Source organism: Benincasa hispida, chromosome 9 (assembly GCF_009727055.1).
Source record: "Benincasa hispida cultivar B227 chromosome 9, ASM972705v1, whole genome shotgun sequence".
Taxonomy (NCBI): domain Eukaryota; kingdom Viridiplantae; phylum Streptophyta; class Magnoliopsida; order Cucurbitales; family Cucurbitaceae; genus Benincasa; species Benincasa hispida.
The window spans coordinates 79,424,811-79,496,899 of NC_052357.1; the positions used below are offsets into that span (position 1 = coordinate 79,424,811).

Consider the following 72,089-nt stretch of genomic DNA (forward strand, 5'->3'; position numbering starts at 1 on the left):
GACTGAAACAAGCTTCTCGATCCTGGAATATTAAGTTTGATACTACAACCAAGTCTTATGGCTTTGATCACAATGTTGATGAACCTTGTGTATACAAGAAAATCATCAAAAATTTAGTGGCTTTTTTAGTGTTATATGTAGACGATATTCTACTCAGTAGGAATGATGTAGGTCCACTAACTAACATAAAATGGTGGTTAGTGCCCCAATTCCAAATGAAAATTTTGGGAGAGGTGCAGTTTGTACTTAGTATTAAGATCTTTAAGGATAGTAAGAGCAAATCGTTGGCTTTGACTCATTGTCATAACAAGCTGCTTGCCAAGTATTCGATACAAAATTTTTAAAAAAGGTTTACTACTTTCAGGTATGGAGTTGTCTTGTCCAAGGAATATTGTCTTAAGACACCTCAATAAGTTGAGGAGATGAGACGAATCCCCTATGCCTCGGCTGTTGGCAGTATGATATATGCAATGTTAAGTACTAAACTAATATTTGCTCTGTAATAGAGACAGTCAATAGGTATTAGTCTAATTAAGAGATCACTGGACCGTTGTTAAAACCATCCTCAAGTATCTTAGGATAACGAAGGACTACATGCTCGTGTATAGGTTTAAGGATTTGATCCTTATAGGATACACTGACTCTGATTTTCAGACTAATAGAACTTTAGGAAATCCACTTCAAGATTAGTGTTTATTCTTAATGGAGAAGTTATAGTCTAGAGAAGAACCAAGCAGGGGTGTATCACTGACTCCACCATAGAGGCGGAATATGTAGCAGCTTGTAATGCTGCCAATGAGGCTGTTTGGCTCAGGAAATTCTTAACTGACCTGGAAGTTGTTCCAAATATGTCAAGGTCCATCACTATTTATTATGATAATAGTGGTATCGTGGTTAATTCCAAGGAGCCCAAGAGCCACAAGCGTGGAAAGCATATTGAGTGCAAGTATCACCTAATTTGGGAGATTGTGCATCGAAGGGATGTGATCGTCACCAAGATCGCTTCAGAGCATAATATTGTTGATCCGATTACAAAGGTTCTCATGGCTAAGGTGTTTAGGGTTATTCTAGAGAGTTTGGGTCTATGAAACAAGTCATACCTAATCTAAGGCAAGTGGAAGATTTTATTAGGCGTGTATTATATGCCCTAATTTATTATTATTATTTTTTTTATATTATGTATTGGTTTGTACTTTTATTATGTACACTCCACTAGCTTTAGGATAAGTGGGAGATTGTTGGGTTAATGCCCTAAATCTCGTGGTTTTATAGTTTGTAATTGTATTATTCAAATACTTTATTTATCTTATAATATAAAAGGTATTTTATTTGACATTTAGTTGCATCAACCCAGGAAAACCAATAAACTAAGATCCAGAGTTACCTTTTGTAACGTAAACATGTATGTAGAGACATATAGGTGGATCAGATTTAAGTAATAACCTAAACGGTTTGTAGTAGATGGATAAAGTTGGGTAGTGACACTACGAAGACGACCCGCTTTGTAGTTGTTACAGTTGTTGTAAAGTGCTATAAATAATCTAATCTTGATCATTCATATGGAGACATGGGAGCGAAGGTATTCTATACAAAAAGTTTTTATAAGACCAGACCACAAAATGAATAGTCTCTCTATATAACACTATTGTTAGTAGAGAATTACATTTCATCAAGATGACCATAGGTGACTTGACCTAAATCCTAATTGAGTTGTTAACTCTTGCATATGAAGGTAATCCTTTGATTTGTATGGTTGAGAATAACCAATTTCGCCGACTCAATATGTCTATCATTTTAGGGATTTGTCTAATTGGGGAGCTGAGAACGCGGCTTTACAAGAAGGAATTCACTTATTCCCTATTCTTAGGATAAGTAGAGAAATTGCTCTCTTAAGGGCTGATTTTGGGGCGTGAACAATGTGGAACCACACCCTCGCCTAGCCCAAGAGGCAATTATAGTTAGATTATAACTTATTGTTCATTAGAGAGATCAGTGGTAATTAAAGAGATAGATGTAACTATAGGGACAAAACGGTAATTTTGTCCCAACTATAATTACGAGCAATTTGTGAATGGTCAATGCACTGTTGATTGGTTATATCCAATGAACACATAAATTTATCTATAGTGAGAATGTGCAGTTGTCAGTCTTTAATGGAGTAATCGACAATTAATGAAAGTTGATTAATTCAATTAAAAAGTTTAATTAATTAATCAAGTACCATTGGACCTTCAACCTATAGGTCCATAAGGTCCCTTCGTTAGCTCAATTGGGATTAAAGAGAATCGAATTAATTTGGATTAATTTAAATTGTTCAAATTAATAATTAATTACATAAGATATAATTACGTACAGTTCCTTCTCCCACGAACTCACGATCACAACAACCCAAAACCGAACACCACAACTCGAAAACCTCATTATTCTTAAAGGGTAGAGAATCTCTTAGAGTGTGTAGGCTTAAGGTATTAATCTTTGGAAGGGAAGAAGAGAATCGATTTTACTTGAGAATAAAAATTGTATAAAGATTCTTCCTTCGTATTCTGTGTTATACGTGACAATGCAAGAAGAAGAGAATAAAATTCTCAATCTCTCCATCCCACTCAACATGTAGGGGGGGGAGTTATCAAATAATTCCTTCCATTATAACTAATTAATTAGAAAAATAACTTGGCTAATATATATATATATAATAAAACCATTTGTTATATCTAATATAACATATAATCTATAGTTTAATATTTTCTCATTTAACCTATAATATCTATATGAATCACATTCATATTAATTTTAAACTATAATGTTTACATGAATCACATTCATATAATTGATATTTGAATCATGTTTAAATATTTATTGTCTCTCATATAATTAATTTCCTCTATTAATTTGAACAATTCAAATTAATCTAGAATTAATTTGATTCTCAATAATCTCAATTGAGCTAATGAGGGGATTTATGAACCTATAGATTAAAGCTCCAATGGTACTTGATTAATCAGTTAACTTTTTAATTGAATTAATCAACTTCCATTAACTGTCGGTTACTCCACTAAAGAATAACAACTGCACCTTTGCACTATAGATAAATTTATGTGTTCATTGGATATAACCAATCAACAGTGCATTGAGTAATGAAAAAATAAACAACATTCATCCATACATGATACATCTAAACTATATATTATAACATTTATAATATAAATGATGCATGAAAATATTATTTATGCATACAATCATACTTTATAACATTTATACAATATGATGCATAAGTATGCTTAATGTATCATGCAATTTTATTATGTAACATTTATATTAAAAATGATGTATGAACAAATATATATCCTATGGTGGGATTTTTCTATATGACATACATTATGGCATATATAACAATAAAAATAACCATACATCACATGCATAATTAAAAGCCACAATTTGGACTAGAATTGGCTTCCTAAGACATTAATTAAATTAATATAACAATTATATTAATTTAATTAATCAAACAAAAAAATAAAATCCATAATCATTACAAATAATAAATTTTTAAAAAAAGAAGAAGAAGAAGAATCGTCGCTCGAACCACTAAAAGCCACGAACTGCCATTCTGGACCAGTCTCGCGCATGCATGCCCATGTCCAGAGCATAATGACGCACGATAGCAGCATCGTTACGCTAGCTTTTTGCTAGTTGTAACATAATACTATGTTGCGGTTGGAGTGTAACGAAGCTATGCTTACTACCTTGCAGCGTAAGGTAAGCGTCGTTACGTTGCAGCCTTACGCTCTAAGGTAATAAGCCTACTCTACTCACCCGATCAGCCAAAAATCTCCAATTTTGCTCCGTTTTCCACCAAACCGATGTCAAAAAACAATCACAAACGACCCGAACTTTGAATTACATATTCAATATCAATTAATTACGCCCAAAACAACGGGTCGTTTACATATCAAATCATAAAATGCAATATAATTCTAAACGGTCAGTCCCAAAAACATCGAAACATCTAAAGTCAATTCAACATTCATCAATATAGAATCATAAATCCACCAGTACTCTGAATTTTGTTCAAAAATTAAAACTGGGACTCAAACCTTGCTCTGATGCCAACTGAAAGAGTATGCGAATACGCATCGTGGAAGCATCAAAGTCCCAATTTCAATTTTACAGAACATACAATTATACAGAGGACGGAAACAAGGATTTTTACAATCTAATTAAGCATGCTATTAATACATAAATTGAAGAGGTAATACATAAATTGAAGAGGAAATACATGATGAAGAATACTCACCCTTGAAGACCAAATCTCTTCACGTTACTTTCTAATTCACGTACAGATCCTTCTCCCACGAACTCATGATCACAGCAACCAAAACTGGACACACCCACTTGGAAACCTTGTTATTCTCGAAGGGTAGAGAATCTTTGAGAGTATGTAGGCTTAAGATATTAATCTTTGGAAGGGTGGAAGGGAATTGATTTTGCTTGAGAGTAACAATTGCATAGAGAGTTCTTCTTTCGTATTTTGTGTTCACGTGAGAATGCCAAGAGAAAAGAATAAAATCTCCAACCTCTCCATCCCACTTACACACGAAAAGAGAGAAATAGGGGGGGGGGGGGGAGGGGAGTTATCAAATAGCTCCCTCCCTTATAATTGATTAATTAAAAAACAGTTTAATTAATTTTATATATATATATATATAAATCCTTTGAACGAATCCAAAGATCGTCCCAAATTCAATTTTTTTTTATTGAATATAAAGTTTTACAGTAAAACAACAAGATATCCATTTACTTAAAATTACAGCATGCTATAAAATAAATACCAAGGGTTTCAGAAACCCTTACCTTTGAAGAATCCTTTCTTCAAGAAATCCCTCATACAAGCCAAGAATGGAACCCCTTCTCTACGCAGATCTTCTTCTTCAAGAACAGACACCACCACTCGAGAACCCTCTGTATTCTCTTGGGATAGAGGATTCAAGCAAGAGTTATGGGATTTGTTTGAATCCTTGGAAGAGAGAAAGTAAATGGAGAGAGGGAGAGAGAAGAGAAGAATTTTTTTTCTCTATGAGTTTTTTCTTAGAGAGATCACTTCTCCTCTTAGAGAATTAAGGAAGATGATGATTAATTCAACTTCTTGAATCCCATGTAAGTTAACTTGAGAGAATGGGGGGAAGGAGTTATAACTCCTTCCCTAACTCCTTCCCCTTTTATGAATTTCAATCAAATTAATAAAATAGAATAAATATATAATAACTACTTTATTATAAATATATATACTATATGTTATATCAAATATAACATATAACCTATAGTTTTATATTGCATCAAATACAACATAAACTATAGATTTTATTCTCTCAACTATACATGGCATTTAATATAAATTACATTTATATTTAATCCACTCATATGAATCTCATCCATATAAATGATATTTAAATCATATCCAAATATTTAATTCAACTCAATATAAATCATATTTATATTTAATTACATGAATCTTATTCATATAATTGATATGTGAATCATATTTAAATTTCTTTCAATTATAATGTATCGAATATATTAGAATTAATTATATCATATATAATTAATTCCCTCAATTAATTTGAACACTTCAAATTAATCCAAAGACTAAATCTCAATTAAATCCTTGTTGAGCTACAAATGAGACCTTATGGACATATTGATTGAAGCTCCAAGAGTACTCGGATAATTAATTAAACTCTTTAATTAAATTACCCAACATCCGTTAATTGTTGGTCACTCCACTAAAGATCGATAGCTGCACTTTTCGCACTATGGATAAATTTCTATGTCCATTGGATATAACCAATCAACAGCACAATTATCCTTCACAAATTGCTCGTAAGTATAGCTGGGCCAAAATACCGTTTTGCTCCTATAGCTACATTTAACTCCTAAAGTACCATTGATTGCTCAAATGAACAATAAGTCATAGTCTCAATATGACCAAGTCTCTCTCGGGCCAGGAGAGGATATGGCCATTATGTTCAAAACCCGGAATCAGCCTTTAAGGGAACAATTTATCTACTTGCCTCTCCATCGGGGAAGGAGTGAATTTTGTCTTATGTAGTTGTGTTCCCAACTCTCTAGTCAGACGAATCCCCAAAATGGTAAGCTTGTTGAGTTGGCAATCTGGCCATTCTCACCAATCAAAGGATCGCCTTCATGAGCAGGAGTTCACAACTCACTCAGGATTCAGGTCATGTCACCTATGATCATCTTAGTGAAATGTAAGTCTCTATTATTAACGATGCTATATAAAGAGACTAATCATTTCGTGGTCCAGTCTTATACAAACTCTTTGTATAGGATACCCTCACTCGCATATCTCCACGTGAATGATCAAGATCAGATCATTTGCAGCACTTTACAACACCTGTAATACCTGGGTTATATCTGTAGTGTCACCAGGATAAGGTACTCAGCCTTATCCAAGTCTTATCCATCTACTACAGATCGTTTAGGTTATTGTTTAAACAAGCTCCACTTGTGTCTCTCTATATACTTGTTTAAATTACATGAAATAACCTCGGATCTTAGTTTATTGGATTGAGTATATGTTGATAAAATAACATTTATTTTATTAACAACAATATGTTTATACAACGTTTACAAACTACATGATTATAAGGAGATTTAGGACATCATTCCCAACAATATATATACATACATATATATACAGATATATACATATATTTAGTAAATATATAACATATAACCTATAATTTATATTATATCACATATAATATAATCTATTGTTTAATATTCTCTCATTTAACCTATAGTATTTAATATGGTTTACATTCATATTAATTTTAACCTATAGTGTCTATATGAATCACATTTATATAATTAATATTTGAATCATATTCAAATATTTATTTTCTCTCAAACAAAACGTTATATTATAATGTATCATATACATTCTATTAATTATATCTCATATAATTAATTTTATATTAATTATATCTTATCTAATTAATTTTCTCTATTAATTTGAACAATCGATTCTCATTAATCCCAATTGTGTTAATGAGAGGACCTTATGAACCTGTAGATTGAAACTCCAATGATATTTGATTAATTAATTAAACTCCTTAATTAAATTAACCAACTTCTATTAACTATCAGTCACTCCACTAAAGACCGATGATTGTACTCTTCGCACTATAGATATATTTCTATTTTCATTGGATATAACTAATTGACAGTGCGTTGACCCTTCACAAATTGCTTGTAAGTATAGTTAGGCCAAAATTATCGTTTTGCCCCTATAGTTACATTTAACTCCTTAAGTACCACCAATCCCTTTAATGAACAATAAGTTACTCCTTAAGTACCACTATGATTGTACTCTTCGCACTATATGATGTCACATTGTTTAAGCCCCAAAATCAGCCCCTAAGGGTGCAATTTCTCTATTTACTCTAGCAATAGGGAATGAGGGAATTCCTTCTTATGTAGCTGTATTCCCAGCTACCCAATCAAACAAATCCCTAAAATAGTAGACATATTGAGTCAGTGAAATAGGTCACTCTCACCCATGCAGATCAAAGGACCGCCTTCATAGGTAGGATTTCACAACTCACTCGGGATTCATGTCAAGTCACTTATGGTCATGCTAGTGAAATGTAAGTCTCCTCTAGCAACTGTGTTATATAGAGAGACTATTCATTTCATATTCTGGTATTGTACGAACTCTTTTATACAATACCTTCGCTCACATGTCTCCACATGAATGATTAGGATCAGATCATTTGTAGCACTTTATAACAACTGTAACAACTACAATGCAGACTGTATTCATAGTGTCACTAGGATAAGGTACCCAGCCTTATCCATCTACTACAGACCATTTAAGTTATCACTTAAACATGATCCACCTACATGTCTCCACATACATATTTAAGTTGCAGAAGATAGCTTTGGATCTTAGTTTATTGGTTTTTGTGGGTTGATGCAACTAAATGTTGAATAAAATACTTCTTATTTTATTAGATAAATAAATTTTTTGTACAATACAATTACAAACTACAAGACCACGAGATTTAGGGTATCAACCTCAACCAAAAAAGCTCATATTGGTGCAAAAACTAAGGCGACCCTATCATACGGGCTTTACATTGGTGCAAAAACTAAGGCGACCCTATCATATTGGTACAAACACCTTCCGTAGGGAAGATGCGCTCAGTGCATCACGAGGCCAAGTATGAAATCTCACTTTGCAAACTAATGAAGGAAACCATAGGAATGTTGACACATATTGTAAGACCTGCACCTTACTTTTCCCTTTTATACTATGTTTATCGTTAAGTTAAGAAAAATGTTGGGTTAAGCATCTAAGTTAGATTGGATTTGTACATCCCAAAGTAAAAGATGAATTTTGGCAAACAGGAGAAAAATGGTTAAGTAAGGGAACCTAGCTCTCATTACATATCATACGGGCTTTACAAGGGGAATTTTTGGCTAAGTGTTGAAGGAACTGAAGGATACTTGAACATAGAGTAAGCGCCAAGTAAGCATCAAGTAGATGTTGCCGAGCGTCAAGGATAAGTGAGCGAAAAGAAGGCGAGCTTCGAGTATGAGTAATTAAGAAGGGTCGAGCATCGAGTAGATGTTGCCGAGTGTCAAGTATATGTGAGCGAGGAAAGAGGCGAGTGTTGACGATGAGTGAGGAAGGCTCACGTATCGAGTTCGAGCATCGAGTAAGGGCTGTCTCTTATACACATCTAGATGTGTATAAGAGACAGAAGTAAGGGCGCGTGTCGAGCGAGCTCCCAGCGTCGAGTTCCCCATTGAGTAGCGAGTCCTCCCATCGAGTATTTGACAGAGAGCCCTGGAATTGTCTGTCAAGTAAGGACATCTTTCCATCAAGTTTCCCCAGCGAGTAACGAGTTGCTCAAAACACTCATATTTAAACATTTAGTTTCAAACCTCTCTTTTAGTTATATGGACAGATGGCTTAATCTCAACCCTTGATCTCTATTAATGGGTGAGGTAGCTTAAGGAGATTTCAGTTGAAGGGTTGAACATTAGTATAAAAAGAAAGAGGACTTCAAGAGTTCGTTTTAGACGTTCCACTCGAGAAAACCAGGCGAACTTGGAACCATTAGAAAGCTTGTCGAGTCTAGTTGCTGAAATCGAGCCTTTGGAAGGGAGATCTCACCGAAAAGAAGGTCAGAGAAGGAACAAGAAGTCGGAGGTTATTTTTTGAGCTTTTCCAGGCACTCGACAAAGAAACTTTAAGGTAATCTCATGGACTTCTTTTCAAGTAAGTTTGTAGAAGGAACCTTGGCAAGAAAAGGTCTAGGTTTCAAGTTATATATATATATATTGGGAAGTAACCCTAAAATCTTTACTCAAGCAGAAAGTTAGAGTTAGGGCCATCGGGAAAAATTTGAGGGCCTAGGTTAAACCACAAGAAGTTTCATGCTAAAAATTTGAGGTAATGTTGGTAACGAAATTATGGACATGTTTGGAAAAGGAACTTTCATGAAATAGGTTCTAGTTTTCAAGTTATTTACGTTAGAAGATGAATCTGAAAAATGTGGACAATTGAGCAATCCATTGCCCAGTATGAGCTTAGTTAAAGAGTAGTCTCAAAAGGGAAGTCAAGTAACAACTAAACTCTTATTCTTTTATGTGTAGGAACTACATCCATTGGAAAGGCCTACAAAGCTTAGGAAGAACCAAGCCCAAGGATTAGTGAATGACTCTAATGCTTACAAACGTTGTGGATGATTTAGCAAGTCATGCTTTATGAAAAGTCACTTATTGGTAGTCGACCTCAAATGTTCACCTAGCTATTTACCTTGCTTATGTTTATGAATGTTTTATAGATTAATAACTTATAGAGTATGGACAGTTATGGTTCGGGCACGATGTTCTAAATAATTAGTGTCTAATGCTTATGAGGTACGTTGCCCTAGACAGAATCTGAATGGTTAACGTAGGCTAAGGGAAAGTTGGGTCTATAAGACAAGCTAAGTGAGGGGTCTAGGTTAAGGACTCCTAGTAAAGTATATTTAGCTCAATACCTCGAAGTGGTAACCGAGCTTAGAGACGATTGACGATAGAATCCTAACTATGTACACGTAGGGTCAATATGACTAGGAAAGTGATGGATAGAGGATCCACATCCCAAGAGATGAAGTCAAGTTTTAGTAAAACTTATTAATGAAGAATGTTATGTGTTGAGCTAGCTTTGTGTTAGCATGGACTATAAGGGGGGATGAACTATGTCTCTCGTGGATAATTGTTGATAAGTTCATAGGTCCCAAGCAAATAAGCCACATGAGGTTGCTTAGCATCTTCCTCAAGTATGTGTTTGGTTGATCACATGCCGAGGTGACATGATAGCCTTATTGTATAAGGTATCCTATGTGAAGCATGCATTCTAAGGACTGTAGCTAAGTTTCCCAAAATACTAAGTGTAAGGCTATGTTTTGGATGGTTTATAAAGGATATGTCTTTAGTTAGTCAAACAATGAAGGCATGGAAGGTGTCCAGGAAGTACCTACGGTGTTGTCGATACTTAATGACTCCACATGCACATAAAAGGTTTGGAAAAAGAGGCCCAAGTATGGGTCTCTTGGGCCATAAGTGAGAGGTCGATGTGTGGGTCTCTCAGGCCATGTTTTAGTAACAGAAGCCAAATTATGGGTCTCTTAGAGTGATATAGACATTAAGGCTTGAGCGATGAATGCTCATTCTCAACTAAGGTTCAGGAAGTATCCACAGAATGTTATCATGCCTATGCTTCAAGTGTTATGAAGCTGTACGATAAGCTACAGTTAATGGTTTAAGTGATGGTCATAAGTGACACACCTCAACTAAGGTAATAGTGGTAGTTAGGTCGGAGGGTCCCTCCCCCAACCAGGTTGAGGTTTAGTAAGGTTATGTATAAGAGCAGACCATAGGAGTCACTTTCTTGTAAAGATATTTAATGTGGAAGATGAGGCCTATGGGTCTCCCAGAGTTTAGGCTTATGACACCTTGTTATGGTTAAACTCTAGTAGGAAGAGTGTTATGTAATTACTTGCTTGGTTAATTTCTCATTCTTAGCAACGCTTTTCATTTCATGATCTCCTTGTTAGACATAATTGATGTATATGTCTTTTATGTTCAATGGTTAGTCACTCATTGGGCTTTCAGCTTACCCTGTTTAAATGTTTTCTCCACAGGTAGCGGTCACTCCCCAGAAGACGACTCTGTTGTTGCTCTGCCACTCAAGACCAAAATATTAGAAGTTTATGTGAATGTTTTGTAATAAGTATATGTATTATGTCTTGTAGGGACTAATTCAGTTTGGTGGGCTTTCTGCTTATGTAAAGTGTATAAGTTGTATTATTGAAGAGTAATGTATAACTCGTTTTAATGAGTGTCATTTGTTCTCAAGTTGATGATTGAGCATACATACATATATATATATGTGTGTGTGTGTGTGTCTATGTGTCTGTGCATTTTAAGGTTCTAAGTCAGGTTAAGCAGGTCAGTAGGCACAAAGTACCAGAAAGAGGGTTGGTAACTACTATGGTCACACCTCCTTGTAGGTTTAAAGGGTGACACATATCCTTCTCCCACTTACTATAAACACTCTCTCGATTCACTTTGATATTGACCCATACAAACATCTTCCGAAGGGAGGATACACCTGGGAACCATGAGACCGAGTATGGATCTCATGGTTTAAACTCTTAACGAAGAACGTGAGAGTAAATGTATATCAAATATAATTTTCCTCCCATTGAGTATTTTACAAATTAGGGTTCGTGATAGGATAAAAAAGCAAGCAACTGAAGAAATCAGCATTAATAAACACTCTAATTACATTTAATTTGAATTTTCACTACAACAAATATGACTTATTATAGCTCTTAGACATAGCCTTTTTAAAAATAAGCTATAAAAACTCTAAAAAAGAAAGAAAGGAAAAAAAAAGGAAAATGTTAAAAATCAAATGTTGGTGGTGCGCTCAAAATTTGTAGTTATTCGCCCAAATACACAAAATTTTGGGGGTCGCGCACTTAACCCCTTCTTCAAACACATAAAACCCATATTTTCCTTTTCTCTATTTCTCTTCTTTCCTCTCTTCGTCTCTCTACACAAAATCCCAATCTTCTTTCTCTCAAATCTCAACCCTTATTTTCTCAAATAATAAATTTTAGCACTTAAAACCCATATCGTTCTCACTCCTCTCTTTATCATTCTCAACTCCGCACAATGCCCTAAAATGTATGCCCGCATTTTACCGTCGATGGCTGATTTTCCTTCGTCTCCGTCGATGCAGCAACTTTGGTGAGTGTGGTTTTATTTTTTTTTCTCATATACTCTCGATCCTCTCTTTAATTTCTATCGTTCTCACCTCTCTTATCTTTATGCCCTAAAATGTGCATAGTCTATTGGTTGACTCTTCATCACCTCTGTCACACTTCATCGTTGCCAGTGACTCTTCATCGGCTGACTCTCCGCACCGCCCTTTCACAGAGGTCACAATCGTCGCCAGTTCCAGTGTTAAGCAATGGGTAAGGTTTTGGTTTCCTTTGAGTCTTGTTAGTTGATCTTGAATATCATTTAATTTTGTTACTACTGTTACTCATCCTTAAATCCATTTTCATTGTTACTATTGTTATTCATCCTTAGATCCATTTTCATTTTCTTTTTTATTTGATTTTGTATTTTTCTTTTTGCATTTTTCCATTGGCAATTTATTACTGTTTGTGTTTGGTTGCTATTCGATAATAGTTTCTTTACTTGAAGGAGATTGAGCTAATTAAATGGAATGCAATTATGTATTGGGTTTTGTTTCCTCTGATGGTTGATGATTCTGTAACTCTAGTCTAAAAATTTTATGCTAGAACTCGATCCATGTAATATCCTGAATTTTGTTTGTAATGTAATTTCAGTATTTTTGTAATATTCAAGAACATTTTTTGAATTTTGGAAATTTAATTGGATTACTAAGTTGTAATCACTAATAAAAGGATGTTTTAATTTAATTGTTTAATTAGAGAAAATTGTGAAATTTATACTTTTTTCACCTGAACTTAATTTTGGAGTTATTGTCAAAAATTGAAGTCATTTTGGGGAAAAGTTGCTGAGTTTTGAATTGGAAGTTATTGGGGGAAAAAAAAAAAAGAAAAAATGAATAAGTGTTGAAGGGAAGAAATACAATATAATAGAATAAAATAAAATAAATATATTATATTGTTTTAGTTTATTTATTTTTATTTATTTTCTCATCCCTTCCCACTTTCTTCTTCCACTGAAACCCCCCCTCCCCTCGTGTTTTCTCTCCAGCCGAGACCCTAGCCGCCGTATGCCTCCACCACACCGCCTAGCCTTCAGCCGCCGCCCTGATCGGAAGCTAAACGCCGATCGTGTGTCGCGCCTCTGCAGAAACCCAATCGCTCGCATCTGCATAGTCGTGACACCCAGCCGCTCACATTCGTGTTGTTTTGTCTACCTAGTCGTGCCGCGCAAGAGACCTTCGCCGCTCGTCTGTCCTTGCGAGATCCAGTCGCCGACTAGGTCGTCCATTTATGCTCGTCGACCATCCACCGTAGCTGCTGCCCAGATCTACTCCGCCCCAACCGTGTGGCGCTATCAGTCTTTGCCATCTCCGTCGAAGCACACCACCACTCCAGCCGTCCTCGCTTCGCTTGTCACACCTGGCTAGTGATCTCTTCTTCAGCCCATCACAGCAATCGGAACCCGTGGCCAGTCGCAAGAATTTTGGGCCTTAGGTAAGATTGTGCTACTTTTTATGGGTTTTTTGGAGGTTCTGAAAAACCATTGAATTTTGATTTAAGATTTGGCTTGTTCCTGATCTCTTGATGCTAGAATCAAGTTTCGAGAATTTTGGTTCCTTGTCCAACTCGTTCGAGGTCGTTTCTTTAGACGTTTGGGTAAGAGTTTTGGAGTAGAGTAATGGATTTTAGTTTGGAAGTGTTGGTAAAGACTGATGTTAAAATTATGTTGTCCTTAAGTTAAATCTTGGGCTTGTCTAAGGCGGGAGAAATTTCTTGAGATAATTTCGTCGTGTAATTCGAGGTAAGTAATCTTACTACTAGGACTGTCCTATTGCCAGAAAATGAGAACTATGATTTATTGAGGATTATTAGTTAGCATGATATTTATGTAAGTCTTCATTGACTGAGGTTTGAAAAGACTAGAGTCGGGTATTGATAATTATGGTTTACTGAGGATATATTGATGGTTTAATGTTTATGTATGTCTTGCTGGCATGAGGATTTAAAAGACTAGATGCACATAGAGATGTTTGAATGCTAGGATGATTGAGTATATTATTATTCTTGGAGATCCTGCTGAATCTGAGGATGATGAGATGTATATGTATGTTATAAAGCTATGATGATGAAATCTATATGTATGTTATAGAACCATGATGATGAGATGTATATGTATGTTATAGAACCATGTTATGATACTTGTGATGTTGGGATCATGATAGTATCCTCACTGATTAGATGTCCACTAGAGGTTGTGTGTCCTTCGGGATTCACTAGAGGTAGTGGTTTTTTTCAAGATCCACCAGAGGTTGTGTTTCCTCGGGATTCACTAGAGGTGGTGCTTTCCTTCAGGATTCACCAGAGATTGTGTTTCCTCCGGGATTCAATAGAGGTGGTGCCTTCCTTAGGGATTCACCAGAGGTTATGTTTCCTTCGGGATTCACTAAAGGTGGTGCCTCCTTCGAGGTTCACCAGAGGTTGTGGGTCCTACGGGACTTACTAGAGGTAGTGGGTATACTTAACTACATTAGGATGAACTTCAGCTATTCATGTATGTATATGTCCTATGAGGACTAGAGAAGTTTATATGTTCCACCAGAGGTAGGCATCTAGAGGACATAGATGCCTAGCCTGACCCCAATAGTAGGGTTACTTACTGAGTATTTTATACTCACCCTTTCTCATGTTTTTGTTTTAGGTAAGGGCAGGGACGCACCGACGAATGACAAGAGAAATCCATGAACGAGCCATTGGGACCTATTTTATTCTTCCGCTCATGATATTTAGATTTCATTTCATTTTTTACTTTCAGTTTTGACGTTTGAAACTTACTGTTAAGATTTGTTTTCAGACCTATTTATTATCATTTGTGATTTATGGGTACCTTATCCTTTGACTTTAAATATTTGAATTTATTATTTGGATTTAATGAAGATCTTTTAAGTTACCTTATTTATTTAGCATTTATTTTTCTATAAAAAGGATGTCGTTTTAAGTTTCATGCATGCATGTGTTTAATAATGGCCTAACTTAAGTCCTAGGGTGTCAGGTCAAAATCCAAGTCTTGATCTAGTCCAAAACTCAATCCAGTCTAGAACTCGATTCGGTTCAGAACTGAATCCTCGATCGAACTCGATCCAAGTCTTGATCCGGTCCAGAACTCGATCCAATTTTTCTTAAGCAATAAATCTAAACATTGAGTGGGGGAGCATCGAGTAAGTGAACATCGAGTGCATGCATGCATGTGTTTAATAATGGCCTAACTTAAGTCCTAGGGTGTCAGGTCGTTACAATCCAAGTCTTGATCTAGTCCAAAACTCGATCCAGTCTAGAACTCGATCCGGTTCAGAACTGAATCCTCGATCGAACTCGATCCAAGTCTTGATCTGGTCTAGAACTCGATCCTCGATCCCCCACTTGATGTTCACCTACTCGATGCTCACCCACTTGATGCTCCCCCATTCGATGCTCAGATTTATTACTTAAGAAAAAATGTTGTCATTTTAGCCATCTACAATTTTTAGATTCCAAATGGGCTCCATTACAACCTAACTTCACCTTGTTGTCTTCTTCTTTTCTATTTGTTTTTGCCACCTTCATTGTTTTGATTTTTTTATTTTGCATCTTGTGTAATGTTTTCTTTAAGTTTAGGAGATAAACATAATTCATAATATATTTTATTTATCAAAATTTATCTCCATTGGCTATCTTGTCTCAGAGTTAAGTATGATGTGGAGGTGCATCAGAGTTAAGTGCGATATGGAGGTCCTCTATTGTACACTACACTTAATTTGTAAGTCTTGGAGTTTAACTTCCACTTCGTCTTTATTTTTACTTTTAAATATTATAAAATTTGAAGGAGACTGCCGCTATGGTTCCTTAAACTCAGAAATCGTTCATTGTTTTTTTAGATGGAAAGTTCTATTGGTATAGTTAATTATAGAAGTTTCTAAATATGAACTTTTTTTTTTCTCAACCATGGCTTACATAGAAGTGAGAGATTTTATTTGGATTTTTTAGGTTCTTTAAGTGGGAAATTCCAAATTAAGAAACTTCGAATTAAAGTAGATTTGGAGGGGGTGGAGGTAGATATCACTTGGAAGATACTCGAATTAGTGTGTGTGGGGGGTGGTTTCAATTTGTTTTACTAATTGAAGTAATACTAGAAATGTATTGAATAGATTGTCTATTTTCTACCACTTTGAAAGCCTTTAGGAAAGGTTCATGTGAGTTGTTTGATTGTAGACAACTTTGTGTTTGTTGCTACCATTGGAATATAATAAACCTTACGATCTTAGACTTTAGATTCAGCAAAAAAACTGATCAATTATACTTTATGTGTGAAACCCGGATTTCCATTTGCCTTACTTAAATAGGTGATTAAGGGATTTACTAGGAGAAAGTTAAATTCTATGTTGAAGGGAAGGAAATTTATAAGTGTTGAATAGATTTTCCTTGAGTAGCTTTAAGTTAAGCTTTAACTGGTGGAAATTGATTAAGTGTTAGACTAGGCATTGCCATGCGTTGGCCATAAGATCTTGGAGAGATTATTTGGGCCAAGGGAGAAGTTGAAGTGGGAGTGACGCATGCCTTGGAGATTAGCCAATGCATTAGGCTGAATGGATGCATTGGATGCGTTGGATGCGTTGGATGATGGATACGTTGGATGCATTGGATGTGTTGGATGATGGATGCATTGGATGTGTTAGATGTGTTGGATGCGTTGGTGAAGGAAGAAAAATGGAAGGATGCGTTGAAGGATGGTAGGCGGTTGAAGGATGGCAACTGAGGATGAGGCATTGGGATGGCACAAGTGCTGGAGGGTGCCATATGTCGAGCAGGCTCGGCCAAATGCCCAGCCATGCATCGAGCAGGCTCGGCCAGACGCCCAGCCATGTGTCGATGGAAGCGCCCCCTCGTCGAGCGAACAAGCAAGCCCTGCCAAGCGATGCGTTGATGCCAAGCTGCCAGCCAAGCGCCCCTACCCATGCGTCAAGCAGCCATGCCAAGCGCCCATGTCCATGCGTCGAACGACCGAGCAAACGAGCGATGGCCAGCGCCTATGCAGCACGCCCATGCATTGGTGGCCAGTGCCCATGCCGAGCAAGCCGTGCAGTGATACCTAGTGAGCCATGCGTCGAGGATGAGCGGCCATCCTATGCATTGGTGATGGCTGGCTCTTGCGATGGCTAAGTTGGGTTGCGATGGTAGTGAGTGGAAAACCAAGTGGGACAAAGACTTGCTATGCGTTGATTATAGACTATGCGTTGATGACACTATGCGTTAAGCATCCAAGGGTTGTGGACGCCTATGAAAGATGAGCTCACCTAAAGGAAGACATCAAACATGTATCTTCTTGGGAGGAAACCTTAGGCCTTAAGCATTTGAGGTGGTTGCATAAAAGGACATGAAAATTTGACCTCATGCATTGGCAATGTAGAAGAAAGACATCCAGCACTTGCATGGATCAAACCTTGCGTTGGTAGACACCTCAAGCAAGAGGTGGAAGGGGCTGAAGGTTGGCAATCTTTAAGAGTAACACTTGGATGAGGAAGTGTCAACCTTGGAGAGCCTTTAGATGCCTATAAATAAGGCTAAGGACTTCAGATGGGAACTCAATTCTCTTCAAAGAACATAAGGAAGAGTGTTTTGGGAAGAGGCTATGCGTTGATGGTAAGACCATGCGTTGGTCAAGAGATTCCAAAAGGGGAGATGTTATCGGAACGAAAGGTCAGAAAGTAGCATCAATTTGGGACGAGAAGTTCTCCTAGAATACTCGTGCGTTTGATGTGATTCCAATGTCATCTAAAATCTAAAAGAGTATAGTTTTCATGATGGGGTTTCTGGAGAAGAATCTCCAAGGAATCGGGTTGGAGAATGAAGAAAAGACAGAAGGGTCGAGCGGTCGGATAAGCTAGACCAGTCTTGATATTTTGATGTTTTCGGCCAAATAACAAGAAGTTATGAGCTAATATTTTGAGGTAAACTTTCTGAGACATTTTAGAGCATATTTGTAGAAGGAAGCAACTCGAGATAAAGCCTAGAACTATGAGTAGTTTGAGCTTTAAGTTGAATCTGGAATTTAGGGTTCAAAAGAGAAGCCCGAGAAGACCAAGGAATTTCTAGAGAGAAAAGTTCCTAAATGACCAAAGTGAGTGGTACTTTCCTTTAAGTCTTAAAGCATATCTTTTAGAGTAAATTGTATATGTTTAGGCTATGAATGAGTATTTAGCGTGAGAATGAGATTATGTGATCGGGGTGGTCAGGGGGTTAATAGACCTAGTGCCTGAGCCCATAAGCAAAACCTCACGGGATGGTCAGGGGACACGAGAAGTCTAGTTCCTGAGCCTGTGGGAGGATCCTCGTATGGGATGGTCAGAGGGCCGACAGGCCTAGCTTCTGATCCCATAAGCAGGGAGCCATATGCACATAGGAGACTGAGGGAACGTAAAGAGTAAGCGTTGTAGCTAGTAGCAGTTATCTATCTACCGTGTGTGTAGGTAGACAACATACTTATTCTAAGTAGTTATCGGTTTAGCTATCTACCGTGCGTGTAGATAGAAGTGAGAATAGACTCACTCAAGGCGGAAGTTTGGAATGTAACCTCGTATTCGTGATATTCTTGTTATTTATGAGTTGAAATAGAACTCTAAGAAGTTGCGTAACCACTCACTGAGCTTTGTAAAAGCTCATTCTGTTATTTCATGTTTTTCTTCCTAGGTAGCGGAAAGGTAAGGAGTTCCCAGGGTGCTGCTAAGATCAAGGTCTGCCACATGCCACAGTTACACTTCCGGAGGATTTTACAGTTCTTGTTGTAAATTTTGTAGATAAGTCTTGGAGTTGTATGAATGTTATATCATTGTAATATAAGATGGGCCTACTTAATCCGCTATAATTTGCCTCCTTGACTTAATCAGTTGGTTTTGTTGAATTTGTTCATTGATATCAGAATTATTTTCGCAAGAGTTATTAGGCAATAAGTGTCAACCAAAGGGTTGATAACTGCTGCAGTCACGCCCTTTCCTGGTCTAAAAGGGTGGTCTGGGCGGGGTGTGACATTATGTATGTAATATCAATCGAGGAATTGAATCAAATAATGAGAAGGTTTCTTAGTTCTTAATGGTAAATTTTGGCAACTACAAAAGTTGAAACATTATTCGCTCTTTAAGTGGTTTAAGACTCAAAGTAAGAGGTTGGCGACTTCGAAATGATGGTTGATGGTCTTCTTCCCTTAGTAAACTAGTGTCTATGTTTTTTTTTTTTTTTTTTTTTTATTTTGGAATTTTTTTGTAGGTGGATGGAATGAATTTTTGCATATTAAGGAAGAATGAAGATGACAACTCACTTAACTCTTAAATTTTGTACTCATTACGGAAATATTCAAAAGTTGGTGAATCTTATATTTTACTAATCACTTTGTATTAATTACTTTGTAACTTTCTTTTATTGTACTACATTAATTAAATGTGTCATATAAGGGATTACAAAATTTCAATTATGAGACGAGACTTGTAATATTTTACGTGTCACGAGACTTTATTATATATAATCCATGTATATTTTCTAGTTATCATTTACATAAAATTTGATGAATATTAGTGAAATGGTTTTCCATGTGGTTATAAATAATGAAAATTGGCTAAAAATAGCCATTATGACAATTGGTAATTTATCATTGACGAGAAAATGCTATAAATTTGTTTAATAACATTAAGAAATGGCTATACAATCTTCATAATAGTACATACAAAAGGCTTCTAAAAACTTATAATAACATAAATAAATAGTCATTGCAAAGTTATAATAGCTCACTTTATAAGCTATAGAAACTTTTTATAGCTTTAATTAGTAACTCTATAATATATTTTCATAGCAAGGTAAATATGCTATAATTTTTAAGTTTTTAATAGCATTTGGCATAGCTAACAAAAAATGCTATCAAAAGTCCTCAACTTTTAATAACATGGACTGTCAAGACCTTTGAAAAATGCTATAAAAGATCTATTATAGTTTTTTTCGTTAGCTATGTATCTATTATTTCTTGTAGTGTCTAAAAGCATGCAAAAACATATTTTACAAAATAGGGTTTCAAACAACACATACCTTTGAAGAATTCCTCCAATCCAAGCTGCTTTTCACATAATTTCAGCTTCAAATCTACAATGAACCACCAAGAGATCTTCTTTATTATTTCCAACCTTAAATTTGAGTGGTGGAACTAAAAAAATGGAGTGAATTTGTGAAGGAAATCAGGTGGGTTTCAGGTGAAGAAGAGCTTTTGTACAGAAATTGACTTTCAGCAACTCCAAACCCAATAATCTGAGAAATTAAAGTGGTTTTAACCTTCTTCTACATGTAGGCACTAAAGGAAAATCCAATTGACACTTCAACTGGATTAATTTAATGGGATAGGTGGAAGTATGGAGGTTAATCCATTCAAAAATGTGGAAAACTCCACTATCCACTATCCTTTTAATTTCCAAATTTTCATTTTATTTAATTCAAAATTAAATAAAATTAAATATTCAATTTCTAAAATTGATTTTGAATTTTAAAAATTTATTTGATTTTAATTAATTAAGAAAATTTAATTAATTAAATAATAATTTAATATCAATTATTAAATTAATCACACACCTAATTTTAAACATGAATCCTATTCATGTGATTAATATTTAAATCAATATTTAAATATTATAAACTCTCAAATTTTGTTTAATTTCAATAAATTAAATGTTAATTAATTATATCGAATATAATTATACAAACCCTAATTTGAATTTAAACTATTCAAATTTAAACCAATTTGAACACTTCAAATTGAAATCATTCTAAAATCACTCAATTTACTAATTCAAGGTGTTAATATTTTACAAACTAGTAGAGGGACCTTATGGACCTACAGATCATGAGCTCCAACAATTTGAGATTAATTGGCTAAAACTCTTTAGACAAAATTAATCAATATTCGTTAACTATCGAATCACACCACTATAGCTCGATAGTTGCACTCTCCACATTATAGATATATTTTTGTCAACTTGCTTTAATCATAATCAGTAAGTCGACCCTTCACAAGTTGTTCGTAATAACAATTGGGTCAATATGTTGTTTTACCCCCGAAATTACGTCTTGCTTCTAAAATTCCACTGATCCTCTAATGAATAATTGGTTTGTGATCCAATCACTAAACCGGATCCCTCTCAGGGCAATGAGAGGGTGGGATTCCTTGTTTAAAACCTAGATTTAGCACTTAAGAGAATAACCTTCCTTCTATCCCTAAATCGGGTAGCGTGAATTTCGTCTTGCACCCTATGTCCTCAGCTATCTACCTGGTCTTACCCCTGAAATGGGAGGCTTATTAAGTCGGCGCTGTTGAGNGCTATCTACCTGGTCTTACCCCTGAAATGGGAGGCTTATTAAGTCGGCGCTGTTGAGCCAACCTTCACCTATGCAAATCTAAAGATAATCCCGAATAAATAGGAGTTCATAGTTAGCTTAGGATTAAGATCGAGTTATCTAGGTCATCTAAGCGAAATAGTCAGTCTTAAACAGTAAACAACGTTATAAAGTAAGAATGACTTATTTCTTGATCTGATCTTATGCAAACTCATTGTATAGGACGCCCCTACTCCTTATACCAATGCATGAATGGATCAGGATCACTTCGTTTGTAGCACCTTACAACAAATTATAACAACTACAGAGTGGGCCGCATCCGATAGTGTTACCAGAATAAAGCACCCAACCTTATTCATATACTATAGACCGTTTTGGCTATTTACTCAAACTTGATCCATCTTTATGTCTCTAATAAAGTTCAAATATTCATATAATAGTCATGGATCTTAGTTTATTGGATTTAGTCTTTACAAGTGCAATCTACAAATTAAATAATAACTTTATTTAAGAAATGTTTAATAACATCTTTATTGATAACAGAATATGTTTAACTTCACAAATTGCGAGTTTTAGGACATACAACCCAATAGTTCTTTACTTAATTAAACTTAGACTAAGCTGTTTATCTGAGTGATGTTTAAGTTTGCTCTAACGCTTATATTGGATAGTTTAAGATAATGTTTTAATTCACCAAATATTTTAATGGATTAATGCATTATTGCATGCTTATAAAATGTTGACTAATTTACCTTCCAGGTCAGTTCTCAGGTAGGGTTTTTCGTTTCCGTCAACTTAAATACCCCAATCCTTAGGCATATCCTTCGTTTGACAAAGGTCCCTTATAGCCAATATTTATAAACTTAATCTTTTATTAACTCATTTTAGTTCTATTAAAACAAGTAAAAGATTTTCCTATTTCTAATCTTATTTGAAATATTTTAGCATAAGATTTTAATTTCCAATTTTAAAACAATTTAAAACGTAGATTAAAATCCTATGTTTACATATAACTCTTCATTATAGATTTTTAAATTCCATGTCATATAACTTTTTATATCGAAGAAAAGTCTATAACATGCATCCTTTTATTTTCATTAACTAGCATAATACAACTATTATAAAAGATTAATAAAAAATAAAACGATATAGTATGTAAATTTTAATCGTATATTAAAATATATATATATAATATAATTACAATATTATAACATACATACTATCTCACATATATCATGCACATACAAAATTAAATACAACAATTATGTTCAAAATGATGCATGATCATGCTACTTCATCAAATAATATAACTTGTATGTCAAATTAATGAAATACTGTTATATATATATATATATCATGCACATTAATAAACTATATTGTGAAACAATAATAGACCAAGATTGGCACCCCTAAATAATTAATTATTAATTTAAATAATCATACAAAATTTAAAAAAAAACAACAAAAAATCTCTTTAAGGCTCGAACCCACGATCTTGGTACCGCCTACTCTCGCGTGTCAGAAGTTCGAAGCGCTGCAACGTTCCTCCCGAGTGTAGCAACGTTGGTCTAGGAGTTTTTCATAGCGTAACACTACGCTCCTTGTAGTGTTACAACGCTGCTGCCGAGCGTCGCTATATTGGGTGTTCTATGCTGCAGCGTAAAGCACAACATTGCTAAGTCGTACCTTACGCTCCAACATAGAATGCAAGTTTTTACTTCGATCCTTTGTCCATTTTGCTCAAAATTTGATCTCCATCTTCATCAACTCTTACCAAAAACATGACCCGGACTTACATACTCGATAATAAAATATAAATGTCCAAAACATCAGACCCTTACATTGATCAAATCAATGAAATTAATTCTTAAACAAGTGTCAATCTTGAAATATCTATTATGCAAACCAGTCTCAAATATCAAAATGCATAAAGAACCCATCATATCATTCTGTAAAATCCAGAACAACAATTTAAGGTAAAAATTGGGCTCTGATACCAATTGTAGGAATCGAATTTATTGTGCAAAAGCGTGTGATCGTTGTTTACCTTAATCGTATTGAATGAATTTTTACACCGAACAATAAAACAGAGGAATTTAACATGCTCTTGCATAACTGAAAAGGAAAGCATTGTTATCTTTGAAGATCATTCTTCCAATTCTTCTTCCTCTCCAATGAAATTGGTATTTCACAGCATAACACGAAAAAGAAATCTTGAGTAAGACACCACCAAGAGATCTTCTCTACTATTCTCTTTGGACAAAGAGGTTGGTAGGAACCTTTGTGGAAAAGAGGAAAAAAAAATAGAGAACACTTTCTCTGAGAATAAAGGTTGGAGAGATTGTGACTGAGAGAGAGAGGACAACCCAAGAAAATCATGTGAAGTCAAGCTCTTCAAAGTGCAGACCATTCTACAAATTATAGACAAAGGGGGAGAGGGTAAAGGTTTCCCTCTTCCCACTCTCTTGTAATGCATGATAATTAAAATTGAATTTAATCAATAAATTAAATTAAATTAAAATTAATTAATTAAATATCCAATATTTAGTTTAATTACTTTCAACCATATTCTAAATATGCATTTCTCACATGACCTATAGTTTTAATATGAATCTTATTCATATCAATTATAACCTAGTTTTAATATAAATCTAATTTATATTAGGTTAATATTTGAATCTTAGTCAAATGTTTATACTCTCATATTATGTCGTTTAATTTTGAATCTAATTCAAAATTAATAATGTATATTAATTGTATCGTATGCAATTAATCGTTATATTATCTTTTTGTATCATATAAAATCAATCCCCTTTTCAATAATTTGAACTCTTCAAATACTTTCTACTTAAAATCCTTGTTTAATCCGTTTGTGAGCTAGTAGAGAGACCTAATGGACCTGCAGTTATAAGCTCTAATGATTCATGGTTAATTAATTAAACTCTTTACTTAAGTCCATCATTATTCATTAATAATAGGGCACTCTACTAAAAACTCATAGTTGCACTCCTATAAATTGCAATATATTTATGTGTCCATTGAATTAGACATATTTTGTAAGTTAACCATTCAAAAATTGTTCATAATTACAACTGGATCAATTTACCGTTTTACCTATGTAGTTACCTTTTGTACCTTAAGTATCACTGGTCATCTAATGAACAATTATGTTTATGGTCCTAACATAAACAAAGTCCCACTCGAATCAGTGAGAGAGTGAAGCCTTGTTGTTCAAGCCCCGAAATTGGCACTTAAGGGAATAATCTATCTACTTTCCCTAAAGTAGGGAGGAAGTGAATTCCATCTCACGAAGCTATGTTCTCAGCTCCTCACTCGGTATCGTTCCCAAAATGGTAGGCATATTGAGTCGACAGCTAAGGCCACTCTCACCCATATAAATCAAAGAACGACCCTTATGAACAGAAGTTCATAACTCACTTAGGATTGAGATCGAGTTACATGGTTATTGTTTGAAATATAAATCTCTTCAATTAACGGTGTTATAAAAAGAAATTATATTTCGTGGTTCGGTCTTATAGACTCACCGTATAGAATACCTCCACTTGCATGTTATCACACAAACGATTTGGATCAAATCTTCTGTAACACTTACAACTATTTTAACATTTACAAAGTAGGTCGTATCCATGGTGTTATCAGGATAAGGTACTCAACCTTATCCATATACTATATACCTTTTAGGTTATTCATTGAACACAATCCAATTGTATGTCAACTATATACTGTTTAGGTTACAATAAATAACTTCTGATCTTAGTTTATTGGATTTTGAATTATGTAAATAAAGTACGAATACTTTATTAAATAAACACTTTATTTATTTATAAACAATTTTTTTTTACAAATTTACACAGACTACAAGATTTAAAACATATGGTAATGGATAAAATGTTCAAATACTTAGGCTAAATGGGCATGGGCGGTATTGTTCATGTAACAAGTGGAAAGGCTTTGGCATTCCATGCTCGCATTTCATGGTGGGTTGCTTGCGATTTAACATGAACTACGAATATTTCATTTATGACTACTATAAACCGTCAACGTATGCTGCATGCTACTCTTCTTAATTTCAACCTATACTGCACAAAGATTAATGGATCACATCCTAATATGTTTGTCTTACATGCCGACCCATAGTTGTTGAGGAAACCTGGTAGATCAAATAGTTCACGATGCCATAATGAGATGAATTGGATAGAACCAAATGCTCAAGTACGATGTGGATTTTTTAACCAGTTAGGTCACAATCGAAGGAAATGTCCTTCATTATAAAGGTAGGCTTCTAACCATTAGAGATTTTATTGTTAATCTTTTTATACTGTAATTAATATTCTCATTATGTAATTAATATTTTTGTTGTGTAAGTAATTTTTTATTGTATAATTGATATTTTTATTATAATTTATTAAGCTCTACATTATTTGTATGTTTTACTCGAGAAATATATATTTTTTCTCTAGATCATGGCTTTAAACCCATGATCAATTGATCATGAAGTTTTGACGTCGAGAGGTGGTTGTTCATCGCATTATCCCACTCCACTGTAGAATACTACCAATACTTCGTACATCCAGATTTTACGGAATGGCCAGATTGGGATTCATTCAGCTAGATTGCCATCTCATCACTATACCGATTGAGAGATGGAGGCCATAGACGCATATGTTTCATGTGCCTACTAGAGAGTTCACTATCATCTTATAGGACATAAAAGTATTGTTTGGGTTACTTGATGACAACGAGCCTGTTACTAGAGTAATGCATGATGATTGGCTGAATATTTCTTGATTGTTATTCGATGTGACCCCATCTGCTGATAAAATTAAAGAATCAATATTAAGTTTAACATGGTTAGAGATACAATTTCATGAGCTTATTGCTTATGCAGACGAGGAAGCTGTCATAAGATATACACGAGCATACATACTATAAATGATGAGTGGAAGTCTTTTTTCTAACAGATCAAGTCACTTCGTGCACTTGATGTTTCTACAATTGTTAGCCAACCTTTATGAAGTGGAACGACATTCTTAGGGTGGAGCATGTTTGACATGGTTGTATAGACAATTATGCAAAGCAACAAAATTTGACGTTTGTGAAATCGCTAAGCATTTGATACTTATGCAATCATAGGCTTGAGAACGATTTCTAACAATGGCTCCACAACTCTAACATGTCAATGATGATCAATTAGCTGGACGAGCATACGGTTATCAATATGTTATTTTAATTTAATTTAATTTAATTTAATAAATATTTTGATGTGACTTATATAGTTAATTTAAAATCTAAAATATTATAGGTGGGGAGACCAATTTTGTGTAACTAGGTCAACTACACGTGTAAATCAGTCAATATAGATACATGTTTGATCTGCTTCAACCTGATCAAGTACATGAATGTTGAACCCAATTGAATTTTTTATACATATTTTTAATGTGCTTGTTTTTAATATAATATTTTATGTTTCTGATTATCTGGGAGTCTTACAAAACTTTCATGGATACTTTTCCCAATTTCTACACAAACAACCAAGACATATGACGGACGATAAGTCCTTTCATATGTTTTCACATTGGCGAGTGACTTTTTCTTGACAGGGTGATCAGACAATTTAGTTTCCAACATGATGTCCCATCAGAATGCAATATCGAACCCCTACTACATGACATTGACATAAGAACTGCAAACTGGTTTGAAAAAGTTGCACATTTGATAGTGCAATGGCACTATCGTGGAAGGTTTATTGCAACAGGGGTTCAATTATGCAATTTAATAAGGATGTAACTCAAGACTAGATCCATCGGTATAATAATATTAAAGGTGCTTTATTACTCGTCAGGGAGCAGTTGTAGGTCATCTTATACATTATTAGATTTTGTTTAAATATTTTTAATTTAAACTTATTTTAAATATTGTCTAATTATTTTATAATTCTCATAGATCGAGCAACAGTAGCCTTCATGATGTTGTAAATGATCCAAACCATGTCTTTACTATATGTAGTAATAATAAGAGCTACATAGAAGAGATACATTATATGTATGATATACCTATTGCTTCTTCACTAGTTCTTAGGCTTAGGGGACATGCTAAAGTAGAATAAGATGAGTTTGATGGTTGACCAAAATGTGGAAGAATTGCCTCCTATGACGCAGACGCAGAGCCAGACTGGTTATGCTAGTTTGATGATGATGATGTCAGCATGTGGTTTATGATATTATGATTTAGAGACCAGTTCATCATCTTCATATATTCATGGACATGGGTGTGGACATAGAGAGCATAATGAATATTTATATTATGAAGCAACTGCAGAGGTACTAGAGCCACCGAAGGATCAAGAGGAACCAGAGCAACATCAAGAAGAACTAGAGCAACCTAGAGTTCAAAGTCGAAGACGACAAACAGCTCGAAATCGACGACGTCCGCCTTGTAGAACACATTGGTTTTCTTATTATTAATTTTAAATGAATAAGAGACATTAAATTGTTATATTGATATGACATTTTAATTTACATCTTAGTATTTTTCCAATTATGAACAACAATAGTTTTTTTTATTATTGAAAAATGGAATGATAAATTTGTATAGAGTACATTTTTTTTATTAAAAAAAAGGAAAAGAAAAGAAAGAGTATAAAATTAAAAAAAAAAACATGTTTTTTCAATTAAAAAAAGAAATGAAGAGTACAGAATTAAAAAAGAAGAGGTAGAGTGTTGAACATCGACCATTTTAAAAAAAAAAAAAAAAAAGAGGTCGAGTGTTCAACACTCGATCCATTATGTCATCACACTCCCTCCACGTCAAATCACCAAAATTACAATATTTTCCTAATTATTTTCAAAACTACATTGTTTTCCTAATTATTTTGAAAAAGTTACAATATATATCTAATTTTTATCGTGTTTATAAACTTAATTTAAAAAATAAAAAAAATCAAATAATTACTAAATAAGATCTACAAATTATGAATTTTCTTTATCGTCATTATTTTTTTGAAAAAACTAACATTTCACACTAAGGGTGTGTTTGACAACCCAAGGAAAGTTGGGTTGAGTTGGTATTTTACCAACTCAATATTTGACAACTAACTTTAGATGTTGGTGGGGTTAAGTTGGTTATTTTACCAACTCACCTCAACTCTCCCTAATTCTTTTTCCCTCTAATATTTTTAATGGTTCCACCCATTGGTCTCCGTTGGCGATTATCACTACCACACTCTAGCAACATACTCTGATGACCACCTTTGGATGGCCAAATCCGATGACCAACTCTGAGCTTCGGCAACCACCTCCGACGACATTCTAACAATCAATTCTGACAACCACCTTGGTACAAAATAATTTCGACTTCCGCATTCGCACGACCAATTTTGATGAAGAACTCTGGGCTCCACCAACTACCTTCGACGACAACTATAGCGACTAACTCCAACGACTACCTTCACATAAGCAACTTCGACGACATACTCTGACTACCACATTCATGTGCCCAACTTCGACGACCACTAATAGAAAAAATGGTGGGTTTAATTATCCACCATTTATCACTTTCACTCTCACCCATTTTCCCACACATTTTTATTACTCTCCCAACTCCCTCAATTGCTTTGTCATTTATCTCTCTCATGCGTCTCTTCACATTTACTCAATTTCTCTCATCTTCTCTCTTCTTTAGCCTTCTGATTCGTCTTTCTCACTTTCTCTCTTCTTTTTCTCTGTCCGGCTCGTATGGATTTTATTTTCCCTTTTATTTCTCAAATTCTCTTTTCTCTCTTTTTTTCCCCTTTCTATGGTTGTTTTTTTAGATTTAATTACTTTTCCTCTATTTCATTTTTTCTTATATTTAAAAAATATTACATACGATGTCCTATTATTATTTCATTAAACAAAAGTTCAATGATATGTTTAAACAACCTATCTCTTGATTTTTTAAAAAATTACATAATTCTAACGAAATAGTTAGATTTAAAATTATGGCTCAATTTTTTTTAAAGGTAGTTTGTACACTGATGCAACATAATAGTAGAAAAATAGACATAAATATTTCTAAAATCATTTCACCAGTTTTAGAAAAAAGTAAATATATATTCCACAAGTTGATTTAAAAATACTATTTAATAGTTGATTTTATGATTTAAATCGTAAGGTTTTGGTTTTTTTTAAGAGTAACATTTAAGTATCATCCCTTCTATCTAAAATAATGCCAATAATTTCGTTTGATGACACTAATTCTTTAAGTTTTTTTTTTTTTTTTAACTTTTACGGTAATTAATGATTTTTGAGTGTTTAAAAAATTGAATTCAAATTATTTTGTTATGTATATGAATATTTTGTAGAGAATTTGTTATGTTTTGAGAATAAAAAATAATTCGAAGTTTTTTTTTTTAGAAAAGTTAGGAAAATGTGTGTATAACTGAAAATTAAAATCAACAATAGCAAAAAAAAAAAAAAAAGACGACAAACTAAAATTTAATTTACAAAAATCACACTTATCCCAACTAACTCAACTTTGTCCTCAAACACAGATAATAATTACCAACTCAACTCTGTACATCGAATACAGACAATGTAATTCTCTAAATAATAATTACTAACTCAACTCTCTACTTTTTATCGTGCGTCGTCCTCTAAACTAGTAAATGATACTTTTAGAAGGAAAATAATCGGGGGGGGAAAAAAAAAAAACTTTTGGCCTTTGGGACACAACAAAAGGACAGGGCAGCTCAGTCCACAGTCCACGGTCCACGGTCGTCGGTCCACAGTCCATACCACATCAGTCATACATAACAAAACCAAAAAAAAAAAAAAAAAAAAAGTATTTTCCCAAGACCAACCTTATAGATACTTACTAAGAATTTTTAAAAAAACATATACCGAAAAAAAAAACAGTTTTTTATTCTAATCAGACTCTGTCTTTGAATTCAAAAAAAAAAAAGAAAAAAAACTCAGAATCCTGTCTTTTCCTTTCTTTGACCGAGGAGAGAAATTGAAATTGAAATTGAAATTGAAAGAGAAGCAAAAGCAAAGCAAAGGCATTTTGTTTCTCAGCTTTCGGTTCTTTCTTCCTTCTTTCATTCCTGATTTAGCCGACACGTACAATTTTTTCCTCTTTTTCTCACCAAAATTTTCCCATTTTTCTTCTTCTGCTCTCAATTATACTCTCTTTTCGTACACTTTTATCTCTTCCCACAAACCACCCCCCCTTTCATTTTTTTTTTATTCCTTCTATCAATTTAATACGATTTTTTTATCAAACCCCACTTCACTCCAAGAACACGACGAGTTTCTCTTCACTACTCTACCAATCCGCCAAATCTAGACCCTCCGATTCCGCCACCCCTTTACGACGGTACTCTTTTTTCACACTACCCCTTTTCAACCTTCTTCTAGATCTTTACTTTGAACTGGGATTTCTGTGTTTCTGTCTCGTGGGGTTTCTTCAATTTGATCCAACAGTTTTTTTTCCTTCTTTCTTTTAGGTATTCTGTACGGAATTTTATGCCTTTCTTTTACATGGGTTTTGATTGGATTGCATTTTATCTTACTGTACTTTGTGCTTTGTGTACTGTTTCTTTGAATTGGAGGTGAAAATGAGAGGGTTGTTAGTGAAATAGTGCGATTGAATCAAGTTTGAAGTTAATTGGAAATGGGTTTTGATTTTGTTTTCTGCATGCTTGAAATGGGGTTTTTGATTTGTAGGCTGGCTTTGAGGATTATAATATGAGCGAGCATTTTTTGAGGCAATTGGAAACCAATTTGATTGCGATGAATCTTTGCGAGTATAACTAGTGTTCTGCCGTCTTCTATGCTGTCTCATTTGAGTAGAAATATGGGTTTACTCTGCAGCAGAAATCGTCATTACAACGAACAAGATGCTGAAGAAAATGAGCAGGTGAATCATGCTTCATCAGAAATATATGATTCTTTGCTTCTGCAAATAGTACTAGTTGAAAAAATAAAGTGTTTTGGTTATCTTGGGTTATTTGTTGAATCTTGAGTTCGATATAATCGTAGTGCTTGCTTTTCCAGGCTGCGGAAATAGAGAGGCGGATTGAACAAGAAACAGAGGCTGAAAAACATATACAGAAACTTCTTCTGCTTGGTAAGTGTATTTTGGCCTCACATTACCTTTGTTTTCTCGGTATAATAGATGAGGAATCTTGTCTGTACTTGAATGTTGGAGACAGCATTTCAAACTTTAGAGGGTAAATACATCAGTTTTATGTTTTCATGCCTTCTTTCGTTGAGTTAGATTTGCGAATTGAATGTTTGGTTGTTTGTAATTTGTAATAGTTAGTATGTTGTATAATTAGTGAGTTTCATATTAGTTAACATTAGTTATTCCTTCTAGTTATTCCTTCTAGTTAACAGTAAAATTCCCTTATTAGTTAACATTCAATCATTTCCTCCACAGCTGATGTGGAAAGGATTGGAGATTCTGTATGTCTGCTACTGAGTGATAATGACCGCTGGGTTCTTTTATTCCTTCTATTTTTTCTTTGACAATGCAAATAAGCTGAGATTTACCCAATTGTTTAGGTGCTGGAGAGTCTGGGAAATCCACAATTTTTAAGCAGGCAAGCTCTCTTATTCTTTACCGTCATAATCTGCAATGCTGAAGTGAAGTTGGTCCACTAACATTTCTTGCATTTTTGCTTCATTCTTTTTTTTCAGATAAAATTGTTGTTCCAAACCGGGTTTGATGAGGCAGAGCTAAAGAGCTATATTCCAGTCATTCATGCAAATGTGTATCAGACTATAAAAGTATGCAATATTTGAAAGGGTGTGTTGGTTATTTCCCTTTCTGCATGATTTAAAGAGCAAATGAATTTGTTAAAAAATTTTAAAACATAATACCCCAATCTTTTGATTAGAGGCATGTTGATACTGTGTTTTGGTTTTTGAGTGCCAAAAAATTTAAATCATAATGTACTGATCATTTGATGTGAGGTGTGTCGATACTGTACTTTTTGTTAATTCAAGAGCTGTAACCTCTTATTGAACTTGACGTTTCAGGTATTACATGATGGTTCGAAGGAGCTTGCTCAAAATGACAAAGAGTTCTCGAAGTATGTATTATCCAGTGAAAATAAGGTATCTATCTGTTCAATGCTGAACTGGCACCTACATAGCTTGAGCTTTTATCTTGTACGATTTAAAATTAATTGCCAATGGTTACAAAAAGAAATTGTGTAGCTGGCTTCTGGTTCATGATTCAGGAACAGAAATTGGGACAGCTTTATTTTTGTAGTAGAACTTCACTTACCGTTTATCTGAAATATTAGATAATAAATATGGGGGCAAGGATCATTTTTACCTTTTAAGCTTTCTACTTCATAGACCCTAAATTTGAATCGGGCAGTGTAATTAATACCTTCCTAAGTCTAAAATAGGAAAGTTCCCATGAACTAACAGATAAATCACATACATTTTAATTTACAAAATATTCAAAATCAGGTAAAGAACACCTAAATCCAACAATGAAACTACTCACATTTAACCAAGAAATGAATTAGGTAAAAGAGCACAACACCACAAATTAGGAGAACAATTGCTGAAACCTAAGCTGAAAAATATCCAACACAGGTAGAAGAAAGAATACTCATGATCCTTGTCCAGCTGGAAGAACACCTATATCCATCCACCAATCTTCAATAGAAAATGGAAATTAGTTAAGCTGGGGGGTCTAATTTGATGAAATTGAAATCTTAGGATTAAAATAGGTCCTAAGCTAAGTATGGGGTAAAATGGAACTTTTCCCCTGGATTTACTTTGCTAGCTTATATGTGTACACTTGGAGGGACGTGTACTGAACTTTTTCCTGCTTACTATTGTCCCTCCATGTGATTCAAACCAGGAAATTGGTGAGAAATTATCAGATATCGGAGGTAGATTGGATTACCCGCGATTGACTAGGGAGCGTGCACAGGATATAGAGACTCTTTGGAAAGATGCTGCAATTCAGGTAGCCATTGCTCCATGTGGATTTGCTAGTGGCATCTTTAAAATGAAATCAGTTATGATGCTTATTATTTAAAACAGCTTTTTTTCTTCTTGAATAAGCCTGAATTAAGTGAGCTCAGTGTTCACATTCTCTTTGTAGGAAACGTATGCTCGTGGTAATGAACTTCAGGTTCCAGATTGCACACAATATTTCATGGAAAATTTGCAAAGATTATCTGATGCAAATTATATTCCAACTAAGGTATTTGATTTAATGTTATGTCTAGCTTAAAGGGTTAGAAAATGCTCTCAAGCAAGCTCTTATCAGTTAAGTTCATTGTATGAGCTGAAATTTTGGAAAAAACCAACTTTACAGATTTTGGTGCCTTAAAAAATTGTCTGTGACAACTATTTTACGGACGAAATAATTTTGTGTTTTAAAAATATAATTAATCTCTTTGATTGCCTTGGATTGAATTATTATCTCTCACTTTCTTACTACACTAAACGAAGTTTTAGTGTAATCTATATCCCTTCTGCCATTGTATATCATGCTTATGTTTGAGTATTCTCTTTCACTGTAATTAGTAATGAGATCGAGTCATTTGTGTATATATATCAGTTGGCTCCTTTTCTTATGTGCTTTCGACCACAGGAGGACGTGCTCTACGCAAGAGTTCGTACAACAGGTGTTGTTGAAATCCAGTTTAGGTAAATATTTTGTTACATGGCTCTTCACAGTTTGTTTCTATTTCTAGGAACAAATAGTTCATTTTCGTTAGAATATACATATGTGTCTATATACATATGTATATATGATAATAATTCATAATTATAAGATAAGTATTAAAAAGTCTTCATGTTAATGCTCTTGTGTGTTACACTTCGTTCATCATGAAATATTGGCATTGTAATTAATTATGGTATCGGTTTGATTTTGGCAGTCCCGTTGGTGAAAATAAAAAGAGCGGCGAAGTGTATAGACTCTTTGATGTTGGTGGACAGAGAAATGAGAGGAGAAAATGGATTCATCTTTTTGAAGGTGTTACAGCAGTAATCTTTTGTGCTGCTATTAGTGAGTAAGACCATCACTCTTTTAACCCATTTATGATCCTGTGGTAGTCTTGATAAACGTAGATGATAAAAGAAAAGTCTAGACATTGGAATCTGAAAATCTATGGCACTCTCATTGATGTTTATGGAGTAACGACTGGGTTGTCATGTATGCTTCCCAGATGCTGATGGGATTCCATTTAGGAATATGTAATTGTGCAATAAAGTTTTGTGAAAAAAGGCTTTTTACTACCTGCTTTTCTCTTGTTTTCTTTTAATTTGTTTTCTTCTGGAGTGGGTGGGACTAGGTTGGAAAATAGCTTTTGGAAGGTAGTGATCTAAGTTGATTGTCCAAATGAAATGAAAGGATAATAATTTTAAAAGTGTGAACTGATAGAGGAAAAGAAGATCTTACTAGCTGGTGATCTAACAACCCATGTGAAGATAGTTGTGACGGACAAGACTCGTCGTCCTATTCCAATATCTCTTATTGTTCGGATGGTCAGGCTATTAAGCAGTTTCACTCTTTGGAATGGAACAAAAAGAATTGAAATTATAAAGTTAGTTGTGGTCCCTCTTCTATTCTGCTTGGAAGAATAAGTATTATATAAAGTTTACTGCAATGGATTAACCGATAACTGTTTCAGGTATGATCAAACACTTTTTGAGGATGAACAGAAGAACCGAATGATGGAGACCAAGGAACTTTTTGAGTGGGTTCTGAAACAAGAGTGTTTTGAGGTTTTCTTTCTGCATTGTTACCGTTTACATGATCGAGTATACTTAATTTGATAATTTTCTTTTCACAAGTTGATAGTTATTTTTCTTTGGTTCTATTCCGGGTGCAGAAAACATCATTTATGCTTTTTCTCAACAAATTCGATATCTTCGAGAAAAAGGTTCTAAAAGTAAGTGTCGATGGAGAGTATCACAAAGCACTTGGATAGGTCATTGATGAGATATTAACATGTATTAGCTTCTTGTGATAGGTCCCTCTCAGTGTGTGTGAATGGTTCAATGATTATCAGCCAGTTTCGACTGGAAAACAGGAGATTGAGCATGCCTATGAGTATGTATCTAACACTCCCTCGTTATTGTTGATTACAACAGCATTGTTCTTGGCTCTGAATATGCTTAAACAGAGCCTTTTCTGTAGCTGGATGCTAGGAACAATGCTGCTGCCTTTTCCTCTGTTTGCATTTTTTCTAAAAGAACTTTACAGTGACCCCTTAGAATTGATGAATTCAGGTTTGTGAAGAAAAAATTCGAGGAGTTGTATTTTAAGAGCACGGCACCAGATCGAGTAGATCGGGTGTTTAAGGTATACAGAACTACTGCTCTCGATCAGAAACTTGTAAAGAAAACATTCAAGCTCGTAGATGAAACTTTAAGGCGGCGAAATCTCTTCGAGGCTGGGTTGTTGTGACCTTGTTAACAATCTTCCTCACACAGAAAAAATGGAAAATGGTTGCTCTTGTTTGATGAACAAACTTATATTGGATTGTCATTTGAGTAATTAAAGTTGAAGCTGAAGAAGTTGCAAGTCTGATTCATTGATTTAAAACATTTTGTGTCAAATTAAATTTTGCCTATTCTATCTATCAAAGTTGAAATCTTTTTAACTATATGTAATTCGATGTTCCAAATGGTTGTGAAATTACATAAGCTTCAACAGCCTTTCTTTCCGTTCTTTGAGTTGTTTTGGATTCTCTCAAGGACCACTTCCATTCTCTGCATTAGTCAAATCAATGGGATGTTTTTTGGGATATAAGTAAAATTTAACTATTCAATGAAAATTTACTTTGAAAATTAACCATTCAAATATTTTACACTTTAAAAAATAAATTAGTTTTGTTGAACAACTTAATTAGAACATATTTAGTTCTTCAAACTACACCAGCATCTTAATGTTTATTTTTAGCTCTAATTGTCAACATCTTGTCCCTATCATTAAAATATCATTTTGTGAAAACAAAATTAGGAAAGTGAGAGTATAGGACTAAAATGAAATAAAATAACAAAAATTAAAAACTGAAAAATCAAACCAAACGAGGGCGATCTATTGGTACCGTCATTTTTTTTTTTTTTTTTTTATTATCAAAACCAACTAGTCAAATGACTTTTATTTTTAGTCTTTTAATTATCATGATGTATGTATGTTTCTTATTTATAAAAAGATCAATTATCGGTTTAATTTAGTTTGTAATGAACCGATTATGATGCCAGTATATTGAGGAAAATTTTTATAAAAAAATGTGGGCGACAGAAGGGACGGTGAATGGTGGAAACGCAGATATAAAAGGCAAAGTGGGATGCGTCACATGCAAAGACGAGGAGACGACAAAGATCGCCAAATTAGAAACGTAGAAGAAAGCAACAGAAAGAAGTACTCGTTTTTTACGCGCGTATTTCCTCCGAGTTCGAGGGAACCGTGAAGGCGTAGACCACTCCCAAAATCGCCGTGTTCCCTTTCTTTGATTTTTCTCATTCTACGCACATTCCAATTCATCTCCTTCTTCTTCCCTCACCCAATGGATTACTGACTTTTAACCTCCTTCAGACCCTAGCCCATTTCGTCTTAAACATCGGGATCTCGCTCGGGTTAGGTTTTCTCCTTCTTTTTCCTTTTCTTTTTCTTGCGGATGAATTCGAAATTGTGATTCTATTAACTTCTCTTTCCGCATTGTACCTTAACGCCGTTGCATGTGATTTTACTGCCATGGTTGATCTCTTAGGTTCCGATTGAAAGTTTTTTATGACTATTTATTGTTGTAATTAAAGGCTGCTATCAGGTATGAATCGTATCATGTTTTTTTCTTTCTCATTTTCTGAGTGTAAGTGATCAACTGATTTTTTGGAAAGAATCGACGTCGTTTTGGTGGATTTTCATTTTAAATTGCTGAGGAGCTGTTCTGGTGAACTTTCTCCATAGAACTGTTTTTCTTGGTGTTTGCTTTATCTGATTGATACAGTCTTCTGTTTACTCTGGAATAATGAAAATGAGAGTGTGCCATTCATGGTTTGAGTATTGATATCTATTGAACGTTGATGTGCCTTTCTTAGGTTACTCACAACTTGATTGAATCTCCCTGGCGCTGGTTCTCAACATTTATATTTGATTTGTGGAGGTTTCTTGTATCTTTAGAAAGCCTGAAGTCTCTAGTATCATATAACTTTAGAAAGGAGGAAATATGAGGAACAATTGGGTGTTTTTCATTGATCTTGATGGAGGCTCACCTTATATCTTGCCGATTGAGCCCTTTACATCTCACGGATTAGGTGGTCATCTATTTTCACATATTAGTTCATTCATGGATAGTTCTCTATTTCAGTCCAGAAATTTGTATATGGCTGGAAGTTTAGCGCTTCAAGAAGCCTTTAATTGCTTTTCAAAGATAGCTGGCGCATTGTTACTCTGGTGCTCGAGTACATCAACTGCAAACGTGACTCGGGAGATAGCAGATGATCTACATGGTTCGAATTCTAGAAGCTTTAAAAACTTTACTGAAGTTAGAAGCATCCGTTCTGGTAGACTTGGGTCCAGAGGATTTCACTTTAGCTTTAATTTGGATAAAGAATATTCCGACCCAATTTTTCTTGGCAAGATTGGCCGTTTTGCATCGAAACTCCTGGGTAACGAAGCTGGAAGACAGCAGTTGCATCCTTTGCTCTCAGTAGCAGCTGCTTTAGTTCCTCCACTTAACAACCTGTAAGCTGTTATAATTCCGTGAGATGAGTGGGATGAATTTCCTTTCTGTTCTACTCTTGCTTTCAATTATTTGACCAAACCTTTTCTTTGATCAAGGGCCAGTAGATCAGAAGATATTATGGCTGTTCCATTGGAAAACAGCGAATTGCCAGTGTATGGATGCATGGATCAGAAACCTTGTGAAGTTCCATATAGAACAAATGCTGGCTTAACGTTTCCTGATGTGAACTGGACAAGGCATGCAATTGAACCCAAAACTGGCATTGAATTTCCCATTATACTGGATAACATTTTATCTTCAGAAAATAATTCCAGCTTGAGTTCAGAGGTGAATGCTTATTGATTGTAGCCTTAAAATATTCCTCTAAATGTTTATATGCTTTTCTGACATTTCTGTCATCCAGTTTTTACCTGTCCTTATCATTGTCCTCGGACACTATTCTACTCTAACACTGGGTTTAATTGCCAATCATTATGAACTGCTGCTGCAGGTTCTTGTTGGAACTGGATCCAGAATAATGAAAATAGTCAGAATTAAATCCCTGAAGGTCTATGCTTTTGGCTTTTGTAAGTTTATGGGTATATCGTTAATCTATATTTTTGTTCCTGTCTTCATCTTTTACCTATCAAATCTGGACCTTTTCCCCTTATAGATGTTCATCCAAACTCTGTCTGTGAAAAGCTTGGTCCAAAATATGCTTCTAGTCCAGCAGGTGAATTAAATGAGCGCCGTGATTTTTATGAGGACCTTCTGGGGTACTTTTTCTTTTGCTCTGACATGTAATTTCTTTGATTTTTCATTTCAATTAGATGTGGTCCAGTTTAAAAAATAATCTGGGAAATGTGAAAAAGACTTGAAACTTGTTTAGATGTTTGGGAAGACTGTGCCAAGGGATTTTCTTGTCTTATCAACGTTCCTGGCCTGAATGAAACACAGTTTTCTGTTTCCACTTTTAAAGTTGGATTTAATTTTCCTTGTGAGTTCTTTTAACTTGTGCCTTGTTTCGAATTTCGTTTTTGTATGTTACCGTGCTGCAGGGAGGATATTAATATGACTGTCAGACTCGTGGTTAATTGCAATGGGATTAAAATCAATACTGTAAGAGAGTATGTTTCTTTCTTTGGAATTGAACGCTGGATAGTGGATACATATAATGTTGGCCGCCGTTTTCTTTAAATAGAGGGCACATTATATTTTTTTCTAGTTAATTAGAATTTATCGTCTCACATCCTGTATTGCGCTTTTTAAAAGTCCGTTACTAGTTTAAATTATATTTGTTTAGCACTTTAAGTTAAGTATGTCCAATTTGATTATACTACCATACCACTTGGTGCTTACCATTTCTATAAATGACTCTTAACTGTAGTTGTTTCAGATTCTCATTTCTTAGATGATGAGTTAACAGTTGGGTTTTCCAATAGGAATTATATTATTAGAAGTGAACTACCCGACTTTATATAATTCAGTAAAGACATGACAGGAAGATTTGCCACTCTCAGTATAGTCTTTGAACAATATGAAGGTTCTATAATTGGATGTACTGGACTGGATTAGGGCATCCAGGTCCTTTTGGAATTTTCTTTGTTTTGTATATAAGTAGTTATAGTTTTACTTTTCTTGAAGTAGTCCCAAGGTAGCATTCATCAACGAGACTTTGATTCTTGTCTCCTTAGAACTCAAGAACATAGTTGTTCAACCTAGATCCTGTTCAAGTAAGGTTGTAAGGAGTTTTTGTTTTACTGTTAAGCAGTAATTTTGATGTGGTAATTTTATTTAGAGTTATTTAGACAGGATTGTGTCCTTGCATGCTACAGCTTAATTGTAATATTTTAGTTGGTTAATCTTCACGATGTTTATATGTTGCTCAAGCTAATTGACGATCGCCCTCTGATTTCTTTATTGCAGCGCTTTTGAGAAATCTCTTAGAGCACGACTGTTGAAGGTAAAATGTCTGATACAGCTGGCTGTTATCTTTGCTTTTGAACATTCTTTATTGTTTCTAATTTTTTTAATTAATACGTGGTTAGGCAAATCCAGAAACTGATTACCATTGTGTGAGGACATTTGGTTCTCTCTTCACTAAAGACATCCCATTACCTGCGGTAAGTCTATATTGAAAGCATCATTCTGTACTTTGTTTATTGTGTGTTCTGTTTTCCATACACTGATATGTGTCATATAGTTAAAATTTGAATTGAAATATTGTAGGGAACAACAATCGATTTCCGACAGACAGCTGATGGACAATTAATCACTGAAAGTAAGCAGAGAGAACAATTATAGCATTATACGATCAATTAATGTTTGGTACTGTAGATATCCTATTGTGCAGCCCACTTACTCTTGAATTGAATTTGATGGAAATCTAGATGTCATCTTCCATTTTATTGTATAACTAGTAACTATGCAAGGAACCCTATCAGGAAATTATAAAGGGGTTGGATTGCCAAGCGTTTAAAGAGGCTTGGTCCTCCCTCTCATCTCAAAATATGCTTACCTCAACCCCCCACCCCACCCCACCCAACTCTATTTACAACCATTGCATTAGCAAACTTCTTAATTTATAACTAAAATGCACTTTGTATTCTGTATGTGTACCCCACTAATACTCCCAACATAGTCTGGGGGAGACTTCTATTCTGGGAACTCCTCTGCTTTCCTCCACATTTACTTACCTCATTTTGCTGCCTTGATATTCGAAGTAGTATTCGTTCATTTCATGTAGACTATAGTGATTTCATTTTGTGAGCACAACTAACTGATTGTTTTCGCACAGTGGGAGGCACTCTGATTGGAGCAATTCATAGCAAGGAATTGTGTAGTAAGTGAAATATCCCGTATCTGAACTGATTCTACGAGAATTGACATGAAAACAGAAGACTTATGTTGAGTCAATAAAAAATTAATTCGAAAATATCAACCCTGAAAATCATATTTGCAGGGGCATTCTTTGATATGTACCTTGGAGATGTTCCAGTGTCAGAGGAAACGAAAAAAGAGATCGGTAAAAATGTGGCAGGTCTTATTGGTAGATGCTGATTAACATCTCTGTTCCAAAGTTCCAGCTTCCATTGTCCCCCATTTTATACGGACAATTCGGTTGCTGTGAGATGAACTTCATGCACAGGCTGTAGCATTAACAAGACCATCCCTTGGTTTTGCGCTCAAGCTGGCAATAGCTATTGAGATCTAGTACATATTCTAAAAGGAAACACAGGTGCCACACCAAATTATCATTGAATTTTTTACGACTAGGGCATATGCATCAAATTGATTGGCATTCATTCTTTGGGTTTTTTACACTTATATTTATTCTCATTTTGTTATCTATTTTCATCAATTTCTCTCAGCCTTTGTTCCTAAGTAAATGGTGGTTATATAAAGAGTGGGTCGGAGTTCGAGTTACACAAAGTTATTCTTTTTCTTGTTTTAAATTTAGAACAATTTTTAGATGGTTGGCGAAGAAGACTTAGTTTAGGATTTTGTTTATATAAATAATTGTACTCGGCTTTATGAGTCATGTTTAATATAAAATTTTAATTTCCATATTCTTTATTTGAATAAGTGGTCAAATATATACTTTTTTATGAGTATATCTGTGGCTTGCATTTTTGTGATCCATTCGTGTAGTTGCGTGAGTTTATTTAATGATGATTATTTTTTTAGCTGATGTATTGGTGGCCATGTTTAGAGTTTACTTCTGTTGGATGTGGATGTTTTTATGTTTGTTTTAGGTTTTTGTGGTTGGGTTGGGCAACTTTTCTAGTTTGGTTTCTGGCATGTTTAAAATTAATTATTATTATTATTATTATTATTAAGTGTATGGTTGTCTCTAAACTTTACAAGTAATCAAATTAGTCTGAAGTATTTGAATTTAAGTTCTCAGTAATCAATAGGACTCTTAAATTTTCGATTTTGTTTCTAGTAAGTTGGTTAATTTTTTTTTTTAAAGTCGAATTTGTCAATGATTTATTTAGGCACATTTAAATATTTAGAGACCTATTAGACAAAAAAAAAAAAAATGAAATTTCAAGATTTCTTTTCTTTTTTTTTTTGTTGACATTTTTAAAAGTTAAGACTTATTCTTACGCAATTAAAAATTTTAGTGACTTATTAGCTACTTTTTTAAAAAAATTATTTTTTTAAAAAGAATTAGATTATTTATGAATTAGATTTTCACACAATTTTGTAGTTTGGTTTAATGAGTATTGATTGAGTTTACCAATTCAAATCATACTTCAGCTTACTGTGTTAAAAGTTTCTTTAGTTTTACTTCGAAGTTAAGAAAATGATATTATTAACTTCAACTGAAACTATAATTAGTGAGCATTTGGGATGAAATGTAAGTCTACCATGTAAGAACATAAAGGAAAATTGATGATTTTTTAGTCAAAGGATGGTGTGGATAATAGAAAATAGTTCATTATTTATACCTTGTCTCTTGATTCAATTTTAGCTACGTTATTCAACAAAATCTCAACTGTTCCATCTTAATTAATTAGAAATTTTCTTCTCCATTATATATTAGAGATGAAATTGAAGAGGGAGAATAGATAAAGTTGTAAAGTAATTATCAAAGAGATTATGGGACCACTTTTCAGGGAAGAAAAAAATAATAATTGTGGGACCCATACAAATCAGGTGGTTGAACGGAGAAGAATGGATTACCCGTTTTTAAGGAGAGTTGAATTTCAAATCTTTTGGTACGTCTCTCTCACCAATCTATTTTATTACGAAAATTCAACGAACATCATCAAATGTGAAGGGAAATTTTTATTCCTAATCAAAGCTTTAAGGAGAGAGAGAGAGAAAAAAAGTAATCTAAATTCTCAACTTTTTATCGGACAGAAATTTTACTTTATATCGGATAGAAAACTTATGAATATATTATAAATTATAGTTTAAAGACGATTTATTAGACATTATTTGAAGGTTTAATAATTTATCAAATATAATTTTAGACGAAGAATATACAAGAAAAAATATCAAACCAAGAGTACTTAATCTATTTGTTCAGTTTTCACTATATATTTTGCCTTTATAAAAAAATGGTTTGAATCCTATACATTTCGACAATTACGGGATTAAAACAAAAATTTAAGAGATTAAAAATGAAATTGAAACCTAAATAATTTTATTAAATCTTTGGCAAAGTTGTAAGTTGTAATAATATAATATTAATTTAAATGGTATTTTTGAAAAGGGTGAGCCAAGAAACAAGAATCCAACCCATTCACCCCCACCCCTAGAAAAGTAAGGGCGCACGCAGAAATGAGTGTAACAAACTTTACACGTATCTTTACCACTTCTTTACACCATTTCATTGCCACAACCTATTTTTTCTTTCTATAATTTTCTTCACACCTTTCTTAAATTCAAGGAAATAATCATTCAACAAAGCCGTAAAATATTCATACGACATTAGGGTAAGTCCTTTTATATCCGTGGTGAAATTATCGGAATTAATATTGTGCATGTGGATTGAGTTTCACCTTTTTTTCTTTGTTAAAATTTTAGAATGTGGTTCCTCACACAAAATACAGATGTCATACAATATATCCTAACAAAGGTAGAGACAACAACAAAGCAACAAAGTGTCGATCAAGAATAAACACACAGAGATTGTTAACCCCAGTTTGGTGATGAACCACCTATGTCTGGGAACAGTGTGTTTGAGAAAGAAAATCCACTAATATATCAAAGCTAAGCAATTATAACGTTGTTTTTATCTATAAATAACAAAAATTACAGTAACATGTGTAGAACCCAACTTAGCCAAACACCTAGGTCCCCCTATATGTAAGACTCCCTCTTACTCCATCTTAGTCTCCTCCTAAGTATATCTATATTAGTGTTGTAACACCCAGACTCCCCCAACGTGAGATGACCTCTCACTCGATGATATCTTTCCTTATGCTTATAAATTCCTTCACGTGAGAACTTAGGCTCCTCTATGTCTCGAGAACTCCCTTCTCAATAAATAATGTCTTAGGCTTCTCCTAAGGCGTGAGAACTCCTTCTTGATCAATAATGTCTTAAGCTCCTCCTAAGATCGAATGAATGTGAAACCCTCATTGTAAGAGCAATAGAGAATACACCACAAAAAACAAAGCACAAAACCTTCTTGAATTCAATGCAGTAAGTTTTCTGTAAAATACACTAAACAGTCTCACAAAATAATATGTGTGGCAACCCTAGCTTGAGAATTTATTGGACTTAAATAGCACATCGAAATGATGGAAATAATCCTCACATAATATCGGCGATTGACCAAAAAAGGAAAACATCTCAAATAAAATATTCTACAGAATAATTTAAATAAGAAAAGAGACATTATGCAGAGTTTGCACCTTGAAAAACAATCTCTAAAACAAGTACCCACATAGACAAAATCTGAGACAACTCCTAAACAACCCAAAGAGTTAATGCCAAGAAACTTAAACAAATATATTTGGCCAAGAACATATTTCTAATATTTTCTTTTTATTCTCGCTCCATCAAAAAGAGAAAAATATAGTACGAGTAGTGAGAGTGAGAATGTATAGTAGCAAAAATAAGAGCAAAAATATCGAGAGGAATGGGCAAGAGAAAAAATTTAAAACTAAAACATATATTAACGAGAGTGAGAGTGACAAGCCTACGTACATAAAAAAAAAATAAAAATAATAATTATAAATTGTAAAAAGTGGTCCATACTCTATTTTAGAACAAGATTTTGAATCAATTGTATACCAATATTTTTTTTTATTAATAGATTGTCGTCAATATATTCTTTTAATAATTATGCAGTGTTTAACAACGTTAAATAGTTTTTTAAATGAAAATTTTATATAGTGTAGTAAACTAAACTAAGAGAATCGAAATTTTCCTAAAAGAAGCTCTTATCCATTTCCCTTTTTTTTTTCCCTCATTTCCACCCTACAATCTACGCCCAAATTCATGATTCCTGACTCTTCCATCCCAACTACATGTCGTTTTGTCTTAGTCATTGTTAGATAAGATCGACTTGTCGCTCCTTGATCCATCATAATCTGCTGCTCTGTGCTCCCTTGGGAATTTCCCGTTTATTAAAATAAAATAAAACCCATGATGATTACTGACGTGGCACTATCCAATTTAACGTTGGAAATGATCACCTTATCCTGTCCTAATTAATCCTATGATGCTGTCCCCACAAACTCCTCAGCCGAGCCGAGCCGAGCCGAGCCAAATGAAGCCGGATTTGGAAGTGACAAAGATCGTCTCCGAATTTCTATAAATCTACTCTCTGTGGTCCCCACCCACCTCTCTTTTGGATAAGCATTCGCAACACAACACCCGATTTTATGCTTCCGACTCGCCACGTCATCGCCCCTTTAATCAGGTGCTCCCAGAACTACCGTAATTTCCGTGGTCGCCACCATCCTGTGGGCATTTGATTTTTATTTTCATTTAAATAAAAAACAGCTCATAAATGTTAACTAAAGTTATCCGAATATTATAATAAATATTAAATAACCAGCAAGTGGATGAGGATAAGGCTCTTTTTTTTTTTTTTCCCTCTCACCTTACCTTACCTTCTCATTAAATTATTCCTCCTTATACTTTTATTTTTTCCAATTTATTATCATTTTTTCTCCTAATCTCATCATTATTTAATTTTTTTCCAATTAATATCTTTCATCCAATTTCTGATCTTTGCCGGTTTTCCACGTGCTTCCAATCTCGTCCGTCCATTTCTTTTCCTTTCTATAATCTAAAATCCCTCGATTTTTCCGTTTATAAAAACCCATTTCTTCTCCCTTCTTCTGCTTCTTCTTCTCGTCTGTGTTTTTTCTCTCTCTCTCTCCTTGTTGTCACTGTTCAAATTCAAAGTCGTCATGTCGATTACTTTGGATAGGGTTCGGCAGGTTGAAGATAAACGCTCTGGATTCTCGCCGGAGGATTTGGGTTATGGATCGGTGTTTCAGAGGCTGGTTACTCAGGATGTGGATCGCGCTGTTGAAGGGTTTCAAAAGGGGGAGGCTGATGAATCTAATACTTGCAGCTCTGCTTCCACTTCTTCCTCTTCTTCGATCGGGAGGAATAGTGATCAGTCCGCGAGATCGTCCGACGGTGAGGATTGCGGCGAGAATGATGAGGTTCAGAGCTCTTATAAAGGCCCGCTGGATATGATGGATTCCTTGGAGGAGGTTTTGCCTGTTAGGTTGGTGTTCTTTCTATTTGATTATCTTGTTTCTCGTTTGTTTTGGTTGATGTGAACTCGTACTTTCTTGCGCGATCTTAGTTTGGAAATTGTGAATTGCAAATAAGTTTGATGGATGATCTGGAATGAGTTTAGAGAAGATGAAATTGTTAGGGAAGGCTTGATTAAGCTTGAAAATTTAATTATCTTGTAGTGCAATGCATTAGGGATTGTGGATAGTTAATCTGCTCTGCAGAATGATGGAGTCATTTGATCTATGCTTTGATTATTGATCAATTACTTCTGCTTCATTTTGAACTCATTACTGTGGGATTACGTTTACATCCTGGCGGTGACTAGCATTTATTGCTGACAAATTGATGAAATATTTAGATTCCACTCTTGGAAGAGTCATTAGTTTAGGCATGAACAAGTCGTGGCCTGTAGAAACATGTCTGCTGATTTGTTGTAGATTAATGCAATGATAAACATGAGATAACTATATGTTTTCGGTGGTTTAATAATGAGAGAAGAGACAATTCGAAGCTGAAGATTAGCAAATGACATCGTTTCTTTAATGCACTTTAATTGTGAGTTCATCGTTGAATTCTTTTATCATCTTTCATGCCAATCTGTATAGTTGATATTGTGTTTCTGAGATCTTTTTAAGCTCAGTCCGAAAGAAATCATTGCTTTATAGAGCATTGTCATGAAAATTGTTCTGTGACACTGCAAGACCAATGACCACTTTTGATTTTAGCTTTTATGATATCACTAACGCTTTCTCTACTTCTGAGATTGGAAGAAAGGATTGAGTACCCATTATGTAGTCGAGTTTTTATGCAATTGTGCAGCAGAACACACCCACACACGCATATTCTATTTGTTCCTTTATCTAATAAAGAATTATTACAACGTGCAGAAAAGGTATCTCAAAGTTCTATAGTGGAAAATCAAAGTCTTTCACAAGTCTGGCCGATGCCTCCGCTGTCAACTCCATGAAGGAGATTGCAAAGCCAGAGAATGCCTATTCCAAGAAACGTAGGAATCTTATGGCTTACAATCTTGTGTGGGAGAAGAACCGTAGTTTTCCTCTCAAGAATAACGGTGGTGGTATATCAAAGAGACCCATCAGCTCAAGCAGAAGCTCCTTGGCTTTGGCTGTTGCTATGAGCAGCTCCGAAAGTAACAGCAGTGAAGATTCAAATTCTAGCTCATATTCAAGCTCTCCCCCGCCTCGCCCACCTCTACACCCACAATCCAGACCATCAAACGGCAATTTCCCTTCCATGGCGCCACCTCAACGAACTTTCTCCACGTGGCGTTCATATTCCTTGGCTGATTTACAAGAGTGCGCCACCTTTGCTAATAAGGCCAACCTAACCAATCTAAACTGACCCAGAAAATTTCCTTCTCTTGCATAGGTACGCAAGAGTCTTTTAACTATTCTAGGAACCCTGAAATAGGAGGTTTTTTCTAGTATATGATTTTAGGTCTTATGGTCTCGTTACTGTACTCTATATTAAAATCCAAAAACTTTCATGTCTCGTTGTTTATAATGAAAATTGGGGATATGAAATTAAGAGGAAAGCTGAGGTAGCAGACTTGAGTCACATTTGTGAAACACCTGTCTGTATTGGCCAAAGACAACACAACCATCTCATTCTCAACTACCCACCTACACATAAACAGCCACCTTGAAGGTTAGTTTGACCAATGAACCACAACTTCCAAATTCTTTTCGGGTCACCAAGATTGAAAACCCTGGTTGGTTGAGTAACTTCAAAGATACTACTTCAATGGATAGGCTGACCTTCTACAGTCCCATGTAATTGACTTTAGAACTTAAGTTGATTTGTTAAACTGCACTTTATAGTCCTAACATTGGTTCCCCATATACTGTATGAGACACTATCTGGCTCCCTGATATTCATGTTTTCCCATGAGGTTCATTTATGATTGGATTTCACTACGGCTTCTTTCTTCTAGATCTTGAGAATGTAAGACGTGCACAGTGCTGTAATTTGCTCCTTGCTTGAGCATTTTGTAAGCATCATTCCCAATGACATTGATGAGTTTCTTTTCCTGATTGCAGTTCAGTATATATGAATTTTTCTTGTGTTGGGTCATGGTGGAGTTATTTTGGTTTCATTCACGAGGTGCGAGTATCTTCAATAGGTGAAGTCAAATAGTACTGCGTCCTTGAAGAATATATTGCAAGAAATTTAATATCGGTTGACGCGTTTGTACAGTATAAAGTATTAGATAAGATCGGAAGAAGTGATGGGACCTATTTATCTGTCAATTGGACGATTAACAATTATATTTAGCCCTAGTTAACAACCTACTCAACGCTTAAAAAAAACAAATACTGAACTTGACCACCTATTTAAGTCAATTTATTACCAACTGCACACAACCATTTATTTGTCTCAACTCTTAAACTTGCCCAAAAAGGGGTTTGATTGCAAATTTGCTTCTCGATAAAATTGGAATTGAATCGGTTCTTCTAGTTTGATAAAAATCTTGAACTATAAAGATTTTATAGAACTATATGGACTAAATTAGTTCTTACTTGATCAAAATTGTAATTTTATAAAAAATACTACTCTACCTCAAAAGCGTGTATTCTCATGGCATTAGACATTAACCTTTTAAAACTTCATTTAGAACATCGAATGCCATTTTATACGGTAACATCTCAAGAGGGGATATAGATACAATGGGAGGGCACAATTAAAGGCTCTCTCTCGTCTGTTTAAGGGTCTTTGTGAAAAATATACCTTTTGTCTTCCCTTTCCCAATTTTGCTTGGTTTTCCCCCGCCAGTCCCTCTTGTTCAAACCCCTGTGATACGAGATATACTTGCTCTGACGACTTAGCTCTTTCCCCTTTAATTCCTTCAACATTTCCTTTGAGTAAAGATTTAGGAGGTAAATAAGAGTTGAAAAGCCAAAGAAGAAATTGAACTAAAATTTCACATTCTTGTCTATAATCTACATTCAAAATTCACAGATTTCCAAATTTTGAATCTGATAAAACTACAAGTCAAAACATGTAAAGTAACACCAAAAAGTAATGTTCTTTTCTGTAGGTGAACCATACTCCTCGACCGACACTGCCCTTTTCACAAGCGGGAAAAGGATTAAGTTGAAGATAGGGCACAGAAACCAAACCATTGGCAAGTTGATTTATTACCACTGAAATCATTGCCTTAGTTAAAGTAAATTGACAAACCGTACACTGCAGGAAAACATCAAGGCCCAGACCAAGTGAATTATTGCTGCCTTGCTGTTAACACTTTAAATGCCATCATCCTCTCACTCATCAATTACTAACCCTGAACATGAAACCCCATAGTAAACAAAGGCCAGACCCAAGATGCTTTCAAATTCAATAGGTCCCACACCCCAAAAATCACTCCCATTAATAGATAAACAATACTTCTTTCCTTCCCAAAATCACTTTCCACATCTAAATCTACCAGTACATGTCATATGTCCATGCTTTGTTGCTTCCCTAATTTTATATAAGCTTACACTACAAAGTAAAGCAAAGTGGTGGTTAAATCTTTTATACAGAAATTCAAGTCTACCCACAAAGCCAACCCTTCTTGGATGGCATTCTTTTCGTAGTTGTAGAGGTTTACCTAGCTTGTTACTCACTGTTTTGTGATATTACCTCTCCAAACTTGAGGAAGAGCTGGGCGTCTGAGGTGCTCATCGTTGGACAGTTCAGCACATGCGGCGTCTTTAGATTTGCATATTCATCCTTGTAGCAAGGGGATTTTGCAGATGGGGGCATGGCTGTTATGTTTGGTGTTTGCTTTGGTGCTGTGGCCGAGGGGAGAAGACTCCCGATGACGCGTGTCACTTCGTGCATTGTTGGTCGATCGGATGGCTGCCTCTTGGTGCAAAGGAGAGCGAGCTGAAATGCCTTCTTTACCGCTCCAAGGTCCTTGCAAGTTGCAGTTATTTCAAGATCAACTGTCTCCATTACAGCATTGTTGGCTGTTTTCGATAAGATCTGAGAAATATAAAAATAATAATAATAATTAGAAAAATGTCACCCAATACCTAACAAGTAAAATGAAAAACGCCTGGTAATTGATCTGAAAGATATTGATGGAAGGGTTAAAAACCAATGTTACACAACTGGGTATCACCTAAAGATACAGAAACCTGGTATTTTACGACTGGAGATATTAATAACTCGCAACTAATGACTCGATGTCATGGCACTTAAAAGAACTGCGGTTAGTAAAGTAAATCATGCAATAAAGTTGTACTGACCAATTGGTGGAGATTTGATTCATTGTCCACAGCTTTCCTTCCTGTGAGCAATTCGAGTAACACAATGCCAAAGCTGTAAACATCAGACTTTTCAGTAAGTCGGGAAGTCCGAGCATATTCTGGATCAATATATCCAATGGTTCCCATGATGTAAGTGGACGTGTATGACTTTGAGGTGCATAAGCTCTTGGCGATGCCGAAATCAGTGAGATGGGCTTCAAAATCCTTGTCTAATAGAATGTTAGATGACTTAACATCCCTGTGGATAATGCGAGGGCTACAATCATGGTGTAGATACGATAGTCCCTGGGCTGCTCCATGTGCAATATTGAGCCGAGTGTCCCAGTCCAGCTTCTTTTTCTTGGTAGAGCTAGAGCCTGAAATAATCTAAATTAGTGACAAATCTAAATTCATTAATCAGTCATTTTATGCAGATTTTCAAATAGTCAGGGGTCACGGACGTTCAGGCGACTCATAAATCTTACTGCAGTTTCACTAGTGCAGAATAAGGTAAAACAGAAACACTATATCTGAATATGAACAGGCAAATACAATTGGCGATATTAAGAATAATGAGTGCTTAATCTTACCATGTAGATGATCCCAAAGACTGCCATTTTCCATGTAGTCATAGAAGAGGAGATTTCCAGAGGGGGATAAGGAGTATCCTTGGAGGCTGACTAGATTTCTGTGCTTGATGCTACCCACGGTTTCCAGTTCCGTCTCGAATCCCTTCATGCTATGGGGCTGGTGAGAGTAGAGCTTTTTAACAGCCACAGGTTTACAATTCTTCAGTACACATTTGTAGACCGTGCTTGAAGCTCCATATCCAATAATGTACTTTTCGCTCAAATTTTCAGTCATCCTCATAATATCCTCATAAACATGAAGGGCCATGTTCATGTGAAGGATCACTAGCTTGGGAGTTGAGTAAGTAACTGAGTTTTCACCAGGCACAAAATAGAATGTTTTAGTATTCAATTATTTAACTTCAATACATTAAAATCCACATTCATAGCAATTTATCATGTCAAATATCTCACAAAATAGCCCACTTTCAGAAATGCTCTCCAGCTACAATCTAACGATGGATAAGCTTCATATATCGACAGGCATACATGGAAGCCCTAAACTAAGAATAGTAGAACTACAATAAAAGTCGAGACTAATAAGCTCCTACATTTATATAAAAACTATAACAAAAAGTACCTGGTTTGTCAAGTGATCCATCTGGAAAAGGTATTGTGTTGTTCGGACGGCACACTGTTAGAAGGATCATTAGAAGGATTACAAGGGCACCAAGAGCAATTCCCAGGATAGCGGCTTTAGATATGGTCACTGCATTGAAAGCAACAAAGGGAAATTAGAAAATATGGCAAATTTTTCTGTTCAATCCCTCACATTACAGATACAACTATCTTTTATATCGGGAAATGTCTGGACCAACATTCATGCATCTCAACTGTTCTCATAGAATAACCGACCAATTTTACTACAATTACAAATACAACTATCAAAACCTTTTAAAAAGCATAATTACCTCGCTCAGTTGTATGAGCTTCATGACAGGGGTAGTTGTTGCTATTCCAATATCCACAGAGGCCAAGATTTCCAAGGAAACTAAAAGTAAATTGACATCAGAAGTATGTGCAGTTTATGGAGACAAGAAAATATATGCTAAGATTTAGCTATGAATGAGTATCCAATGGATGCCTTCGGCATTTCTTTTCTGCCTTTTCGTTTCAAAATCTATTCAGAGAGGGAGATCAAAATTCTGGGTATAGTAATTAAGAGTTCTTACCTGTCAGACGAAAACCTAGAGAAGTTGTTGCTTGTGGGAATGTCACCAGCTAGATTGTTATAAGATACGTTTCTGCAAGGACCAGTACATTGATTCAGTTAGACATCTCGAGTCAACATTATCCTAACACTTTGTTTGGGAGGATGACGAACTTACAATTCAGTAAGACTTAGGCAGCTAATCAGTGACGTCAGGTCCCCAGATAAATTGTTGTTTTCAAGTCTCCTGGATCAAGTTCATCGTTATACCATGAAGGGACAGTCGGAGACATACTTAAATACTTCAAATATTTTAGCAGACAGAACTGAGGCCATAATGTCAGTAAAACAACATGAAGGTAAAAGGGGTAGGATATCGCTTCATGGTATGACCAAGCCACTTGAGAAAATGTGGCGTCTACAAGTCATGAGTACAAACTAACCTATAATAGTTTCCATTTTATCTTTTGGTAAGAACTATCGATGAAAATTTCCACCACAAGTTTCAGAACTTACAAGGAGAGAAGATTTTGAAGTTGACTCAGTTCTTGAGGAATGAACCCAGAGAGTTGGTTGTGTGAAATATCTCTACAGTATAGCAACATAAAGACAAATGAATTAGAATAGAAAACTGAAGTTCCTGCATTCAAAGAAAATCTGCTGATCAACACATCTCCACTCCCCAACCAAGAAAGGTACAAACATTTCAGAACTACTTACATTTCCATTACACTCCTTAGATTGCCAAATTCAGCTGGAATAAATCCCGTTAAATGATTCCTACTTAAATTTCTATAGACATTACAAAACAGAGGTCAGACAGTGATTTCAGCCCAAAGAAGTGCCATTGATGATAACCAAAATGAGTTAAAAGACAATACATACAGCTTTAGGAGATGTTCCAGATCGCCAAAGGATGAAGAAATTGTGCCACTAATTTTGTTATTTGAAATGTCTCTGTGCCGAAACTATGAGTTAGCATGAGAAATATGGTGAAAGCTGGGTGTATATTAGATCTCATATACTTACAGCGTATCTAAATTGCCAATACGAGACAGCTCGATTGGAATAGGACCTCGTAGATCATTTGATGAGAGATTCCTGCAGATGGTCAATACGATGAGAAGCAAATATATATACTACTCCTGAGATGTGACAGCCAAAGCAGATTATATGATTTCCACTCTCATGAACAGAGAAGAGCTCTTTAGCAACTAGGATTGTGATGCTGAAGCAAAAACAACTCAACTTACAAGTAAGTCATACTCTCTAGCCTCTGGAAAGACAGCGGAATAGTTCCATTCAACTTGTTGCCATGCACGTTTCTGAAACCAACAAAAACCGTCTTTATGAATAGCATATACTTCTAAATGGAATCACAATTTGGTTAATTTTCTTACAGGCTGTTGAGATTTGTGCAAGAGCTAAGATTGTCAGGGATAGGTCCTCCGAGATTGTTATTAGCAACATTTCTGCAAGGACGCTTCATAAGTAACAGAATAAGGGCTTGCAAAAGGCATTCATAGTGGAACAGGATGACGAAGCTTACAGATCGAACAAATCAGTGAGTTTTCCAAGCTCAGCTGGAATATTCCCAGTAAGATGATTATCATTCAGTTCCCTGCAAAGGAAAAAAAAAAACACCAATAATCAAATGATGTCTCAAATTTATGAGTGAAAAGCTGAGACTTACATTTTGCATCAAGGAAATAGTATACTTAAATGCATGTCAATATTCCACATAAATAGGAAGACAAAGGAGAGAAATGTTACAGATAATGAAGCTTAGTCATATTTCCGAGCTCTGCAGGAATGGACCCAGTGAGCTTGTTACTATGCAAGTACCTGTATGCCAACAGAGACCACTCACCAGGATTAGAAATCTCATAAAATGTGCAAGTTGTAAAACATTCTCAGATACCAAAAAAATACAATTAAAAATTAATTTTTTTTTTAAAAAAAAAAAGCAAAAACAATGGAATCAAGCATTCTAGAAGCTGCCATCTAGATTACAGTACCGTTATAACTTAACACAAGTTAATAATATGTATTAGCAGGTTCTTCACTTCACATTTTAAAATTTATGTAACAGGAATTTTACTTGGTGCTGCTAATGAGAAAAACAGACAGACAGAGAGAGAGACTAGTAAAAGTATACTTACAGCTTCTCAGTATAAGTCAGATTCCCTAAGATGGAGGGGATTGGACCAGTTAACATGTTGCAGCTCAAATCTCTGATTTCAATATGAGAAAGAAATTAGAAATACAGCCACAATTGGAAAAGAGTGCAAACATCATGTGATAAATATCCTCCTTAGAAAAGAAAGTCCATGAACTTGGTTGTGAGGAAGCTAAAGTTGCTTACAGCACAGCAAGCGCCTGCATCAAACCAATTACAGGTGGAATGGGACCTGATAGCTGATTACCCTGTAAGGACCTGGAAATGACAACAATAACAATTGAAGGAACAATACAAAAGTGAAACAACTATTCATGGAAACCCACACAAGGCATAGCAGCAGGTACAGTATGAAAATGCAAAATCGCTTCAAGAACACGTACAGTGTGGCTACTTGAAGGAAACCAATGTTAAATGGTATCTCTCCAGTGAGATGATTGTATGACAGGTCCCTGCCAAGTAATAAGAAAGAAACTTTAGCTAGTTATCCACATAGAGTAGTAAACATAGAATTCAATGAGAAGGACATAATACATACAAGACCTGGAAGGCTGTGCAGTTGCCTATTGTTTGAGGAATGCTGCCAGTTAAACTGTTGTTTCTCACATCACTTCAAATGCAAAGAGTTTTATTAGGCTGAGAACATAGTTTCAGACGGAGAAAGGGAAAAAATGATATAGTCTTTGGGTGGAAGTAAAGATCACTTACAAATACCATAAACCAGTCAGCTGGCACATATCTGGAGAGAGTGTGCCCACCAAATTGTTGCCACGCAAACCACTGAGATGGAGTAATATAACAAATGAAGCATTTGGAATCAACAAATGCTGGCTGATATCTGGAAGAATAGGAGTAAAGAGTACTCACAGATATTGTAACACTTCATTCCAGTAAATTAGTCTCGGTATTTCCCCACTAAGATTATTCTGTGCTAGATCTCTAGAACCAGTGGTGTGATATGGAAATCCTTCAGTTGTAAGTTTATCTGAATAAGAACTTTAAGGCAGTGAGAAAAAGAATGACATGAAAACTTACAAGACCTTCAAGTTTGGAATCTGAGATAAGGTAGACGGGATCGGCCCAATCAGTCGATTGTTTTTCAGAACACTGAAAAACATAGAAGATAATTAGTGTTTCGTTTGGTTTTGGTTAAACACAACTTATACAAATGTATTTGAACTTACAGCATTTCGAGTTGCTTCAACTTTGAAATGGAAAATGGTATGTCTCCATAAATCTCATTAAACGATAAATCCCTACAAACGGCATTCCATCAGTTAGCTTACGTCAAAGATATTGAACAACTTTTTAACTCAATGGGACATACAGATTTATTAACGAAGAGCAGTCACCAATCTCATCTGGAATTTGCCCAGAAAGACTATTCCCCCTCAAATCCCTGTTCAAAGATTACCAATGGGGGATCAAAATCATATGACAGAGTCTCTCTGAGTAACTTACTTCTGCCAGGAAATTCATGAGAATGGAATAGAAGTTCTGAAGTAATTCTAGAAGGCTTAGAAAGTGACAACAGGTATAAAGAAGAGAGGAGTACAAAGCTTGCAGGCCCTTGAGGTTCCCAATTAAAGGAGAAATTTCCCCATCCAGACTGAGACCTGAAAGATTACTGAGAGAAGAAAACCATTGGAAGAAAAGGAGATGAACAAGTTAGAACAACCTTTACACTGGATTTTGAAATCAACCCACAAAAACTCTAACAAGAACAAGAAAATGTAGCTTACAGAGAGATAACATTGAGAGTGGCATTGTCACAGGTAACACCTCTCCATATACAGTAGTCTGATGAAGGTGAGCTTGTCCAATCATAAAGAACATTATCCACATCCCTGAATGATTTCTTTATCTCCAACAACGTTGCCCCTTCAACATATGAAAACATGTAACTGAAGATCTTAACTCTCCATAGCCATCAGAGACAAAGGACAATGTAAACATAGCAGAGCGTTTCAGAAAAACCCAATAGTTTTAAAACAAGAGATTCCTTAGCACTAGTTTCAAAGATTAGATTTTAAAAAATGAATGAAATGCATGGAAACTGTTGAAATAACATTATAAAAACCACAAGCCTCCTTGAAAAAAGGTATCCAAATAATGCTTGAAAAAGTCCATAACAACCGCCAAACTCTCTGATTAAACGCATGTTCTTGCATACTCTTCTTTTCTTTCTACCACGCCCTCAGAGAGTTGAGAACAGAAGAATGTCCATCCAACCCTGATTTGATTACCAAGAACATATTTCAAAGTTCTTCATCTCATTTGTTAACGGTCACTTACCATCATCAGAATCCACCACACCAACGGTAGCACAGACGAGAAAAGCCAAAATAACAAGCTCAACAGGAAATGCCATGGCTGCCTTCTTCACAGACTTCATTTTATACCACTTCTGCACTTTCCATGGCTGTCTAGTAACAAGAACCTGAGAACCCCTTTGAACCAACACCAAAATGAAAAAAGAGAAAGAACCCTCCTCTTATCTCAAGGACATCAAAATGCTGAGAGGCTGTAATGGGAGAGACGTTGTTGAGTTTAAGAGGAAAAATATTTGAATTCCCCTTTAGAGTAAGCTGGATTCTTATGTTAGACGAAAGAAAAAAGCCATGGCCGTTCAATCACATCTCAGAGCAATAAACGACTGTAGACAAATGGAGAGAGAATTGGGGAAATTACAGAGGATGAAGGAATGAATTATTTCGCAGATAAAGATAAAAACCCATCTGCCATAAATCTGTTACAAAACCTGCAACACTACGCAGCAACCCTTCAAACCCATTTCCTCTTTCTCTCTCTCTCTCTTCGTTTCTGGTTACAAATTTGCAAATGGGAGCTCTCAGTAATAAGGGGTCGCTTTCTTGTTTGCAGAGATGGGTAATGAAAGGAACCCATTTTTGTGCTGCTGCTGACAAGGACGCTATTCTGTTCTTCCGCTGCAGAATTGAGCCTTAAACTCAAGAAAATTATTAGATGATTATGATTTGTAGTTTTGTTATTTCACTGTTCATAGTTTATGGTTTGTACAGTGAACCTGAATTTACTTGCTTGCATTGTCCTGTCTGTCCCAATTCTCTTTATTTCTCTCCTCCCACTTGTAATACCCCAAAAAGTAGAGTCTTTTGTATTAGTTTAGGATTTGAAGATTATGATAATTATGGAGGGAAATCTTGTTTTGCGTTGATTGCTTTAAAGTTTATTCCTTTTTTAGCATTTTATTGTGCATGTAGACATGCATGTATTCAACTTTTTAAAGTGATTTATTGTCTCGTGATCTAAGTGTAGTTTAATGAATAGGTCGTCCATTACTTTTTACAAGGTTCAAAGTTATCCATATCTATCTCTAAGCTATTTTCTACTTACGTAATACGTTTTTTAGTGATTATAAACTTATAAGCTATGTTAGTAGATTGTACGATGCTATGAAATGTTTTAATTTGGAAATAGCCATATATATTTTGGCTTTTTTGTTTTTAAAGCGTAGGGTATTTTAGGTTAAAAAGGTTATGGTATTTGGAGATGGGTGTTTGAATGAATAAAAATCTCTAGATAAAAGTTGAAAGATAATCTATTGGCTAGGAATCAATTGTCACTTTTGTTTTAATGGATTATTGATACAAAATTTAGACCGATTATAAGTTTTTGTGTGGATTACATTGCAACAAAACGTACGAATGTCAATTTGCTTCATTTATTGGATAAAAATAAAGCATGTTCCTCTATGGCATGCAAATAACATCGTTTAAAGTCCCACAAAACAACAATCTGTCACAATTGATAACATAGTGAACCTCCCACATTACATTGTATTGTCATCTCTCGAATCTACCATGGCTAGTTTTTTTGTTTGGACACCCAATGACGTGTTGCACATATCATATATGACTTGAAATTCATAAAACATATAACAACAGTTCTTAGATTAAACACTAATAATAAAAACACACGCGTTTTATCTCGTATTGCAGGTACACTTCAAATATTTGCCTTAAACAACTCATTTAAACAAAAATACCATTCATTCAAACACTACTACTATTTTTATGAATCACTTATAAAAACATATAATTTTAGCAAAATAAAGCATTTGTCTTTCCAAAGAAAAACATCTCATGCACTGTGTAGTATACAATAATTAAAGTAGAAAAAAACACAATAATTATATTTAATTGATTAATCAGAGCATATGATAAATGTTTCTTGATTGAATGAATAAAGTGGATGGAGTCAAAATCAAGATAAATATTATAATAAAGAACCAAATAGGATGTTTCTATTCCAATCAACTAAAGTTAAAGATAAAGAATTATTTCCAAAAGCCTACAATTATTATTAAATTAAGGAGGTACTTAGGGTCCAATCAAAACCAAGCATTTAGATTTTATGGTAACTCCAGAAAGAAAAAAAAAAAAAAAAAAAAAAAACATTTGACTTCAAGTAAAAAATAAATAAAAATTAATTCATGTAATTGTAAGAGAGAGACGAGGGTAAAATGGGAACATTAGATAAGGATGGCCAGAGGATCTGCCAGAGCTGGGCCCACGGCCCATCAAGAACCTGATTGATTATATCAGCATCATGAAGATAGAAAAGCAATCTATTTTAGGTTAAATTACCAATATAGTAATTTTTTTTCTTCAATATATTATTTATTTATTTATTTTTGTTTCCAAACAAATATAGCATTCAGTTTGAAATTCAGCTATTATGACTTCTTTTAGTTCCATTTGGTAGCTTTCGTAAGACTATAACAATCCTCTCTCTTGTTATAGTAAATATTATTTTATAATTTTGAATTAGCTACAACTAACATGATTTTGAAACCTCTATTTACTAATAATATTTACTATTTTCTAGCGTTTTTACTATTTTATCTTCATGGTTTTTTAATTATTTGTTGCAGTGTTTTTTTTCTCAGACTAAAGTAGTTTACACCTCAAACACATACTATTATAATTCAAACTAAAATAATCTACACTCGAAATACAAATTATTATCACTCAATTATACCCAAACGCCCCTTGATGTAAAAGTTATGATTTTGTGCTCTCATAAATTGGAAAGAAAACAATATTCTAATATTTGTCATGTGAATAAGAATTGTGGCAATTGTTGATTATATTAGCAATTTGAAGTGATATCAGAGTCCGTTTGGATTGATTTTAGAAAAAAGTGTTTTTAAAAAAAAAAACGTTTTTATTATAATACTTTTGATTAAAAAAAACAATTAAGATATACTTGAAAAACTATTTTAAGTGATTGTTAACCACTTCAATTTATTTCGAAATGATTTATTTTTAAATTAAATACTTAAAAATGTATTCTAAACATATCTTTAATTTAAACATAATCAATTAATATATATTATTGAATTTAGAGGTTAGAAGTTAGGATCCTTCAACTGTTGACCTTGAACTCTAAGGAAGAAAAATCGTAGATGCAAGTTATTTTTAAAATTTGACCTAAAAATTAGTTGAATAAACATTTTTCAAATATGTGGACCTAAATATAATTTAACAATTAAAACCTCACTTAATCTCCCACATAAGTTGGTTCGTAGAGTTTAGTTTGGTATATATTTTTCATATATATCTTTTTATAAAGTTCCTAACAATGTACACTTTCAATGTTATGCTTACTATGTATTTGAATTGTAAAAATTAAAAAGAAGTAAATAAAAATAATAATAAGCCTCTCAATTTTCAAATTATATTCAACGTTTCGTTGATTTACAAGACATATTTAAAAGTACACAACTCCTTTTTTTTTTTTGTTCAAAAAACAAAATAAGTGAATTTGTTTTCAAAATTGGTATTTACAAGGTTACTATATAACAACCATTTTTTTACACTAAATTTCAGATTAATTAATAATACATTAATTAAAATTATATAATTAAAAGTAAATAAATTAAATTGAACCAATGTTTAAAATGTCGATGTCGATGAAAATATTAAAATTTTAATTTTACGAAAAATTTTGATAAAAATATCAAGGTCATAAATTTAAATAGGTAAATAACATTTTATGACTTGTAAATAAGTTAACACGTCTACTATTTTATATCATATTTACATTAGTGATATTTTGTTACTTAATTATTATATTTCGTAGATTTTCTTATGTTATAACGAAAATATCGATTCATTCATCGAATCGATATCAAATTTATAAAAATATGAAAATAATCAATGAAAATATCGAAATATCTATAAACATTTAATAGTATGAATTGAACCGGCCTCGATGTAAGAGAAACGAAAACGGTATTTTACCGAAAGTAAATTCATCCATCTTTAATTGTCCAACTCAAACAAGAGAAAATGAATAATTTTTTTAAAATAAAAAAAGGAAAAATAATCGGAAGAAAGAGAAAAGCAATCCAAATTGATTTAAATTAGTGAAAAAGTAAAAAAATAAAAAATAAAAATAACATTGGGAAAGTCAATTGGTCCCGTCTATTCATTTCTGACACATTTTCTGATTGATTTAGGTGGGTCCCAGGACTTGTCCAAAACCTGATAGTACATTGGACGGCGAAGTTAACGCCGTTAATGTCGCTGTTGGAAGAAATTTAAAACATAAAAAAAGAGGAGAAAATAATTAAGATATGGAAGTTTATAAAAATAAAAATAAAAATATAGTTATAAAAGTTTAAGTGTCGTTTATTGACATATTTTTGGGTAGGTGATGTTATTAAACAGTGTTTGGATAACTAACTGAAGGCGGAGTTTTGTATTTAATTGGATGTAATGACATGTCTCCTGGCCTATGGTGTGTTTCTTTTTAGGGTAACAGCTCGGTCACGTTATTAAAACTTACCTTTCCATTTTCGTGGGTCCCACTCTCTTTCCGTATCTGCCAGCTGGCCATTCCTCTGCCACCTGGGGAACCGTTCACAACATAACCAAACGCATTTTATTTACTTAATTTATTCTCATTTTTCATCCCATTCGAACTCGAGGGTACCTGTTCTCACAAAACTGGTACCATGATTAAATTATTTTATTTATTTATTATTATTTACCGTCAGTAAACTATTCACCATATATTTGATATATTGATAACAAAAATATTTAAGTGCATCTTGGATGGTGACTATTTTTGTCCATCGCACTAAATTATCTAATAAATTTGTTATGCTTCGTCAAACTATTGCCCCTCCATTCAAAGTGAACACTGACCCTGATGTCGATTTTCGAGAATTTCGATCAGTCTGAAAGTCAGAGTCTGTGTATCCTGTAAGGATCAAATCCTTATCTCCATACACGAGCATGTAGTCTCTCGTTCTCTGAAAATACTTGAAGATCGTTTTGACCGCTGTCAAGTGATCTAATCTTAGATTGGACTGATAACGACTGAAAATCCCTACTGCATAGCAAATATCAAGTCTAGTACATACATTGCATACATTAAGCTTCCAACAGTCGAAGCATAGGGAATCCGTCTTATATCCTCAACATCTTGAGGTGTCTTAGGACATTGATACTTAGACAAAACAATTCCATACCTGAAGGGTAATTAAACCCCTCTTGGAATCCTGCATCCTTTACCTGATCAACATTTGATCAATGTACGATATTCGAGACAAGGCCAACCTCTTGTTCTTACGATCCGGAATAATCTAGATCCCTAGAACATACTGCACCTCTCCCAAATATTTCATTTGGAATTAGGTGGCTAGCCAGTTCTTAATGTCAGTCGAAAAGCCTACATCATTCCCAATAAGTAGGATATCATCCACATACAGTACGAGGAAAGTTACCGAGTTGTTGATGATATTCTTCTAAACACAAGGAGATCAACGTTCTTATCAAAGCCAAACGATTTGATCACACTGTCAAATCTAATATTCCACGATCTAGACGCTTGTTTCAGCCCATAAATGGACTTATAAATCTTGCAAACTTTTTGCTCTTGATCTAAAACAATGAACCCCTCTGGTTGAGCCATGTAGATGGTCTTCTCAAGATTACCATTCAGAAAGGCGGTCTTGATGTCCATTTGTCATATCTCATAATCATAAAATGTGGATATGGACAGGAGTATCCTGATAGACTTCAACATGACAACAGATGAGAAAGTTTCCTCATAGTCCACTCCCTCGACCTGGGTATAACCCTTTGCCACGAGTCTAGCCTTAAAGGTCTGCACCTTTCCATCTACACCTCGTTTTCACTTGTAGATCCACTTACACCCTATAGGTTTTACCCCAGGTTGATCCACAAGTTCCCAGACTTTATTGAAGTACATAGACTTCATTTCCTAGTTCATGGCCTTAATCCACTCATCCTTGTCAACATTCTCCATTGCTTACTTATAAAACAATGGATCTTCAACCTCATCATCAGATATGATGTTTTGGGTTTCAGTTAAATCCATGTAGCGCTCTGGTGGGTTCATAACCCTCCCATTACAACGAGGCAGTCTCAACTCTTGAGATGGTTGACTAGATGAGCCGACATCAACAACTCTTGTTGATATATCGGTCTGTCCAACAACTCTTGTTGAACCCTCAGTAGTCTCATTAGAAATCTCATATAAAACAATCTTGCTTCGTGGTTTATGATCCTGATGTGGTATTCTTCCAAGAAGATAGCATTTTTCGACAAAAACACTTTGTTCTCACTCGGATCATAAAAGTATCCACCCCCCGTTTCCTTGAGGTAGCCTACAAAGAGGCAAACTTTCAAACACGGTTCCAACTTATTTGGAATAGCCATAAGCACATGGGCCAGACATCCCAAAATCTTGAAGTAGCGTAAACTACTTTTACGACCTCTCCACAGCTCAAAAGGTGTTTCAGAAACACTTTTCGAGGGAACGTTGTTCAAAATATAACCTGCAATCTCCACTGCAAATCCCCAAAACAAGTCTGAAAGATGAGCATAACTCATCATAGACCAAACCATATCCAACATGGTTTTGCTTCTCCTTTTTGATACACCATTCTGCTGAGGTGTACCTGGGGCCGATAGTTGGAACGTGATTCCATGTTCTATCATATAGTTATAGAATTCGAGATCCATATACTCTCCACCACGATCAAATCTAGTGTTTTATCTTATTACCTAACAAGTTTTCAACTTCAGCCTTATACTCCTTGAACTTGTCAAGGGCTTCAAACTTACGTTGCATTAGGTATAGATACTCGTTTCTTGAATAATCATCTATAAAAGAGATGAAATATTCATACCCACCTCGAGCTCTAACACTCATCGGACCACAGGGGTCTGAATGTATAAGCTCCAAGCCTCGGCTCTGTAACCTTTTCCAGTAAAATGTCGTTTGGTCATCTTTCCTTTAAGGCATGATTCACATACCGACAAGGAGTTTTCTTCTAAACTCTTTAGAAGTCCACATTTCACCAAACTCTCAATCCTATTAAGGTTGACGTGACCTAATCGTGGATGCCAAAAATGGATGTTTTCTTTACGAGAAATCTTTGGTCTCTTGGTTGTTGTCGCCGTACTGAACATTTAAGTATTAAACAAGGCTTTTATGACTAACGGTCTTAGTACATATAAGTTATTTTCCATTAAACCAAAACCAATCTCTATACCATTTTTGAAAATAAACACTTTACTCTCAGAAAAAGAGATGATATAGCCTTGTTCGATGAGACAAGAAATCAATATTAAGTTCCTCTTGATATGAGAAAATAAAAAAAACATTATTCAGTAACAAATGACGTTTCTTGTCCAAAAATAACTTCAGCCTGCCTTCAACAATAGCTAAAACAACCTCAACAGTATCGACTCGAAGAGTCAACTCTTCCTGTGCCAACATTTGCCAAGAACTAAATCCTTGGTAAGAAGAACTAAAGTGGTTAGTAACACATGAATCAAGTATCTAGACAGAATCATCATTCTCTACCAAACACGTCTCTAAGACCAATAAATCACATTTAATGTCTTTAGACTTCTTCCTTTTATGGAGAGTGGGATCAGTATCAAAACGTAAATAAGCTCTAAATTCCATTTCAGAGAATACTTCTCGTCGATGAACTTTATCAGAGTCAGCAATACTTGCTTTCTCTAACTGGAGGTTATCTTGGGAATTGACACTATTGGTTTTTTTGTCATCCATCCCTTTATGCTTGAAAAGTGAAAACTGGCGTTCAAACAATTTTTGCAACGACTCCATGATCTCACGTGCAATGACCATGTTCTCGACCTTTTTGGCCAGAACATCAGGTATGCTAGCCAAAATGTGAAGTCGGGCCAACGAGCTAGCCTTCATCCACACCTCATATGCATTACGAACACTACGCGGTGCATCAAGGGTCGGGACATGAGGACACTTCTCAATCATGACAAACTTGAGGTCGTTTACCATGAAATATATTTTAATGGACTCTTTCCAATGTATGTAATTGGTCAAACTAGAGGCAACTAACGAAAAATCTTCATGTTGCTGAAAAAGAAACACATTGACCTACATTAGGGTTTAGAAAATACTCATTTGAAAAAACACCAACCAATACGGTTAGCAAAACTGAAATGAACCCCGTGTGACATCAAGTTTCACAATGACACTTTAAAGGTTTAGGACAAAAGCCACCGAAGGGTAGTCAATTTATCCCTCCTCTAAATTAAGACATTCTCAACCAGTCATTAATACTAGAACAACTTTTGTTCCTATAATGACTAGCTATCATTGATTTGGTCAAGAAATCATTAACATGCTTAACAATTTTTCGTAAGTGTGACCCGTCATTTTAGGCCCCAAAGTTTCGCCTCAAATAGTCAATCCGAAGGAAAAAAATCCGATTGGGGCAAAAACTAAAGTGACCCTATCCATTTCTGAAGTTCACCTTGATAGTGACCAACTGCACAAAACTCATCCGAAGGGGGAAGCTCCCAGGGCGCCACGAGAGAGTGTAAGAAGATCTCACGGTGCGATCCAATGAAGAAGACCGCAGGACATGTTGACACACACCCTTCACCCACTTACTATAAATACTTTCTCCGTCCACTTTGATATTGACTCATGCAAACACCATCCGAAGGGGGATGCTCCTAGGGCACCACGAAGCCAAACATGAATCTCACTGCGTGAATATTCAGGGAGAAACGTGAGTGGAATCATTGAGATATCAGATATTTCTTCCTCCCACTGAGTATTTTATAACCTAAGGTTTAGTTTACTTAGAAAAAACACGGCTATAGATTTTAACTAATTGACTTTTTAGGTTTGCCCAAGAGTAACATTTACCTTGGAAAGTTGAAATAACTTTTGACCATCATTCATTAAACTCTTTAACGAAGTCTTTGATCAACTTTCGCATGCTTGCAGAAAATCTATCTAATTCACCTTTCCAGGTAGATTCCTAGGTAGGGGTGTTCAATTTTCCTCAGCTTAAGTACCCCAACCTAGACAGAACCTGCCTTAGATAAAAGGTCCCTTATAGATAGATTTAATACAAATTTAATCTTTTATGCCAATCAATTTAATCCTATTAAACTGATTCAAAAGATTAAACTTAGGTTGCTAATCCCATTAGAACCTTGAACTTAGGTCTATCTCAATCCAATTTTAAAACCCTTTTAAAAACATGAGTTCGCCTAAGTTTACATGCTTTATCGATTATAGTTCTAATTTTCATTATAACGTTTATAACAAGAAACAACTAAAACCAATACAATGCGAAGCTACACATACAAGGCATTCATAACGCTTATAAATTAGCCTAAGTGTCATGCTCCATGCATTGTTCATTCATTGCTACTTGTATATAACAATTATATAACTAAGCAACAAACCAAGCACACATGCTCCCATACACCCTTATACTATAATGCTTATAATACAAAGATGATGCATGAATATGCTTACTGCATGCATAAAGATCTCTTATATTTCACGATGCATGTGCATGCTCTCTTGTAATTTCATCATGCCAAAGACTATATTATAACACTTATAATATATGATGCATGAATAATTGTATAACCTAAGGTGGGTTTTAAATCTATATGTCATACACTATGGCATATAAACAACATACATCTCATGTACATTAAATAAAAGTTGATGAACAGGGATAATTAGCCTCAAATCCTAAAAAAAAACTAAGTTAATTATTTCGAAGCACAAAGAGTCGTCGGTTCAAACAGGTGAACTGAGTCTTGAACCGTCCGGGCAAAGAAACGCGTATCCTTGATCATGTACCAAATCCAAATGATCGCCTACATGATAGAGTAAACTCTTTACTCAATAGTTGACCAACGTTTCCTGAGCTTAAACGACCATTTAGCAATGACCATGTACCTTTGACTATGCAATGAAGCATGAGGTACATGATCGTGCAGTGCAACCCTTGAGCGATCAACTAATGACAACGATGTGGTGAAGCATGACCATCTAAAGGATCACTGAGCAAGTGCAAGGTATCGTATACCGCATGATCGTGTAGTCAGTGACTATGCGATGAAGCATGCTAACTACACGATCGTTTAGTACGCGCACCTTTTATTAAATGATGAGCATTAAATGCTCTATTGATCGTTTACCTCTTGCGTCAACGCGATCGGGCAACCAACATTATGCGATAGAGTAAACGCTTTACCCCATCGTTTAGTATTAGCTAAACAATTGTTTAGTAAATATTACATGATCGGGCAGAAATTTTTAACACAATCGTTTAGCCAAATCTCAACGTCCATTTACCTTAGGCTACACGATACGACCAACCTTTGGTCTTCTTCCTCGATGAGAACCGAATCTCCATGCTTCGAAACTTCATCACGGACGACTCAACAAACTCAAACACTTTGAATTACAGACTCAATTGCATGTTAATTATGCCAAAAAACAAGGGCCCTTACAAATTAACACTTTGTAATTTCAAAGAAAGCTTTAAACAAAGGCAATTCTCCCATAAACATTCATCAACACATCCACGAACGCATTTAACTCTCAAACGCGAGGCAAAAACATTAAAACCCACTACGACTGTAAAAGAAGTTAAAAAATGAAATGGGATTTGGAATATCAGAACAACCTGGCTTTGATACCAATTGAAGAAAATCAAGCATGAGGATTTCCATGAGCAGTGGAAGAGATCGTTCCAAATTTCATACGAGTGAATACAATCAATTACAGTCTAAGAACGGAAACTAACAGGCCATGCACAACAAGAAATTACAACGTGCTTTAATAGAATCGAGGGATACAATATGCATACCTTTGAAGAAACATATAGACTATGCCACTCGATCATTTGGCTATGATCAGCTGAAAGACTATCGTATAATCAAAGCTGCATGAGTTTAGTCTCTGAACACTATCGCTTAGTGAAACACTTTCACTTGATAGCTTATCCGTGAATTCTTTTCGAATGTAGTAACTCTTTATTTTTAAGAAAATAATTTTTCTTTTATCTCACGGTTAACATAAAACCACCAATAACCTCCCACTCAATCGGTTACTAGAGAAAAATAAATAAATTATCATATAATTAATGTATTACAAATAAATATGATAACCAACTTACCATATTATATTTATAACCTATAGTTTTAATATTTCATCTCATGAAACATATAAACCATAGATCTTTTATATTTACGTTAATCCTCCACTCGATGTATCTCATACATCACACCAATTATATCATATATAATTGAATTTTCTTTTGTTAATTTGAACACTTCAAACTAACCTCAATAATTGATTCTCAACTCGAATCCATTGAGCTGCCAAGGGGACCTTATGGACCTGTAGCTTGAAGCTCCAACGGTACGTGAATAACTGACTAAACTCTTTAGTCTCGGGATCCACCATCCGTTAACTATCACACTCCATTAAAGACCGATAGCTGCACTCTCCTTACTATAGATATATTTCCATGTCCATATAAACCAATCAACAGTGCAATAACTTTTAATAGATCGCTCGTAAGTACAGTTGAGCCAATTTATCGTTTTGCCCTTGTAGTTACATTTAACTCCTTAAGTATCACTTATTCCTCTAATGAACAATAAGTCATAGTCCTACTATGTCTGGGTCCTCTCTTCCAAAGAGAGAATGTAGCCACTATATTCAAGACCCGGAATCAGCCCTTAAGGGAGCAATCTATCTACTTACCCCTGCTTCAGGGAAGAAGTGAATTTCGTCTTGTGTAACTGAATTCCCAGCTCCCCAATCAGATAAATCTCTAAAAAGGTAGGCTTGTTGAGTTGGCAATCTAGCCACTCTCACCCATACTAACCAAAGGACCGCCCTCAAAGGCAGGAGTTCCCAAAACACTCAGGATTAAGGTCATATCACCTATGGTCGTTTAAGTGAGATGTAAGTCTCAAGTATCAATGACGTTATATAAAGAGACTAATCATCTCGTGGTCCGATCTTATACAAACTCTTTGTATAGGACACCGCCACTTGCATGTCTCCACATGATTAGTCAGAATTAGACCATCTGTAGTAGTTCATAGCACTTGTAAACCTCTACAAAATGGGTCATATTTGTAGTATCACCAAGATAAAGTATCCCTCTTTAATCCTTATACCACTGACCTTTTAGGTTATTACTTAAGGCACGATCCACTTGTATATCTCATATATATGCTTAAGTTTATATAAAATAACCATGGATATTTGGTTATTGGATATGAGTAAATGTAAATAAAATAATGCTTATTTTATTAATAACAATGTGTACAAAGTTTATAAACTACGAGACTCAGGGAGAATTAGGACACCAATCCCAACAGTTATGAAATTTGAAACTTTAAGATTTGTCAAGGAAGGATTTGAATCACCTGGCTTGAAAGTTGAAGGTATGGGAATCCATGGGCTATTGTAGAAGTTAACCAATAAGCCATTTCCTATTATGAATCTTTACCCATCCAGAAGCAAGTTTCTACCCCATATAATAATTTTCCACAGATATGATGGACAATGGCCAAGATCAGCTGAAATAAAATATGAGTTATTAAAGTAAATTCCTTTTAGGAATTTGGTAAGAAGAGCTTCAGGATTATTTAAAATTTTTTAGGATCATTTGGTCACTAAAGCTTGGTTAAATCCTTCTAAATCTCTGAAGTTAAGACCTCCAAAAGCTTTTAGTAGACAAAGTCTTTTCTAGCTCATCCAGTGCATTTTCCTATGGTTTAAAGAAGAGCCCCACCAAAATCGTGAAAAGCTTCTTGACAGCGCATCATGAAAACACTTAGGCAATTGAATATACTCATTGCATAAGTTGGGATAGCATGACCAATACTTTTGATTAAAATCTCTTTGCCTTCAATAGAAAAGAAAGAACCCTTCCATCCTTGAACTGCTTTTCAAATCATTTTTGTGAGGAATATATAGTCATTCGATTTCTTATGGGATAAAACAGATGGAAGGCAAGATAATGGCCAAAACTTTCAGCTTTGTAAGATTTGAGAATATTTTTAATTTTGGAAGTTAAAATGAATTTCTGTAAAAGGATAATTCAATTTTATTTTTTGTTCATAAGGAAATTTTGAAATTTAGATTTGATTAAAAGAAAATGTGGGGTTTATGTCACATTATCTTAATTTTGTTATAGTTCGGAGAAATTGGAATTAAAATTTGGAGAAGATATTTGGAATCAAATTGAATCGATTAATTGAGATAATTAGTTTAAATTAATTTACTAAAAATATTTGGATATTTTTTTTTATCCAAAAAGAGATTTGGAATTTGAAGAGGAAGAGGGAAAAGGGATTAAATGTGTATATATTTAAATATATGTCGGTTTTGGAATTAGAATATATATATATATATATATTTCTTTGTTTGTTTGAGTTAAAAATAAATAAATAAGTAGAAGAGATTAATTAAAAGAACTTTTCTTCAAGATTTGGTTCTCATGCAGCCACCCACGCAAGCCCCACCTTCGTCTTCAACTTCATGCACATAGTCCTCCTCGAGACAATTTCTTCAACCAATCACCAATGCTCATTGTTAATTCTGTCCAACCACTATTCGCCACCAACCATTGATTTCGTCTCCCTTTCTTCTCTGTGTGAAGCTTCGACCATCAAGTTGTCACCGTTTTGTCAACTCGTTCGCCAGCCGCCATTGCTCTCCCTCTTCTGATCCACCATCGGTCAGGCGTCTGTCAATTTCGCTGTGGGTCTCGGTCAGTAAAGTTTTTCGGTGAGTTTTGGTGGATTTTCTATTTTTTTTTTCTTGAGAATCTTGCCAATTCATCAAGCTTTGGCTTCGATTAACATTTACCCACTTGATTTTGGGATAAAATTCTTGATACCCGATATGTTTGGGCCATCGATTCGAGCGTTGGGGGAAATTTTAAGGTCGAAGCGTGCTGTATGGTGTTGCAAAGGTTTAATTTTGGTAAGTTTTGGTGAATTTTAGCACTTTGGCCTTTGGATTAAGAGTATATGTGGAAAATTAAGCTACTTAATTTTGGATTTGATTTATGTTCAGATTGGACAAATAAATTGAACTTTGGAACTGCCTTTGAACCAAGCCACAATTCTTGTAAGTTGAGTTAGAGACATTTGGACCAATTTGGTTAATTGATTTTAGACCCCAAAGGATTAATTCAAATTTTAGATTCATTATTCTAGGCCATGGGTGCTAAATTAAATCTATGATTTATGTTATAGGATTGATTCACGTTTTTCAAAAGTTTTAAGAAGATTAATTACGTGGACTATTTTTGAGCTCGAAGTCTGAGGTAAGTAATCTAATTACTGGAACTGCCTTCGTGTCAGGCGATAAGATTAAGAATAATTTTGTTGGTTCTGAGATTGTATGTATCACGACTCTTGATTAGGGAGGTTACATGAGCATGCGATAATTATGTTTGAAGCATGTTTTATGTATAAGCATGATTTAGAATATTATAAGATATTAAGAGGATGATTGAGCATGGACCTAAATTCTAAGGTAGGTGACACTACTACTGGAATGTCTTAAAGTCAGGTGAAACTTAGACTTTGTTGATGAACATGTTTTATGTGATTTATTATGAAAGAGTGTATGCTATATGATTTATTATGAAATTATGAATGTTTTGTTGTTTACATGATCTAGTGCATGAAAGTGATGTACTGGGGTTGATTCATTACAACTAGATTAAACATGTATGTCAAGACTGATTAACATGACACTGATGGGGAGATTTTATGGGACTCATGATTACGTGAATATTATATGTAATATGAATTTAGATGCGACCTCTTTTCCTTTCCATACTATTGAAGGAACTCTTATACAAGAGTATCTCTGAGTGGAAGCGGATCTTT

At 34.8% G+C, this 72,089-nt stretch overlaps 4 protein-coding genes across 8 annotated transcripts; 3 read left to right on the forward strand and 1 right to left on the reverse strand.

Moving 5' to 3' along the window:
* Positions 1–30,744: 30,744 nt before the first annotated feature.
* On the forward strand, positions 30,745–36,393 carry LOC120087204 (guanine nucleotide-binding protein alpha-1 subunit). Of its 3 annotated transcripts, none has more exons than XM_039044112.1 (15): positions 30,745–31,061; positions 31,412–31,604; positions 31,742–31,814; positions 32,252–32,289; positions 32,387–32,476; positions 32,729–32,806; positions 33,570–33,677; positions 33,816–33,917; positions 34,311–34,366; positions 34,600–34,730; positions 35,106–35,268; positions 35,356–35,449; positions 35,557–35,616; positions 35,698–35,777; positions 35,957–36,393. In XM_039044112.1, the coding sequence occupies exons 2-15, from the start codon at positions 31,518–31,520 to the stop codon at positions 36,132–36,134; spliced, it is 1,338 nt and encodes a 445-aa protein (XP_038900040.1). In that variant the 5' UTR covers positions 30,745–31,061; positions 31,412–31,517; the 3' UTR covers positions 36,135–36,393. The 3 variants fall into 3 exon arrangements, with proteins under 3 accessions (XP_038900040.1, XP_038900041.1, XP_038900042.1); XM_039044113.1 differs by having other exon boundaries at positions 31,052–31,191; XM_039044114.1 differs by lacking the exons at positions 30,745–31,061; positions 35,106–35,268 and having other exon boundaries at positions 31,518–31,604; positions 34,600–34,734; positions 35,957–36,134.
* Positions 36,394–36,969: 576 nt separating this feature from the next.
* On the forward strand, positions 36,970–42,011 carry LOC120087086 (fatty-acid-binding protein 2). 3 transcript variants are annotated; one of them, XM_039043960.1, is made up of 11 exons: positions 36,970–37,309; positions 37,772–38,417; positions 38,520–38,745; positions 38,909–38,984; positions 39,071–39,173; positions 39,456–39,524; positions 40,324–40,360; positions 40,446–40,520; positions 40,627–40,678; positions 41,195–41,239; positions 41,360–42,011. In XM_039043960.1, the coding sequence occupies exons 2-11, from the start codon at positions 37,900–37,902 to the stop codon at positions 41,455–41,457; spliced, it is 1,299 nt and encodes a 432-aa protein (XP_038899888.1). In that variant the 5' UTR covers positions 36,970–37,309; positions 37,772–37,899; the 3' UTR covers positions 41,458–42,011. The 3 variants fall into 3 exon arrangements, with proteins under 3 accessions (XP_038899888.1, XP_038899886.1, XP_038899887.1); XM_039043958.1 differs by having other exon boundaries at positions 36,975–37,309; positions 38,514–38,745; XM_039043959.1 differs by lacking the exon at positions 36,970–37,309 and adding an exon at positions 37,331–37,500 and having other exon boundaries at positions 38,514–38,745.
* Positions 42,012–46,199: 4,188 nt separating this feature from the next.
* On the forward strand, positions 46,200–48,711 carry LOC120085087. The gene is made up of 2 exons (XM_039040940.1): positions 46,200–46,603; positions 47,505–48,711. The coding sequence occupies exons 1-2, from the start codon at positions 46,278–46,280 to the stop codon at positions 47,977–47,979; spliced, it is 801 nt and encodes a 266-aa protein (XP_038896868.1). The 5' UTR covers positions 46,200–46,277; the 3' UTR covers positions 47,980–48,711.
* A 1,060-nt stretch (positions 48,712–49,771) lies between these two features.
* LOC120085086 (LRR receptor-like serine/threonine-protein kinase ERECTA) lies at positions 49,772–57,824 on the reverse strand. Its single transcript, XM_039040939.1, has 27 exons — positions 57,127–57,824; positions 56,574–56,712; positions 56,387–56,458; positions 56,159–56,230; positions 56,016–56,087; positions 55,867–55,938; positions 55,699–55,770; positions 55,540–55,611; positions 55,370–55,441; positions 55,215–55,283; positions 55,018–55,089; positions 54,815–54,886; positions 54,426–54,497; positions 54,202–54,273; positions 54,053–54,124; positions 53,906–53,977; positions 53,682–53,753; positions 53,538–53,609; positions 53,373–53,444; positions 53,169–53,240; positions 52,831–52,899; positions 52,675–52,746; positions 52,414–52,493; positions 52,083–52,211; positions 51,464–51,811; positions 50,874–51,250; positions 49,772–50,607 (listed from the first exon to the last, which is right to left on the reverse strand). The coding sequence occupies exons 1-27, from the start codon at positions 57,224–57,226 to the stop codon at positions 50,239–50,241; spliced, it is 2,976 nt and encodes a 991-aa protein (XP_038896867.1). The 5' UTR covers positions 57,227–57,824; the 3' UTR covers positions 49,772–50,238.
* Positions 57,825–72,089: the final 14,265 nt, after the last annotated feature.

Coding starts and splice junctions, on each gene's coding strand:
- LOC120085086 (XM_039040939.1), bottom strand. CDS start 57,226: ATGAAGTCTGTGAAGAAGGCAGCCATGGCATTTCCTGTTGAGCTTGTT. Junction 53,241..53,372: donor CTAAGGAGTGTAATGGAAAT/GTAAGTAGTTCT, acceptor GCTATACTGTAG/AGATATTTCACACAACCAAC. Junction 52,212..52,413: donor AGCTCATACAACTGAGCGAG/GTAATTATGCTT, acceptor CTTTCAATGCAG/TGACCATATCTAAAGCCGCT.
- LOC120087204 (XM_039044112.1), top strand. CDS start 31,518: ATGCTGTCTCATTTGAGTAGAAATATGGGTTTACTCTGCAGCAGAAAT. Junction 35,450..35,556: donor TGAAACAAGAGTGTTTTGAG/GTTTTCTTTCTG, acceptor TTCCGGGTGCAG/AAAACATCATTTATGCTTTT. Junction 35,617..35,697: donor TCGAGAAAAAGGTTCTAAAA/GTAAGTGTCGAT, acceptor TTCTTGTGATAG/GTCCCTCTCAGTGTGTGTGA.
- LOC120087086 (XM_039043958.1), top strand. CDS start 37,900: ATGAGGAACAATTGGGTGTTTTTCATTGATCTTGATGGAGGCTCACCT. Junction 38,418..38,513: donor GTTCCTCCACTTAACAACCT/GTAAGCTGTTAT, acceptor TCTTTGATCAAG/GGCCAGTAGATCAGAAGATA. Junction 40,521..40,626: donor AAGACATCCCATTACCTGCG/GTAAGTCTATAT, acceptor GAAATATTGTAG/GGAACAACAATCGATTTCCG.
- LOC120085087 (XM_039040940.1), top strand. CDS start 46,278: ATGTCGATTACTTTGGATAGGGTTCGGCAGGTTGAAGATAAACGCTCT. Junction 46,604..47,504: donor GAGGAGGTTTTGCCTGTTAG/GTTGGTGTTCTT, acceptor TACAACGTGCAG/AAAAGGTATCTCAAAGTTCT.